This window comes from Pristiophorus japonicus, chromosome 32 (genome assembly GCF_044704955.1).
Source record: "Pristiophorus japonicus isolate sPriJap1 chromosome 32, sPriJap1.hap1, whole genome shotgun sequence".
Lineage (NCBI taxonomy): Eukaryota > Metazoa > Chordata > Chondrichthyes > Pristiophoridae > Pristiophorus > Pristiophorus japonicus.
The window spans coordinates 4320566-4392014 of NC_092008.1; the positions used below are offsets into that span (position 1 = coordinate 4320566).

The following is a 71449-nucleotide window of genomic DNA, read 5'->3' on the forward strand; positions in this document are numbered from 1 at the left end:
CACGCACAAAGTTTCCAGAGACACTTCCTGTCTCTCCAATGACAAAGTGTTACTGGGAATAAGTTCAAGATGAAAATATCTGATGCAGCATGGCAAGCAGTTTTATATTTGGAGTATCGGCCCTGGCTCAGTAGCCAGCAGTGTGGCCCCTCAGTCAGGAGGTTGTGGGCTCCAGAGCCCGCTCCAGGGACTTCAGCACGTAATCTCGGCCAAGACTCCAGCGCAGTGCTGAGGGATCGCCGCACTGCGCTGTCGGAGGGGCGGTACTGAGGGAGCGCCGCACTGCGCTGTCGGAGGGGCGGTACTGAGGGAGCGCCGCACTGCGCTGTCGGAGGGGCGGTACTGAGGGAGCGCCGCACTGCGCTGTCGGAGGGGCGGTACTGAGGGAGCGCCGCACTGCGCTGTCGGAGGGGCGGTACTGAGGGAGTGCCGCACTGCGCTGTTGGAAGGGCGGTGCTGAGGGAGCGCCGCACTGTCGGAGGGGCGGTACTGAGGGAGCGCCGCACTGTCGGAGGGGCGGTACTGAGGGAGCGCCGCACCGCGCTGTCAGAGGGGCGGTGCTGAGGGAACCCCGCACTGTTGGAGGGGCGGTACTGAGGGAGCCCCGCACTGTTGGAGGGGCGGTACTGAGGGAGCCCCGCACTGTCGGAGGGGCGGTACTGAGGGAGCCCCGCACTGTCGGAGGGGCGGTACTGAGGGAGTGCCGCACCGCGCTGTCGGAGAGGCGGTACTGAGGGAGTGCCGCACTGTCGGAGGGGCGGTACTGAGGGAGCCCCGCACTGTCGGAGGGGCGGTACTGAGGGAGCCCCGCACTGTCGGAGGGGCGGTACTGAGGGAGCCCCGCACTGTCGGAGGGGCAGTACTGAGGGAGCCCCGCACTGTCGGAGGGGCGGTACTGAGGGAGCCCCGCACTGTCGGAGGGGCGGTACTGAGGGGCGATATTGTGCCACGCCAAGCTTACTGAAGGACCTCGCGAACCACGCAGTTGTATCGACGCCACGACCCGCGCTTTAAGAAGGCCCACCCCCACTTGAGGGCGAATCGGGATGGCCGATAACTGCCAGCGGGAATGGATGAACGAAACGAATTGTCCCACTCGCTGTTTGCGCCTCTCGCAGGTCAGACTCCGCCAATCCCCGGCCCTGAGTCAGCGGGAAGCCAGGAATGGCGGACGTCTCTCGCCCGCCGCGGTGGATACCGTCGCCGTGCCGTGCGTTGCCAGGTAGACGGGGAGGACTTTGCCAGCAGGTATCTCAGCACCCGAAGGCCTGGAGCTGGACTGATAGAAATCGGAGCGAGTCAGCGGCAACCAGCAGCCATTGGTGGGAACCCGACCCTCGACATTTACGGGTAGGGTTGACTCTCAAATGCTTTTGTGCATGACCATGTAAAAACTGCAACCCCTGGAGTATCGCGTCCACTCTGGGCACCGCGCACGTTGGGAAGGACTTGAGGAGAGAGTGCGGAGGGGATTGACCAGAATGGTACCAGGGATGTGGGACTTCACAGACTGGAGAAGCTGGGGTTGTTCCCCAGCCGCTCCGACAGTGCGGCGCTCCCTCAGTACCGCCCCTCCGACAGTGCGGCGCTCCCTCAGTACCGCCCCTCCGACAGTGCGGCGCTCCCTCAGTACCGCCCCTCCGACAGTGCGGCGTTCCCTCAGTACCGCCCCTCCGACAGTGCGGCGCTCCCTCAGTACCGCCCCTCCGACAGTGCGGCATTCCCTCATTACCGGCCCCTCCGACAGTGCGGTGCTCCCTCAGTACTGTGCTAGAGTCTTGGCCGAGATTATGTGCTGAAGTCCCTGGAGCGGGGTCTCGAACCCACAACCTTCTGGAGAGACTACTGAGGGAGCGCCGCACTGTCGGAGGGGCGGTACTGAGGGAGTGCCGCACTGTCGGAGGGGCGGTACTGAGGGAGTGCCGCACTGTCGGAGGGGCGGTACTGAGGGAGTGCCGCTCTGTCGGAGGGGCAGTACTGAGGGAGTGCCGCACTGTCGGAGGGGCGGTACTGAGGGAGCGCCGCACTGTTGGAGGGGCGGTACTGAGGGAGCGCCGCACTGTCGGAGGTACCGTCTTTCGGATGAGACATTAAACCGAGGCCCCGTCTGCCCTCTCGGGCGGATGTGAAAGATCCCGGGGCCACTATTGGAAGAAGAGCAGGGGGAGTTCTCCCCGGTGCCCTGGGGCCAATATTTATCCCTCGACCAACAAACAGATGAGCTGCTCATTTGTCACGTTGGTGTTTGTGGGATCTTGCTGTGCGCAACCTGGCCGCTGCGTTTCCCACATTGCACAAAGCACTTCGGTGGCTGCAACGCGCTTTGCGACCCCCTGCGGACTGTGACGGTGCTGTCGAGATGCAAGTATTTGTTTCTGGCCGGAGACCCGTGGCGGCTGGGGAAGCGTTTCGGTCACACGGCAGCGTCCGGTGCGCCGAAAGCTCGCCGGGCCACCGCCACGTCCTCCGGTCCAGGAACGGGCGCGCGCGCCCCGGGGGGGGGGGGCTTGGGGCCACGTACGGGAGCGGCCCGAGAGAGCCCCAACCCCCCCCCCCCCCGCCCACTCCACCGAGGCCCAAGGGGATCGCCGCGCGCGCGTAAACAGACCCGTCGCGTTCTCCGCCCGTCCCGCGGTCCGGGAGTCTGGCCGCTTCTGCGGGTGGGGGGCCGGAACGCAACCCCCCGCGAGCTCCCGGAGAGCCCCCAGCTTCCGGAGCCAGCCGGCAGGCTGCCGCTAGTCTGGGAGGGCAGTTGCGGGGGTGGGGGGGGTGATGCTTTCAAGTCGGTGTCACGGCTAAAGGCGGGTCTTGCCAGCCCTTACTCCCCTCCCTCCTTCCCTCTGCCACACCCCCCCCCTTCCCCCCCCCCCCCCCCCCCCCCGCCCCGCTCCTCCTCCTCCCGCTTGCACCCGACTGTCAACCAGCCCACGTCAAGCCGTCTCTCCTGTATCAGTGTGACCAATCAGCCCTCCCTTCACTCCAATGCCGTCCTCCGAGCGAGAGAAAGATTACAGAAACTGTGCTGGGACTATCGCCCGCTTCAAGACCAGCGAGCAAGCTTTGTAAACTTTTCTCGGTCGCTTTTTGCGAAAGGTTAGTGGCGGAGTATGATTTCGATCTGCGCTCTTTATCTCTCTGTCTTTGAGTCGGCTCTCCCGCCACCCTCCTCCTCCTCCTCTGCGGCGCTCGACGGGCAACAACAGTTAACAGAAATGAGTCGACCGCGTCTCTGAACTCCCTTTGAACAATGCCTCTGCGATCCAGCCCTTCTTGCGAGAAACGGGCGCTTGCTGGGGCTTTTTTTTTTTTAATCACCGAGGGAGTAAGCCTCCTGCGTTGAAACCCCAGGGCTCGGCCGCTCCCAGCCCCCCCCGTGACCGCTCTCTCTCTCTCTCTCTCTCTCTCTCTCTCTCTCTCTCTCGGCGTAGCAAGCTCCCGCAAACAGCGATGCGATAAACGACCGGGGTGGGGGTGGGTTAGGGGTGGTGGGTTTAGCGATGTGGGTGATTCCCAGGACGCACTCTCCCCTCCTCTCCGCCCCCTGCACTCCCTCCAGAAGTCGAACGGATCGGGCGTGTCTCGCATTTGCTTGACGGCGGTGTTGCGGGCGCGTCCGAATGAAGTAACGCTCGCTCGCCGGGGGTCGGGTCGGGGGGGTGGGGGGGGGGTGCGGGGGGAGAGAGCAGGGGGAGGGGAATGTCGGGGTATGGGACAGTCGGGGCGCAGGCAGAGGTGGGGCCGAGAGGGGCGCCTTGTTGGAGGCAGACTTCAGAGATGCAGCAGGCTCCGAGAAAGACCGGGGTTTAGGCCGCGCCTTTTGTCACCACTGGGCGTCTCGATCCGCTTCGCAGCCCGTGACGTGCTCGTCGGACTGCGGGCACCGTAGGAAACACGGCAGCCGACAGTGCGCACAGCAAGCTCCCACGAACAACGACGTGATAATGACCCAGGTCATCTGGTTTTCTTTGCTGTTGTGTTGATTTGCGGGGGGGATAAATAATCGGCCGCAGGGAACACCCGGGAGAACCACTCCCCGATCAAACGAATACCTGCCTGACCGATTAATACCGGTGACTAATACCTCCTGCACTGCCTCAACCTCCCCATCTCTACTGAAACATGCCACACGTAAACACGATTGGCCGTGACTCCATCTGAAGGTTTAAACCCTCTCTCCGCCGTCTTGTCGAAGGCGGCAGCTCAGTTTTAGCTGGAAAGGAAAGGGTTGCGTTCTCGGCCAGAAGCGCATCCTGTGACATTTCTGCCAGCAATTAATATCTGATCACTACCGTGACTGCTGGCTCGACACTGAGCGACGGATACAATTAAACGACCGGCGAGAGATTATCTGGTCAGCCGCGGGGGCCACGATCTCCTCAAACGCAGCAACTTGAATTTTACAAGGCGCCTTTAATGCCCCAAGGCGCCGTCGTGAGGACCAGATTTGACCCCGAGCCACATAAGGAAATGTTAGGGACAGGCGACCAAAAGCTGGGTCAGAGAGGGAGGTTTTAATGAGCTTCTAAAGACGCAGAGAGGTTGAGGGAGGGAGTTCCAGAGCTTGGGGCCCCAGGCATCTGAAGGCACGGCCACCGATGGTGGAGCGATTATAAGCAGGGCGGCGCAAGAGGGCAGAATTAGAGGAGCGCAGACACCTCGGGGGGGGTTGTGGGGCTGGAGCAGGTTACACAGATAGGGAGGGGTGTAGGGGCTGGAGGAGGTTACACAGATAGGGAGGGGTGTAAGGGCTGGAGGGGGTTACAGAGATAGGGAGGGGTGTAGGGGCTGGAGGAGGTTACAGAGATAGGGAGGGGTGTCGGGACTGGAGGAGGTTACAGAGATAGGGAGGGATGTAGGGGCTAGAGGAGGTTACAGAGATAGGGAGGGGTGTCGGGGCTGGAGGAGGTTACAGAGATAGGGAGGGGTGTCGGGGCTGGAGGAGGTTACAGAGATAGGGAGGGGTGTAGGGGCTGGAGGGGGTTACAGAGATAAGGACGGGTGTAGGGGCTGGAGGAGGTTACAGAGATAGGGAGGGGCGTAGGGGCTGGAGGGGGTTACAGAGATAAGGACGGGTATAGGGGCTGGAGGAGGTTACAGAGATAGGGAGGGGTGTAGGGGCTGGAGGAGGTTACAGAGATAGGGAGGGGTGTAGGGGCTGGAGGAGGTTACAGAGATAGGGAGGGGTGTAGGGGGCTGGAGGAGGTTACAGAGATAGGGAGGGGTGTAGGGGCTGGAGGAGGTTACAGAGATAGGGAGGGGTGTAGGGGCTGGAGGAGGTTACAGAGATAGGGAGGGGTGTAGGGGCTGGAGGGGGTTACAGCGATAGGGAGGGGCGAGGGGCCATGGAGTGATTTGTAAACCAGGATGAGAATTTTGAAATCGAAGCATTGCTTTAACCGGGAGCCAGTGTAGGTCAGCGAGCACAGGGTGAGTGGGACTCGGTGCGAGTTAGGACACGGGGGCAGTGAGCACAGTGGGTGATGGGTGAGTGGGACTCGGTGCGAGTTAGGACACGGGGGCAGTGAGCACAGGGGGTGATGGGTGAGCGGGACTCGGTGCGAGTTAGGACACGGGGCAGTGAGCACAGGGGGCGATGGGTGAGCGGGACTCGGTGCGAGTTAGGACACGGGGCAGTGAGCACAGGGGGCGATGGGTGAACGGGACTCGGTGCGAGTTAGGACACGGGGCAGTGAGCACAGGGGGCGATGGGTGAACGGGACTCGGTGCGAGTTAGGACACGGGGCAGTGAGCACAGGGGGTGATGGGTGAGCGGGACTGGGTGCGAGTTAGGACACGGGGGGGCAGCCGAGTTTTGGATCACCTCTAGCTTACGTCGGGTAGAATGTGGGAGGCCAGCCAGTAGTGCGTTGGAATAGTCAAGTCTGGAGGTAACAAAGGCACGGATGAGGGCTTCAGCAGCGGATGAGCTGAGGCAGGGGGCGGAGGCGGGCGATGTTACGGAGGGGGAAATGGGCAGATTTAGGGATGCTCCAGAGGCCTGAATTCTCGTTATTAATTAACTTCCCCTCACAGCTCACAGGTGACCTGGGGTCAGGAGCATGTATTTGACGAAGGCTGGACTGTCGTTCGCATGTCCACTCCCTTGTAAATGTCAGCTTGGCTCATCGGGTCTTGGCCTCCCCTTCGGGTCAGCAGCCTGAGAGTCTGTGAACTCACCAGGGCCCGTAATCCAGGAAAGAACAAAGAAGGGCTTGAATTTGTATCGTGCCTTTCCCTAGCTCAGGATGTCCCAACGCGCCTCGCGGCCAATGACGTTGCTTTCTTGCATCACAGTCACTGTTGCACTGTGGGAAACGCCAATTTGCGCACAGCAAGCTCCCACAATCAGAACATAAGAAGTAGGAGCAGGAGTCGGCCATTCGGCCCCTCGAGCCTGCTCCGCCATTTAATACGATCATGGCTGATCTGATCATGGACTCAGCTCCACTTCCCCGCCCGCTCCCCAGACCCCTTTATTCCGTTATCACTCAAACAGAAAAACATAGAAAATAGGTGCAGGAGTAGGCCATTCGGCCCTTCGAGCCTGCACCGCCATTCAATAAGATCATGGCTGATCATTCACCTCAGTACCCCATTCCTGCTTTCTCTCCATGCCCCTTGATCCCTTTAGCCGTAAGGGCCACATCTAAATCCCTTTTGAATATATCTAACGAACTGGCCTCAACAACTCTCTGTGGTAGAGAATTCCACAGGTTCACAACTCTCTGAGTGAAGAAGTTTCTCCTCATCTCAGTTCCAAATGGCTTACCCCTTATCCTTAGACGAAATCTGTCTATCTCTGCCTTAAGTATATTCAATTCTGACGGGACTGGATAGGTTAGATGCAGGAAGAACGTTCCGGATGTTGGGGAACCACGGGACACAGTCTAAGGATAAGGTGTAGGCCATTTAGGACCGAGATGAGGAGAAACTTCTTCACTCAGAGAGTTGTTAACCTGTGGAATTCCCTACTGCAGAGAGTTGTTGATGCCAGTTCATTGGATATATTCAAGAAGGAGTTAGATATGGCCCTTACAGCTAAAGGGATCAAGGGGTATGGAGAGAAAGCAGGAAAGGGGTACTGAGGGAATGATCAGCCATGATCTTATTGAATGGTGGTGCAGGCTCGAAGGGCCGAATGGCCTACTCCTGCACCTATTTTCTATGTTAACCCAGCTTCCACAGCTCTCTGAGGCAGCGAATTCCACAGATTTACAACCCTCTGAGAGAAGAAATTCCTCCTCATCTCAGTTCTAAATGGGCGGCCCCTTATTCTAAGACTATGCCCCCTAGTTCTAGTCTCCCCCATCACTGGAAACATCCTCTCTGCATCCACCTCATAATCTTATACGTTTCGATACGATCACCCCTCATTCTTCCGAACTCCAATGAGTAGAGGCCCAACCTGCTCAACCTGTCCTCATAAGTCATCTCCGGAATCAACCAAGTGAACCTTCTCTGAACAGCAATGCAACAAACGACCAGAGAGAATCTGTTTTAGTGATGTTGATTGAAGAATAAATATTAGCCCCAGGTCACCGGGGAGAACTCAGCGCCCCCTCCCCGCTCTTCTTTAAAGATCTTTTACGTCCACCCGAGAGAGCAGACGGGGCCTCGGTTTAACGTCTCATCCGAAAGACCGATGCTCCTCCAGTGCCAGTCCTGAGAGAGCCCTGCACTGTCGGAGCAGTTGTACTGCAGAGAAGAACGTTAAACCAAGGACCCTCCTCCGCTTAAGCAACACCTCGATTTTAAATGACTCATCCTTGTCTTCAGATCCCTCCTCGCCCCCCTCCTTCCCTATCGCTGTAACCTCCTCCAGCACCCCCTCCCACCCCCGAGATCTCTGCACTGTTCCAATTCTGCACTGCATCCCCCTCCCGCCAACTTCCATCGCTCCGCCATTGGCTGCCTGGGGCCCCAAGCTCTGGAATTCCCTCCCTGATCCTCTCCTCCTTTTGAGACATAGAAAATAGGTGCAGGAGCAGGCCATTCGGCCCTTCGAGCCTGCACCACCATTCAATATCATGGCTGATCATTCCCTCAGTACCCCATTCCTGCTTTCTCTCCATACCCCTTGATCCCTTTAGCCATAAGGGCCACATCTAACTCCCTTTTGAATATATCCTAACGAACTGGCCTCAACAACTCTCTGTGGTAGAGAATTCCACAGGTTCACAATTCTCTGGGTGAAGAAGTTTCTCCTCATCTCGGTCCTAAATGGCTTACCCCCTTATCCTTGGACTGTGTCCCCTGGCTCTGGACTTCTCCAACATCGGGAACATTCTTCCTGCATCTAACCTGTCCAGTCCCGTCAGAATTTTATATGTTTCTATGAGATCCCCTCTCATTCTTCTAAATTCCAGTGAATATAAGCCCAGTCGATCCAGTCTTTCTTGATAGGTCAGTCCCGCCATCCCGGGAATCAGTCTGGTGAACCTTCGCTGCACTCCCTCAATAGCAAGAACGTCCTTCCTCAGATTAGGAGACCAAAACTGAACACAATACTCCAGGTGTGGCCTCACCAAGGCCCTGTACAACTCCAGTAAGACCTCCCTGCTCCTGTACTCAAATCCTCTCGCTATGAAGGCCAACATGCCATTAGCTTTCTTCGCCGCCTGCTGTTCCTGCATAGCCAACTTTCAATGACTGATGAACCATGACACCCAGGTCTCGTTGCACCTCCCCTTTTCCTAATCTGTCACCATTCAGATAATAATCTGCCTTCCTGTTAAACCAAGGCCCATCCCCCGCTTAAGCAACACCTCGATTTTAAATGACTCATCCTTGTTTTCAAATCCCTCCTCGCCCCCCTCCCTATCGTTGTAACCTCCTCCAGCCCCTACAACACCCCCCTCCCCGCCTAGATCTCTGCGCTCCTCCAATTTCTCTTGCGTGTCCCCCCCGACTTCTATTGCTCCGCCATTGACTGCCTGGGGCCCCAAGCTCTAGAATTCCCTCCCTGAACCTCTCTGCCTCTCTCTCCTCCTTTCAGATGCTCCTTAAAACCGACCTCTCTGACCCAGCTTCTGGTCATCAGCCCTAATTTCTCCTTATGTGGCTCGGTGTCAAATCTTGTTTGATAATCGCTGCCGTGAAGCACGTTTTGCTACGCGATACAAGCCTTTGGCGGCCTGGTTTAGCACCCTCTCGAACTCTTCCCCTCCAAAATTGCAAGAGGTTTGTGATCGAGTCGATCGGGGAGAACCTGTTCCCCGGGGGGGCAGGAGGGGTGGGTAAGCAGAGGGACACAGATTGACGATAATCGGCGATGGAACCAGAGGGGCAGATGGGGGAGAATGTGTTTACGCAGCGAGTTGTTGTGATCGGGAACGCGCTGCCTGAAAGCTTGGTGGGAGCAGGTTCAATCTTGACTTTCAAACGGGGAATTTGCAGAGCTATGGGGACCAACTGGATGGCTCCATCTGTGTTATAAGATTCTTCGATTCGACACTTTCCTACATATAAACACTCCTTCAAAAACCTCGACACTGTAGTACCTTCCTTCTTCAGAGCAGGCTCGAGGGGCTGTATGGCCTACTCTGGCTCCGATTCCTTATCTTCATTGTGGCTTCCATTACCTCCTCGAGCTTCCAGCTCCTGAAAAGCACTGTCGATTTTCAGGTACACACACGTACAGCAAGTGGGGCATTTCTAAGGATGGGACAGTGCAGAGGGAGCTTTACTCTGTATCTAACCCCATGCTGTACCTGCCCTGGGAGTGTTTGATGGGACAGTGTAGCGGGAGCTTTACTCTGTATCTAACCCCGTGCTGTACCTGCCCTGGGAGTGTTTGATGGGACAGTGCAGAGGGAGCTTTACTCTGTATCTAACCCCCTGTACCTGCCCTGGGAGTGTTTGATGGGACAGTGTAGAGGGAGCTTTACTCTGTATCTAACCCCCTGTACCTGCCCTGGGAGTGTTTGATGGGACAGTGTAGAGGGAGCTTTACTCTGTATCTAACCCCCTGTACCTGCCCTGGGAGTGTTTGATGGGACAGTGTAGAGGGAGCTTTACTCTGTATCTAACCCCCTGTACCTGCCCTGGGAGTGTTTGATGGGACAGTGTAGAGGGAGCTTTACTATGTATCTAACCCCATGCTGACCCAGACACTGTGTGACCCCCCCTGGTTCTAGATTCCCCCACGAGGGGGAAACATCCTCTCTGCATCTACCCTGTCCAGCCCCCCTCAGAATCTGATACGTTTCAATAAGATCACCTCTCATTCTTCTGAACTCCAATGAGTAGAGGCCCAACCTGCTCAACCTTTCCTCATAAGACAACCCCCTCATCCCCGGAATCAACCGAGAGAACCTGCTCTGAACTGCCTCCAATGCAAGTGTATCCTTTCGTAAATACGGAAACCAAAACTGGACGCAGTACTCGAGGTGTGGTCTCACCAACATCCTGTACAGTTGTAGCAGGATTTCTCTGCTTTTATACTCCATCCCCAACACATACTGGTGTGCCAGGAACTACCTAAATTCAACTTATTTCTTTGAACCAACAACTTGCATTTATATAGTAACTGTAGAGGGAGCTTTACTCTGTATCTAACCCCGTGCTGTGCCTGCCCTGGGAGTGTTTGATGGGACAGTGTAGAGGGAGCTTTACTCTGTATCTAACCCCCTGTACCTGCCCTGGGAGTGTTTGATGGGACAGTGTAGAGGGAGCTTTACTCTGTATCTAACCCCGTGCTGTACCTGCCCTGGGAGTGTTTGATGGGACAGTGTAGAGGGAGCTTTACTCTGTATCTAACCCCCTGTACCTGCCCTGGGAGTGTTTGATGGGACAGTGTAGAGGGAGCTTTACTCTGTATCTAACACAGTAACATTGAAATCTTCGCTCCTACTCCGGAAGGCAGACAGAACGCTGAAGGCTAGCACCGGGACGGCAGAGTACAAGTTGCACGTGTGCTGTCCGATGGCCTGGAGTAGATTGTCCACTGCTGGACACTGATACACAAGGGGAGTGGCTCGGACCCGTCATTCACTTCAGGGTAGATGCACGAGGCTTGACCTGGGAGTCTGAGGCAAGACCAGTGAAATCTCGGGACTTGCAACCTTTCAAGGGGGCACTTGTTGCAGCTGTAGACTGCGTTAGTCAGACCCCATCTGCATTCGGTTTTGGGCACCGTGTGATATATTCTTCACAACATCACAAACACACATGTACACAGAATGGCATGCCCCTTTATTGCATTTACATCAGTAGTTGCAGTACCACAGTAGACCTGGAGCAGTAGACCACCAGGGGGAGCTGTATATGAAATAAGAATATAAGATAAGACCATCAGAAATAGGAACAGGCTCCTTGAGCCTGCTCCGCCATTCAATAAGATCGCGGCTGATCTGATCATGGACTCAGCTCCACTTCCCCGCCCGCCCCTTCACTCCCTTATCGCTCAAAAATCTGTCTATCTCCACCTTAAATATATTCAATGACCCAGCCCCCCACAGCTCTCTGAAGCAGCGAATTCCACAGATTTACAACCCTCTGAGAGAAGAAATTCCTCCTCATCTCAGTTTTAAATGGGCGGCCCCTTATTCTGAGACCATGCCCCCTAGTTCTAGTCTCCCCCATCAGTGGGAACATCCTCTCTGCATCCACCTTGTCGAAGCCCCTCATTGGCTTATATGTTTCGATAAGATCACCTCTCATTCTTCTGAACAACAATGAGTAGAGGCCCAACCTCCTCAACCTTTCCTCATAAGTCAACCCCCTCATCCCCGGAATCAACCGAGTGAACCTTCTCTGAACTGCCTCCAATGCAAGTATATCCTTTCGTAAATAACACTCCAGCTATTTACAATATGCATTAATGATTTAGACGAAGGAATTAAGTGTAATATCTCCAAGTTTGCAGATGACACTAAGCTGGGTGGCGGTGTGAGCTGTGAGGAGGATGCTAAGAGGCTGCAGGGTGACTTGGACAGGTTAGGTGAGTGGGCAAATACATGGCAGATGCAGTATAATGTGGATGAATGTGAGGTTATGCACTTTGGTAGTAAAAACAGGAAGGCAGAATATTATCTGAATGGTGACAGATTAGGAAAAGGGGAGGTGCAACGAGACCTGGGTGTCATGGTACATCAGTCATTGAAAGTTGGCCATGCAGGTACAGCAGGCGGTGAAGAAGGCAAATGGTATGTTGGCCTTCATAGCGAGGGAATTTGAGTATAGGAGCAGGGAGGTGTTACTGCAGTTGTACAGGGCCTTGGTGAGGCCACACCTTGAATATTGTGTTCAGTTTTGGTCTCCTAATCTGTCGAAGGACATTCTTGCTATTGAGGGAGTGCAGCGAAGGTTCACCAGACTGATTCCCGGGATGGCAGGACTGACATATGAAGAAAGACTGGATCGACTAGGCTTATATTCACTGGAATTTAGAAGAATGAGAGGGGATCTCATAGAAACATATAAAATTCTGACGGGACGGGACAGGTTAGATGCAGGAAGAATGTTCCCGATGTTGGGGAAGTCCAGAACCAGGGGTCACAGTCTAAGGATAAGGGGCAAGCCATTTAGGACCGAGATGAGGAGAAACTTCTTCACTCGGGGAGTTGTGAACCTGTGGAATTCTCTACCACAGAGAGTTGTTGAGGCCAGTTCGTTAGATATATTCAAAAGGGAGTTGGATGTGGCCCTTACGGCTAAAGGGGATCAAGGGGTATAGAGAGAAAGCACGAATGGGATATTGAAGTTGCATGATCAGCCATGATCATATTGAATGGTGGTGCAGGCTCGAAGGGCCGAATGGCCTACTCCTGCACCTATTTACTGTGTATCTACTCCACACCTTAGGAAGGATATATCGGCCTAGGAGGGGGAGCAACGCAGATTCACCACAATGATACCGGGGGCTGAAAGGGTTAAGTACGAGCGCATGTTTCACGGCAACAGTAGCATAGTGGTAACGTTACAGGACTAGTGATGCAGAGACATGAATTCAAATCCCACCACGGCAGCTGGGGGGATTTATATTCAGTTAATTAAATAAATCTCAAACGAAAAGCTAGTGTTAGTCGTGGTAACCATGAAACTAGCGGATTGTCGGGAAAATCCAACTCGTTCACTGATGGGATCAGTGCTGGGGCCCCAGCTATTCACTAAAAAAATATATACATATATATATAAATGATTTGGATGAGGCAACCAAATGTAATATGTCCAAGTTTGCTGACCACACAAAACTCGGTGGGGTTGTGAGTTGTGAGGAGGTTGCAAAGGCGATTTAGTTCGGTTGAGTGAGTGGGCAAACACATGGCAGATGCAGTTTAACGTTGATAAATGTGAAGTTACCCACTTTGGTCGGAAAAACATAAGGACAAAGTATTATTTAAATGCTGATATCTCGGGAAGTGTGGATGTACAGAGGGACCTGGGTGTCCTTGTACACCAGTCACTGAAAGCAAACACGCAGGTGCAGCAAGCAGTGAGGAAGGCCAATGGTATGTTGGCCTTCATTGCGAGAGGGTTTGAGTACAAGAGCAAGGATGTCTTACTCCAGTTATACAGGGCCTTGGTGGGATCACACCTGGAGTATTGTATGCAGTTTTGGTCTCCTTACCTAAGGAAGGATATACTGGCCATAGAGGGAGTGCAGCGAAGGTTCACCAGACTGATTCCTGGGAGGGCAGGACTGGCGTATGAGGAGAGATTGTGTCGACTGGGCCTGTATTCACTGGAGTTTAGAAGAATGAGAGGGGATCTCATCGAAAGGTATAAAATTCTGACGGGGTTGGACAGACTGGACGCGGGGAGGATGTTTCCCCGGGGCTGGGAAGTCTAGAACAAGGGGTCACAGTCTCAGGATACGAGGCTGGAAATTTAGGACAGAGATGAGGAGAAATGTTTTCACTCCGAGGGAGGTGAACCTGTGGAATTCTCTACCACAGAAGGCTGTGGAGGCCAAGTCACTGAATATATTTCAGGAGGGAGATAGATAGATTTCTAGACACAAAAGGCATCAAGGGGTATGGGGAGAAAGCGGGAATATGGTGTTGAGATAGAGGATCAGCCATGATCATATTGAATGGTGCAGGCTCGAGGGGCCGAATGGCCTACTTCTGCTCCTATTTTCTATGTCCTGCAGGGAAGGAAATCTGCCGTCCTTACACGGCCTGGCCTATACGTGACTCCAGACCCAGAGCAATGACTCTTAAGAGCCCCGGTGAAATGGCCTAGCGAGCAACCCGGTTGTGCCAAACCACCGCGATAGTCGGCACTGTGGGAGCACCTTCACCACACGGACTGCAGCGGTTCAAGAAGGCTGGCTCAACCACCAGCCTCTCACGGGGGCGGTTAGGGACGGGCGACAAAAGCTGGGCCTGGCCAGCGACGCCCACGTCCCGTGAAGGAATAAATTAGAAAAAGAGTCGAGGGTGCCTTTCCTCGAGTGTCGAAGATTAGGGGGTTGATCTAATCGAGATGTTTGAGACGATTAAAGCATTTGATTGGGTAGATCAAGAGTAAATATTTCCTCTGGTTGGGGGGGAAGGAGGGAACGTCCAGAACAAGGAGGTGTCACCTTCAAATCAGAGCCAGGCCGTTCAGGCGTGACCATACGATGATACAGCACAGAAGGATCCCATTCAGCCCACCATGTCTGCACTAGCCCTTTGTCAGAGCGATCCAATTAGTCCCATCTCTCTCCACCCTTTCCCCATCGTCCAATCATGTTTTCTCTTCGCAGATTTATCTCATTCTCTTTTGAATGTGACTATTTAATCTGCCTCCGCCCCGCGAGCCTGTTACATTAGGGACAGGAGCAGGCCCATTCAGCCCCTCGAGCCTGTTACATTAGGGACAGGAGGAGGCCCATTCAGCCCCTCGAGCCTGTTACATTAGGGACAGGAGGAGGCCCATTCAGCCCCTCGAGCCTGTTACATTAGGGACAGGAGGAGGCCGTTCAGCCCCTCGAGCCTGTTACATTAGGGACAGGAGGAGGCCGTTCAGCCCCTCGAGCCTGTTACATTAGGAACAGGAGGAGGCCGTTCAGCCCCTCGAGCCTGTTACATTAGGGACAGGAGGAGGCCGTTCAGCCCCTCGAGTCTGTTACATTAGGAACAGGAGGAGGCCGTTCAGCCCCTCGAGTCTGTTACATTAGGGACAGCAGGAGGCCGTTCAGCCCCTCGAGCCTGTTACATTAGAGACAGGAGGAGGCCGTTCAGCCCCTCGAGCCTGTTACATTAGGGACAGGAGGAGGCCGTTCAGCCCCTCGAGCCTGTTACATTAGGAACAGGAGGAGGCCATTCAGCCCCTCGAGCCTGTTACATTAGGGACAGGAGGAGGCTGTTCAGCCCCTCGAGCCTGTTACATTAGGGACAGGAGGAGGCCGTTCAGCACCTCGAGCCTGTTACATTAGGGACAGGAGGAGGCCGTTCAGCCCCTCGAGCCTGTTACATTAGGGACAGGAGGAGGCCGTTCAGCACCTCGAGCCTGTTACATTAGGGACAGGAGGAGGCCGTTCAGCCCCTCGAGCCTGTTACATTAGGGACAGGAGGAGGCCGTTCAGCCCCTCGAGCCTGTTACATTAGGGACAGGAGGAGGCCGTTCAGCCCCTCGAGCCTGTTACATTAGGGACAGGAGGAGGCCGTTCAGCCCCTCGAGCCTGTTACATTAGGAACAGGAGGAGGCCATTCAACCCCTCGAGCCTGTTACATTAGGAACAGGAGTTGGCCATTCGGCCCCTTGAGCTTGCTCCGCCATCCAATAAGATCACGGCTGATCTGATCATGGACTCAGCTCCACTTTCTCGCCCGCCCCTTCACTCCCTTATCGCTCAACAATCTCTCTTTCTCCACCTTAAATATATTCAGTGACCCAGCCCCCCACAGCTCTCTGGGGCAGAGAATTCCACAGATTCACCAGAAGAAATTCCTCCTCATCTCCGTCTTAAATGGGCGACCCCTTATTCTGAGAATATGTGCCCCCTAGTTCTAGATTCCCCCACGAGGGGGGAAACATCCTCTCTGCATCCACCCTGTCCAGCCCCCCTCAGAATCTGATACGTTTCGATAAGATCACCTCTCATTCTCCTAAACTCCGATGAGTAGAGGCCCAACCTGCTCAAACTACCTCCATAAGACAACCTTCTTGTCTCCGCAATCAACCGAGTGAACCTTCTCTGAACTGCCTCCAATGCAAGTGTATCCTTCCTTAAATGCGGAGACCAAAACTGCACGCAGTACTCCAGCTGTGCCCTCACCGATACCCTGTACAGTTCCAGTTCCAGATCCACAGCGACTCGCTGCAAAAAATATCTCCTCCTGTCAACTTCTGGTTCTGCTGCAAGATCTTTTCTCCCGTTCCCCCGTTCCCCCGTTCCCCCCGCCCCCGTGGTGTTGCTCATCAGCTCTCGCTGGGTTCTAGCAGACCACCCCGTGGCATTGCTCATCAGCTTCAGATGTGAGGAAACGCTTCTTCACACACAGCCGGGGGCAGTGGAGATCGGGAACTCTCTCCTATCCATCGGGCTGTGGAGGCTGGGGGACAGGGGCGTCAGTCGGAGCTTTCAAGGCTGAGATTCTTGTTGGGCACGGCCAAGGCGGGAAAGTGGAGTTGAGGGCAAGACTTCCAGGAGGTTTGCCGCTCTCGCGGGAAGTGGCGTACTGCAGGGATCCGTGCTGGGAACGGCTGTTCTTCACCATGCGCAGTCATGATTTGAGCTGAACGAACGGAAGAATTCGGAACAGGAGCAGGCCATTCGGCCCCTTGAGCCTGCTCCGCCATTCGCTAAGATCACCTCTGATCTTCTCCCTCGACTGGATGACCTTTTGTTGGCCGACGCAGATACGATGGTAAGTACTGCAGAGAAGCGAATACAGCCAGGGTGATCTCCTGGACTAGTGTCGATCGCCTGGACGGGTCGGAGAGGAATTTTCCCAGATTTTGTTTCTCCCTAAATTGGCCTGGATTTTTATCTGGTTTTTGCCTCTCCCAGGAGATCACGTGGCTCCGGTTGGGGTGGAGTGTAGAATGTTTCAGTGTAAGGGGTGTCGCAGTTATGTGGGGCGGACTGGTTGGGCTGGGTGCTCTTTGCCTTTCCGTCATTGTTCATAGAAACATGGAAAATAGGTGCAGGAGTAGGCCATTCGGCCCTTCGAGCCTGCACCTCCATTCAATAAGATCATAGAAACATAGAAAATAGGTGCAGGAGTAGGCCATTCGGCCCTTCGAACCTGCACCACCATTCAATAAGATCATGGCTGTTCATTCACCTCAGTACCCCTTTCCTGCTTTCTCTCCATACCCCTTGATCTCTTTCGCCGTAAGGGCCATATCTATCTCCCTCTGGAATATATCCAATGAACTGGTATCAACAACTCTCTGCAGCAGGGAATTCCACAGGTTAACAACTCTCTGAGTGAAAAAGTTTCTCCTCATCTCAGTCCTAAATGGCTTACCCCTTATCCTTAGACTGTGACCCCCTGGTTCTGAAACTCCCCAGCAACGGGAACATTCTTCCTGCCTCTAACCTGTCCAATCCCGTCAGAATTTTATATGTTTCTATGAGATCCCCTCTCATTCTTGGCCTTCATGTTGGCCTTCATAGCAAGAGGATTTGCGTATAGGAGCAAGGAAGTCTTACTGCAGTTGTACAGGGCCTTGGTGAGGCCTCACATGGAATATTGTGTTCAGTTTTGGTCTCCTCATCTGAGGAAGGACATTCTTGCTATTGAGGGAGTGCAGCGAAGGTTCACCAGACTGATTCCCGGGATGGCAGGACTGACATATGAGGAGAGACTGGATCGACTAGGCTTATATTCACTGGAATTTAGAAGGATGAGAGGGGATCTCATAGAAACATATAAAATTCTGACGGGACTGGACAGGTTAGATGCAGGAAGAATGTTCCCGATGTTGGGGAAGTCCAGAACCAGGGCTCACACAGTCTAAGGATAAGGGGTAAGCCATTTAGGACCGAGATGAGGAGAAACTTCTTCACTCAGAGAATTGTGAACCTGTGGAATTCTCTACCACAGAGAGTTGTTGAGGCCAGTTCATTAGATATATTCAAGAGGGAGTTAGGTGTGGCCCTTACGGCTAAAGGGATCAAGGGGTATGGAGAGAAAGCAGGAATGGGGTACTGAGGTGAATGATCAGCCATGATCATATTGAATGGTGGTGCAGGCTCGAAGGGCCGAATGGCCTACTCCTGCATCTATTTTCTATGTTTCTGTGTAGGTTTATATGTAACCTTCAGGGCTGCTGACCGAGGGCCGTGTGGTACTTTGTCAGCCGGCGTGGTCACGATGGGCCGAAATGGCCTCCTTCTGCGCTGTAAATTTCTGTGTTTCTAACTCCACCTTGCTGCACCAATAGAGAAGAAATACTTGCATCTATATAGCGCCTTGCACGGTCAGCGGACAACTCGATGTGCTTTACAGCCAATGAAGTACTTTTGGAGTGTGGCCACTATCCCCATATCCCTTGATTCCCTTAATATCCAAAAATCAACCGATCTCGGCCTTGAACATACTCGACGACTGAGCCTCCACAGCCCTCTGGGGCAGAGAATTCCAAAGATTCACCCCCTTCCGAGTGAAGAAATTCCTCCTCATCTCAGTCCTAAATGGCCGACCCCTTATCCTGAGACTGTGTGACCCCTGGTTCTAGACTCCCCAGCCCGGGGGGGAAACATCCTCCCTGCATCTACCCTGCCAATCCCCCTCAGAATCGGAGATGTTTCAATGAGGTCACCTCCCCTTCTTCTAAACTCCAGAGAATATCGGCCCAGTCTGCTCAAACTCTCCTGGAAGGACAATCCCCCCCATCCCAGGAATCAGTCTGGCGAACCTTCGCTGCACTCCCTCTGTGGCAAGTGTATCCTTCCTCAGGTAAGGAGACCCAAACTGTGCACAATACTCCAGGTGTGGTCTCACCAGGGCCCGATATAATCGCAGTAAGACGTCTTTACTCTTATACTCAAATCCTCCTGTAATAAAGGCCAACATACCATTTGCTTTCCTAATCACTTGCTGTACCTGCAGGTTAACTTTCAGTGATTGGTGTACAAGGACCCCCAGGTCCCTCTGTACACCAACACTTCCCAATCTCTCTCCGTTTAAAAAATACTCTGCTTTTCCTCCCACAGTGTATAACTTCACATTTCCCCAAATGATACTCCGTTGGCCATGTTCCTGACCATTCATGTCACCATCGGCAGATGATGTCAGATTGAGAAATATGTGGGAAACTGCGCCAACGTTCAGGGAGCCATAAGCAGGCGCGTAGAGGGGGTGGATAAACCGGCAGAGAAACTCAGCGCAGCCGTTGTCAGACGGATAAGAACATAAGAAATAGGAGCAGGAGTCGGCCATTCGGCCCCTCGAGCCTGCTCCGCCATTTAATACGACCATGGCTGATCCGATCATGGACTCGGCTCCACTTCCCTGCCCGCCCCCTTATCGGTTAAGAAACTGTCTATCTCTGTCTTAAATTTATTCAATGTCCCGGCTTCCACAGCTCTCTGAGGCAGCGAATTCCACAGATTTACAACCCTCAGAGAGAAGAAATTTCTCCTCATCTCAGTTTTAAATGGGAGGCCCCTTATTCTAAGACCATGCCCTCTAGTTCTAGTCTCCCCCATCAGTGGAAACATCCTCTCTGCATCCACCTTGTCAAGCCCCCTCATAATCTTATATGTTTCGATAAGATCACCTCTCATTCTTCTGAATTCCAATGAGTAGAGGCCCAATCTCCTTAACCTTTCCTCATAAGTCAACGCCCTCATCCCCGGAATCAACCGAGTGAACCTTCTCTGAACTGCCTCCAAAGCAAGTCTATCCTTTCGTAAATATGGAAACCCAAACTGCACGCAGTACTCCAGGTGTGGCCTCACCAATACCCTGTATAACTGGAGCAAGACTTCCCTGCTTTTATACTCCATCCCCTTTGCAATAAAGGCCAAGATACCATTGGCCTTCCTGATCACTTGCTGTACCTGCATACTATCCTTTTGTGTTTCATGCACAAGTAACCCCCAGCTCCCGCTGTACTGCGACACTTTGCAATCTTTCTCCATTTAAATGATAACTTGCTCTTTGATTTTTTTTCTGCCAAACTTTCCAACATTATACTCCAGCTGAAATAAGAAATAAGGTGTTAACTAATCCTTGGACAGAGAAACATAGAAAATAGGAGCAGGAGTAGGCCATTCGGCCCCTCGAGTCTGCACCGCCATTCAATATGATCATGTCTGATCCTCTATCTCAACACCATATTCCCGCTTTTTCCCCATACCCCTTGATGCCTTGTGTGTCTAGAAATCTATCTATCTCCCTCTTAAATATATTCAGTGACTTGGCCTCCACAGCCTTCTATGGTAGAGAATTCCACAGGTTCACCACCCTTGGAGTGAAAACATTTCTCCTCATCTCGCTCCTAAATTTCCTGCCCCGTATCCTGAGACTGTGACCCCTTGTTCTAGATTTCCCAGCCCCGGGGGGAAACATCCTAAATGGGCCAGAGGAGCAAAGCGACCTGAAAGTACAGACGCATAAATCATAGAATCAAAGCGCGGTCACGGCACAGAAGGAGGCCATTCAGCCCATCTAGCCCGTGCTGGATCTCTGCAAGGTCACTTCAGATCGGCCCCACTCCCCTCCCGCCGTAAGAATAGAATACAAAAGCAGGGAGGGAATTTAAATTCATGTGGAACCTGTGTTACGTTGTGTTATACCACACTTGGAGCACTGTGTTATTCAGCGGAAGGATCGCTGAACACAGTCCCTGTTTATTCAGGGACTGTGTCAGCTGTGACTCAGTGGTGAGCACACTCGGTTCTGAGTCAGAAGGTTTTTCTGGGTTCGAGTCCCACTCCAGGTACTTAAGCACATAAATCTAGGCTGACACTCCCAGTGCAGTACTGAGGGAGCGCCGCACTGCACTGTCGGAGGGGCGGTACTGAGGGAGCGCCGCACTGCGCTGTCGGAGGGGCGGTACTGAGGGAGCGCCGCACTGCGCTGTCGGAGAGGCGGTACTGAGGGAGCGCCGCACTGCGCTGTCGGAGGGGCGGTACTGAGGGAGCGCCGCACTGCGCTGTCGGAGGGGCAGTACTGAGGGAGTGCCGTACTGCGCTGTCGGAGGGGCGGCACTGAGGGAGTGCCGCACTGTCGGAGGGGCAGTACTGAGGGAGTGCCGCACTGTCGGAGGGGCGGTACTGAGGGAGCGCCGCACTGCGCTGTCGGAGGGGCAGTACTGAGGGAGTGCCGTACTGCGCTGTCGGAGGGGCGGCACTGAGGGAGTGCCGCACTGTCGGAGGGGCAGTACTGAGGGAGTGCCGCACTGTCGGAGGGGCGGTACTGAGGGAGCGACGCACTGTCGGAGGAGTGGTACTGAGGGAGTGCCGCACTGTCGGAGGGGCAGTACTGAGGGAGCGACGCACTGTCGGAAGGGCGGTACTGAGGGAGCGACGCACTGTCGGAGGGGCAGTGCTGAGGGAGCGATGCACTGTCGGAGGGGTAGTACTGAGGGAGCGCCGCACTGTCGGAGGGGCAGTACTGAGGGAGCGACGCACTGTCGGAGGGGCAGTACTGAGGGAGCGCCGCACTGCGCTGTCGGAGGGGCAGTACTGAGGGAGCGACGCACTGCGCTGTCGGAGGGGCAGTACTGAGGGAGCGCTGCACTGTCGGAGGGGCGGCACTGAGGGAGTGCCGCACTGTCGGAGGGGCAGTACTGAGGGAGTGCCGCACTGTCGGAGGGGCGGTACTGAGGGAGCGACGCACTGTCGGAGGAGTGGTACTGAGGGAGCGACGCACTGTCGGAGGGGCAGTGCTGAGGGAGCCCCGCACTGTCGGAGGGGCAGTGCTGAGGTAGCGATGCACTGTCGGAGGGGTAGTACTGAGGGAGCGCCGCACTGTCGGAGGGGCAGTACTGAGGGAGCGCCGCACTGCGCTGTCGGAGGGGCAGTACTGAGGGAGCGACGCACTGTCGGAGGGGCAGTACTGAGGGAGCGCCGCACTGCGCTGTCGGAGGGGCAGTACTGAGGGAACGACGCACTGTCGGAGGGGCAGTACTGAGGGAGCGCCGCACTGCGCTGTCGGAGGGGCAGTACTGAGGGAGCGCTGCACTGTCGGAGGGGCGGTACTGAGGGAGCACTGTACTGTCGGAGGGGCGGTACTGAGGGAGCGCCGCACTGTCGGAGGGGCAGTACTGAGGGAGCGCTGCACTGTCGGAGGGGCAGTACTGAGGGAGCGCCGCACTGTCGGAGGGGCAATACTGAGGGAGCGATGTACTGTCGGAGGTGCCATCTTTCAGATGAGACATTAAACCAAGGCCTCATCTGCCCTCTCAGGTGGACGTAAAAGATCCCGGGGCACTATTTGGAAGAAGGGCAGGGGAGTTCTCCCCGGTGTCATGGGGCCAATATTTATCCCTCAGTCATCATCACAAAAAAAACAGGTTATCTGGGTCATTATCACATTGCTGTTTGTGGGAGCTTCCTGTGTGCAAATTGGCTGCCCCGTTTCCCACAATACAACAGTGACCACACTCTAAAAGGACTTCATTGGCTGTAAAGCGCTTTGAGATGTCCAATGGTCGTGAAAGGCGCTATATAAATGCAAGTCTATCTTTCTTTAAGGGTTACTGTACAGAGTCTCTGTGTATTCAGGGTAAGGGTTACTGTACAGGGTTCCTGTGTATTCAGGGTAAGGGTTACTGTACAGGGTCCCTGTGTATTCAGGGTAAGGGTCAGTGTACAGGGTCCCTGTGTATTCAGGGCAAGAGCCACTGTACAGGGTCCCTGTGTATGCAGGGTAAGGGTCAGTGTACAGGGTCCCTGTGTATTCAGGGTAAGGGTCAGTGTACATGGTCCCTGTGTATTCAGGGTAAGGGTCAGTGTACAGGGTCCCTGTGTATTCAGGGTAAGGGTTACTGTACAGAGTCTTTGTGTATTCAGGGTAAGGGTCAGTGTACAGGGTCCCTGTGTATTCAGGGTAAGAGCCACTGTACAGGGTCCCTGTGTATTCAGGGTAAGGGTTACTGTACAGGATCCCTGTGTATTCAGGGTAAGGGTCATTGTACACAGTCCCTGTGTATTCAGGGTAAGGGTCACTGTACAGGGTCCCTGTGTATTCAGTGTAAGGGTCAGTGTACAGGGTCCCTGTGTATTCAGGGTAAGGGTCAGTGTACACAGTCCCTGTGTATTCAGGGTAAGGGTCACTGTACAGGGTCCCTGTGTATTCAGTGTAAGGGTCAGTGTACAGGGTCCCTGTGTATTCAGGGTAAGGGTCAGTGTACAGGGTCCCTGTGTATTCAGGGTAAGGGTCAGTGTACAGGGCCCCGGTGTATTCAGGGTAAGGGTTACTGTGTTAGTTATTATTCAAGATTACTGTGTTCGTTTCCTGGGTAAGGATGACTCACGGTGGCTTGTGAAGTCAGATACAAATGATGACTAAAATCTCGCCCTTGATCACTTCAGATCCACTGTGCATCTACCCAATAAAGCTTAACTCACTTCCTGTGTGAACGCTGAGCTGGGATGAACTGGCCTCGTGGGGGCAAACTGGGTAAAGGGCCACGAGATAACGCACCATCACTTCTCAACTATTTACAATCTATATTACTGACTTGGAAGAAGGGACCGAGTGTAACGTAGCCAAGTTTGCTGACGATACAAAGATGGGAGGAAAAGCAATGTGTGAGGAGGACACAAAAAATCTGCAAGAGGTCATAGACAGACTCAGTGAGTGGGCAAACATTTGGCAGATGGAGTATAATGTGGGAAAGTGTGAGGTCATGCACTTTGGCAGGAAAAAAAATCAAAGAGCAAGTTATTATTTAACTGGAGAAAGATTGCAAAGTGCTGCAGTACAGCGGGACCTGGGGGTACTTGTACATGAAACACAAAAGGTTAGTATGCAGGTACAGCAAGTGATCAGGAAGGCCAATGGTATCTTGGCCTTTATTGCAAAGGGGACGGAGTATAAAAGCAGGGAAGTCTTGCTCCAGCTATACAGGGTATTGGTGAGGCCACACCTGGAGTACTGCGTGCAGTTTTGGTTTCCATATTAACGAAAGGATGTATTTGCTTTGGAGGCAGTTCAGAGAAGGTTCACTCGGTTGATTCCGGGGATGAGGGGGTTAACTTATGAGGAAAGGTTGAGGAGGTTGGGCCTCTACTCATTGGAATTCAAAAGAATGAGAGGTGATCTTATCGAAACGTATAAGATTATGAGGGGGCTTGACAAGGTGGATGCAGAGAGGATGTTCCCACTGATGGGGGAGACTAGAACTAGGGGGCATGGTCTTAGAATAAGGGGCCGCCCATTTATAACTGAGATGAGGAGGAATTTCTTCTGAGGGTTGTAAAGGGGAAATCATGCTTGACAAATCTTCTAGAGTTTTTTGAGGATGTAACTAGTAGAGTGGACAAGGGAGAACCAGTGGATGTGGTGTATTTGGACTTTGAAAAGGCTTTTGAGAAGGTCCCACACAAGATATTGGTGTGCAAAATTAAGGCACATGGTATTGGGGGTAATGTATTGATGTGGATAGAGAACTGGTTGGCAGACAGGAAGCAAAGAGTGGGAATAAACGGGTCCTGTTCAGAATGGCAGGCAGTAACTAGTGGGGTGCCTCAGGGCTCAGTGCTGGGACCCAAGCTATTTACAATATACATTAATGATTTAGATGAAGGAATTGAATTAATATCTCCAAGTTTGCAGATGACACTAAGCTGGGTGGCAGTGTGAGCTGTGAGGAGGATGCTAAGAGGCTGCAGGGTGACTTGGACAGGTTAGGTGAGTGGGCAAATGCATGGCAGATGCAGTATAATGTGGATAAATGTGAGGTTATCCACTTTGGTGGCAAAAACAGGAAGGCAGATTATTATCTGAATGGTGACAGATTAGTAAAAGGGGAGGTGCAACGAGACCTGGGTGTCATGGTACATCAGTCACTGAAGGTAGGCATGCAGGTACAGCAGGCAGTAAAGAAAGCAAATGGCATGTTGGCCTTCCAAGCGAGAGGATTTGAGCATAGGAGCAGGGAGGTCTTACTGCAGTTGTACAGGGCCTTGGTGAGGCCACACCTGGAATATTGTGTGCAGTTTTGGTCTCCTAATCTGAGGAAGGACGTTCTTGCTATTGAGGGAGTGCAACGAAGGTTCACCAGACTGATTCTCGGGATGGCAGGACTGACATATGAGGAGAGAATGGATCAACTGGGCCTGTATGCACTGGAGTTTAGAAGAATGAGAGGGGATCTCATAGAAACATATAAAATTCTGACGGGACTGGACAGGTTAGATGCAGGAAGAATGTTCCCGATGTTGGGGAAGTCCAGAACCAGGGGTCACAGTCTAAGGATAAGGGGTAAGCCATTTAGGACCAAGATGAGGAGAAACTTCTTCACTCAGAGAATTGTGAACCTGTGGAATTCTCTGCCACAGAAAGTTGTTGGGACCAGTTCGTTAGATATATTGAAAAGGAAGTTAGATGTGGCCCTTACGGCTAAAGGGATCAAGGGGTATGGAGAGAAAGCAGGAAAGGGGTACTGAGGTGAATGATCAGCCATGATCATATTGAATGGTGGTGCAGGCTCGAAGGGCCGAAAGGCCTACTCCTGCAACTATTTTCTATGTTTCTATGCTATGTTAACTGATAAGGGATTAAGGGGTTACGGGGAGCGGGCAGGGAAGTGGAGCTGAGTCCATGATCGGATCAGCCATGATCGTATTAAATGGCGGAGCAGGCTCGAGGGGCCGTATGGCCGACTCCTGCTCCTAATTGCTGCTCCCAGTGTCTCCAAAATTGGCTCGGTGGCAGGAAGCAAAGGCTAACGGTAATAACCGAAGCCAAATACGGCAGACGCTGGAACCTGAGATAAAACCAGAAAACGCTGGGGAAGCTCAGCGGGTCGGGCAGCATCTGTGGAGGGAGAGAAACAGAGTTAGCGTTTCGGGTTGGCGACCCTTGGCCAGAACTGGCGAATGTTTGGAAAGAGCACGTTCTGAAGCAGTGCTGAAACGGGGGAGGGGAGGAAAGAACAAACGGGGAAGGTCGGTAATGGGCTGGAAGGCAGGAGAGATTAGAGAGACAAAAGGGGATGATGGGCCGAATTGAAACGGTAATGATCGAGGTTAGGAAATAAAAGATACGTCTACATAGGGTGTGAATGGCAGAGTAATTACCAGCTGCCATTATAGACAAAGAAAAAAAAAACATAAGGGGTGGGGTGGGGGCGCGGGGGAGTGAGCCAAAAAAGGGCAGAGGTTATCTGAAATTGTTCGATTTTGAGTCCTGAAGGCTGTAAAGTGGTAATGGTTGATGGGTGTTTTTGTGACTGGAAGGATGTTTCCAGTGGGGTTCCGCAGGCCTCATTGCTGGGTCCCTTGCTTTTTGTGGTTACAGAAACAGAGAAACATAGAAAATAGGCGCAGGAGTAGGCCATTCGGCCCTTCGAGCCTGCACCGCCATTCAATGAGTTCATGGCTGAACATGCAACTTCAGTACCCCATTCCTGCTTTCTCGCCATACCCCTTGATCCCCCTAGTGGTAAGGACTACATCTAACTCCTTTTTGAATATATTTAGTGAATTGGCCTCAACAACTTTCTGTGGTAGAGAATTCCACAGGTTCACCACTCTCTGGGTGAAGAAGTTTCTCCTCATCTCGGTCCTAAATGGCTTACCCCTTATCCTTAGACTGTGACCCCTGGTTCTGGACTTCCCCAACATTGGGAACATTCTTCCTCCATCTAACCTGTCGAAACCCATCAGAATTTTAAACGTTTCTATGAGATCCCCTCTCATTCTTCTGAACTCCAGTGAATACAAGCCCAGTTGATCCAGTCTTTCTTGATATGTCAGTCCCCCCATCCTGGGAATCAGTCTGGTGAACCTTCGCTGCACTCCCTCAATAGCAAGAATGTCCTTCCTCAAGTTAGGAGACCAAAACTGTACATAATACTCCAGGTGTGGCCTCACCAAGGCCCTGTACAACTGTAGTAACACCTCCCTGCCCCTGTACTCAAATCCCCTCGCTATGAAGGCCAACATGCCATTTGCTTTCTTAACCGCCTGCTGTACCTGCATGCCAACCTTCAATGACTGATGTACCATGACACCCAGGTCTCGTTGCACCTCCCCTTTTCCTAATCTGTCACCATTCAGATAATAATCTGTCTCTCTGTTTTTACCACCAATGTGGATAACCTCACATTTATCCACATTATACTTCATCTGCCATGCATTTGCCCACTCACCAAACCTATCCAAGTCACTCTGCAGCCTCATAGCATCCTCCTCGCAGCTCACACTGCCAACCAATTTAGTGTCATCCGCAAATTTGGAGATACTACATTTAATCCCCTCGTCTAAATCATTAATGTACAATGTAAACAGCTGGGGCCCCAGCACAGAACCTTGCGGCACCCCACTAGTCACTGCCTGTCATTCTGGAAAGTACCCATTTACTCCTACTCTTTGCTTCCTGTCTGCCAACCAATTCTCAATCCACGTCAGCACACTACCCCCAATCCCATGTGCTTTAACTTTGCACATTAATCTCCTGTGTGGGACCTTGTCGAAAGCCTTCTGAAAGTCCAAATATACCACATCAACTAGTTCTCCCTTGTCCACTCTACTGGAAACATCCTCAAAAAATACCAGAAGATTTGTCAAGCATGATTTCCCTTTCACAAATCCATGCTGACTTGGACCTATCATGTCACCTCTTTCCAAATGCGCTGCTATGACATCCTTAATAATTGATTCCATCATTTTACCCACTACCGATGTCAGGCTGACCGGTCTATAATTCCCTGTTTTCTCTCTCCCTCCTTTTTTAAAAAGTGGGGTTACATTGGCTACCCTCCACTCGATAGGAACTGATCCAGAGTCAATGGAATGTTGGAAAATGACTGTCAATGCATCCGCTATTTCCAAGGTCACCTCCTTAAGTACTCTGGGATGCAGTCCATCAGGCCCTGGGGATTTATCGGCCTTCAATCCCATCAATTTCCCCAACACAATTTCCCGACTAATAAAGATTTCCCTCAGTTCCTCCTCCTTACTAGACCCTCTGACCCCTTTTATATCCAGAAGGTTGTTTGTGTCCTCCTTAGTGAATACCGAACCAAAGTACTTGTTCAATTGGTCTGCCATTTCTTTGTTCCCCGTTATGACTTCCCCTGATTCTGACTGCAGGGGACCTACGTTTGTCTTCACTAACCTTTTTCTCTTTACATATCTATAGAAACTTTTGCAATCCGTCTTAATGTTCCCTGCAAGCTTCCTCTTGTACTCTATTTTCCCTGCCCTAATCAAACCCTTTGTCCTCCACTGCTGAGTTCTAAATTTCTCCCAGTCCCCGGGTTCGCTGCTATTTCTGGCCAATTTGTATGCCACTTCCTTGGCTTTAATACTATCCCTGATTTCCCTTGATAGCCATGGTTGAGCCACCTTCCCTTTTTATTTTTATGCCAGACAGGGATGTACAATTGTTGTAGTTCATCCATGCAGTCTCTAAATGTCTGCCATTGCCCATCCACAGTCAACCCCTTAAGTATCATTCGCCAATCTATCCTAGCCAATTCACGCCTCATACCTTCAAAGTTATCCTTCTTTAAGTTCTGGACCATGGTCTCTGAATTAACTGTTTCATTCTCCATCCTAATGCAGAATTCCACCATATTATGGTCACTCTTCCCCAAGGGGCCTCGTACAATGAGATTGTTAATTAATCCTCTCTCATTACACACCACCCAGTCTAAGATGGCCTCCCCCCTAGTTGGTTCCTCGACATATTGGTCTAGAAAACCATCCCTTATGCACTCCAGGAAATCCTCCTCCACCGTATTGCTTCCAGTTTGGTTAGCCCAATTTATATGCATATTAAAGTCACCCATGATAACTGCTGCACCTTTATTGCATGCACCCCTAATTTCCTGTTTGATGCCCTCCCCAACATCACTACTACTGTTTGGAGGTCTGTACACAACTCCCACTAACGTTTTTTGCCCTTTGGCGTTCTGCAGCTCTACCCATATAGATTCCACATCATCCAAGCTAATGTCCTTCCTAACTATTGCATTAATCTCCTCTTTAACCAGCAATGCTACCCCACCTCCTTTTCTTTTTATTCTATCCTTCCTGAATGTTGAATACCCCTGGATGTTGAGTTCCCAGCTCTGATCATCCTGGAGCCACGTCTCTGTAATCCCAATCACATCATATCTGTTAACATCTATTTGCACATTTAATTAATCCACCTTATTACGGATACTCCTTGCATTAAGACACAAAGCCTTCAGGCTTGTTTTTTAACACCCTTTGTCCTTTTAGAATTATGATGTAGTGTAACCCTTTTTATTTCTTGCCTTTGTTTACTCGGCCTTCCACTATAGTTATTTTCCTTGCTACCATCTGTTTCTGACTCCATATTACTTTGCCCTGTCTCGCTGCATAGGTTCCCATCCCCCTGCCATATTAGTTTAAACACTCCCGAACTGCATTAGCAAATGTTACCCCCAGGACATCAGTTCCAGTCCTGCCCAAGTGCAGACCGTCCCTTTTGTACAGGTCCCACTTCCCCCAGAACTGGTTCCAATGTCCCAGGAATTTGAATCCCTCCCTCTTGCACCACTGCTCAAGTCACGTATTTATTCTAACTATCCTGCTCCCTCTACTCTGATTAGCACGTGGCACTGGTAGCCATTCAGAGATTACTACCTTTGAGGTCCTACTTTTTAATTTAACTCCTAGCTCCCTAAATTCAGCTTGTAGGACCTCTTCCCGCTTCTTACCTATATCGTTGGTACCACGACAACTGGCTGTTCACCCTCCCTCTCCAGAATGCTCTGCAGCCGCTCTGAGACATCCTTGACCCTTGCACCAGGGAGATAACATACCTTCCTGGAGTCTCGGTTGCGGCCGCAGAAACTCCTATCTATTCCCCTTACGACAGAGTCCCCTATCACTATCGCTCTCCCACTCTTTTTCCCGCCCTTCTGTGCAGCAGAGCCACCCACGGTGCCATGAACCTGGCTGCTGGTGCCTTCCCCTGGTCAGTCATCTCCCCCAACAGTGTCCAAAACGGTACATCAATGATTTAGACTTGAATGCAGGGGGTATGATTAAGAAGTTTGCAGATGTATACAAAAATAGGCTAATGAAGAGGAAAACTGCAGACTGCAGGAAGATATCATTGAACTGGTCAGGTGGGCAGAGCAGTGGCAAATGGAATTTAGTCCAGAGAAGTGTGAGGTAATGCCTTTGGGGAGGGCGGACAAGGCGAGGGAATACACATTAAATGGTCGGACACTGAGAAGTGACCTTGGAGTGCAGGTCCACAGATCTCCGAAAGTAGCAGGCTAGGTGGATAAGGTGGTGAAGAAGGCCTACGGAATACTTGCCTTTATTAGCCGAGGCATGGAATACAAGAACAGGGAGGTACAAAACACCAGTGAGGCCGCAGCTGGAGTACTGCGTGCAGTTCTTGTCACCACATTACAGGAAAGATGTGATTTGACTCATCATCAGCATCGGCAGTCCCTCAAATCGAGGATGACTTGTTTCCACGTCAAAATGTTCCCAGGTGTTTCAATGAAGGACCCGATATTCCGGATCCCGAACTACATCCTGAAGGGTGGAAGATGCCTGTGGGTGGATTGTTTTAACGTGGGGTGGCCGTTGCACACCAGCCACCACACGGGGCTTGACAGAGGGAGCTCTTGGTCCAGGGGCAAGGGTTAACCAGGACGACTGGAGACCTGCTCTGCTGCACGGACCCAGTGCGCACACAACATATCGCACACAGTGTGGGCTGGGCCCCGCGCTACCCCCTGGGCCCTCGGCTCTCCTGGGCCCCGAACTCGCGCCTCTCCTGGGCCCCGATCACGTTGCTCTACAGTCTCTCGCCGCTCCTTTGCCCCGGTCTCGCCGCTCCCGCTGTACCTGCCCCCGCTCCAATCACCGACCTGGACCTTGACGACGCCACTCTTCACTGCCCTCGCTCTCCTACACCAGCACGTGCTGCTCCCTGGAGTGGTACGCTCCCACGCCGCTCCTTCTGCTCCCCGGCCTGCTCCAATAGTGGAGAGGGTACCGGGGAGATTTGCCAGGATGTTGCACTGGAGAGGGTGCATAGGAGATTTACCAGGATGTTGCACTGGAGAGGGTGCATAGGAGATTTACCAGGATGTTGCACTAGAGAGGGTACAGAGGAGATTTACCAGGATGTTGCTTTGGAGAGGGTACAGAGGAGATTTACCAGGATGTTGCTTTGGAGAGGGTACAGAGGAGATTTACCAGGATGTTGCTTTAGAGAGGGTGCAGAGGAGATTTACCAGGATGTGGCAGGAGAGAGGGTACAGAGGAGATTTACCAGGATGTTGCTTTGGAGAGGGTACAGAGGAGATTTACCAGGATGTTGCTTTAGAGAGGGTACAGAGGAGATTTACCAGGATGTGGCAGGAGAGAGGGTACAGAGGAGATTTACCAGGATGTTGCACTGGAGAGGGTACAGAGGAGATTTACCAGGATGTTGCACTAGAGAGGGTACAGAGGAGATTTACCAGGATGTGGCAGGAGAGAGGGTACAGAGGAGATTTACCAGGATGTTGCACTGGAGAGGGTACAGAGGAGATTTACCAGGATGTTGCACTGGAGAATGTACAGAGGAGATTTGCCAGGATGTTGCACTAGAGAGGGTGCAGAGGAGATTTACCAGGACGTTGCACTGGAGAGGGTACAGAGGAGATTTACCAGGATGTTGCACTAGAGAGGGTGCAGAGGAGATTTACCAGGATGTTGTACTGGAGAGGGTACAGAGGAGATTTACCAGGATGTTGCTTTAGAGAGGGTACAGAGGAGATTTACCAGGATGTTGCACTGGAGAGGGTACAGAGGAGATTTACCAGGATGTTGCACTAGAGAGGGTGCAGAGGAGAGTTACCAGGATGTTGCACTGGAGAGGGTACAGAGGAGATTTACCAGGATGTTGCACTGGAGAGGGTACAGAGGAGATTTACCAGGATGTTGCTTTAGAGAGGGTGCAGAGGAGATTTACCAGGATGTTGCACTGGAGAGGGTGCAGAGGAGATTTACCAGGATGTTGCTTTAGAGAGGGTGCAGAGGAGATTTACCAGGATGTTGCACTAGAGAGGGTACAGAGGAGATTTACCAGGATGTTGCACTCGAGAGGGTGCAGAGGAGATTTACCAGGATGCTGCACTGGAGAGGGTGCAGAGGAGATTTACCAGGATGTTGCACTGGAGAGGGTACAGAGGAGACTTACCAGGATGTTGCCGGGACTGGAGAATCTTAGCGATGAGGAAAGATTGGAGAGGCTGGGTCTGTTTTCTTTGGAACAGAGGAGGCTGAGGGGAGGTTTAATTGAGGTGTGAGGGACTTGGATAGAGTGGATAGGACGGACCCGTTTCCCTTGGCAGAGGGGTCAACAACCAGGGGGCAGAGATTGAAAGTAATTGGGGGGAGGTTTAGATGGGATTTGAGGGAAATGTCTTCACCCAGAGGGTGGTGGTGGTCTGGGGCGGAACTCACGGTCTGAAAGGGTGGTAGAGGCAGAAATCCTCACCACATTTGGACGTGCGCTCGAAGCGCCGTAACCCACAGGGCTACGGGCCCAGAGCGGGAAAGTAGGATTAGGCCGGGATGGCTCTTGGTCGGCCGACACAACACGGACACGATGGGCCGAATGGCCTCCTTGCGCGCTGTAATTGTCTTATGAAACGCTGCCAAGAGCTCGTGACAATTGCAACTAGCTAACAGCCATCGGGTCGGTGGGCTGTCGGAGATGTGTTGTAGAGGGAGGAATATTGGCTCGGGACACCTTGAAGGACCTCCCATTCCCTTCTCCCGCCAGTGGCCACGTTATTCTTGGAACACCCACGGTCTGATCCCAAAGGCGGCAACTCAGCACTGCACTGGGGAGCGTGGGACTGGATTGTGGGGCTTGGGTCTCTGGAGCGAGCCTCGAACCCCTGACCTTCTGACCCAGAGGCGAGAGAGCGTAAGCCATCAAATCTAGCCACACACCCCAACCCGACCTGGACATATATATCGTCCGTTCCTTCATCGTCGCTGGGTCAAAACCCTGGAACTCCCACCCCAACAGCACTGTGGGAGCCCCTTCACCCCTTCACCCCACGGACTGCGATATTAAGGTAAGAACATAAGAAATAGGAGCAGGAGTCGGCCATTCGGCCCCTCGAGCCTGCTCCGCCATTTAATACGATCGCGGCTGATCCGATCATGGACTCGGCTCCACTTCCCCGCCCGCCCCTTCACTCCCTTATCGCTCAAAGATCTGTCTATCTCCACCTTAAATATATTCAGTGACCCAGCCCCCCACAGCTCTCTGGGGCAGAGAATTCCACAGATTCACCAGAAGAAATTCCTCCTCATCTCCCATCTTAAATGGGCGACCCCTTATTCTGAGACTGTGTGCCCCCTAGTTCTAGATTCCCCCCACGAGGGGGAACATCCTCTCTGCATCTACCCTGTCCAGCCCCCCTCAGAATCTGATACGTTTCCATAAGATCACCTCTCATTCTTCTAAACTCCAATGAGTAGAGGCCCAACCTGCTCAACCTTTCCTCATAAGTCAACCCCCTCATCCCCGGAATCAACCGAGTGAACCTTCTCTGAACTGCCTCCAAAGCAAGTGTATCCTTCCTTAAATACGGAGACCAAAACTGCACGCAATACTCCAGGTGTGGCCTCACCAATACCCTGTATAACTGTAGCAAGACTTCCCTGCTTTTATACTCCATCCCCTTTGCAATAAAGGCCAAGATTCCATTGGCCTTCCTGATCACTTGCTGTACCTGCATACTAACCTTTTGTGTTTCATGCACAAGTACCCCCAGGTCCCGCTGTACTGCGGCACTTTGCAATCTTTCTCCATTTAAATAATAACTTGCTCTTTGATTTTTCCTGCCAAAGTGGATAACCTCACACTTTTCCCACATTATACTCCATCTGCCAAATGTTTGCTCACTCACTGAGCCTGTCTCTATCCCTTTGCAGATTCTTTGTGTCCTCTTCACAACTTGTTTCCCCATCCATCTTTGTATCATCAGCAAACTTGGTTACATTACACTCGGTCCCTTCATCCAAATCATTAATATAGATTGTAAATAGTTGAGGACCCAGCACTGATCCCTGTGGCACCCCACGCGTTATCATTTGCCAACCGGAAAATGACTCACCCACCACCACCTTCTCAAGGATAATCACCATCATCATCATCATTGGCAGTCCCTCGGGATCGAGGAAGACTTGCTTCCACTCTTAACATGAGTCCTTAGGTGGCTGAACAGTCCAATACGGGAGCCACAGTCCCTGTCACAGGTGGGACAGACAGTGGTTGAGGGAAGGGGAGGGTGGGACTGGTTTGCCGCTCGCTCCTTCCGCTGCCTGCGCTTGGTTTCTGCACGCTCTCGGCGACGAGACTCGAGGTGCTCAGCGCCCCTCCCGGATGCACTCCCTCCACTTAGGGCGGACTGGTCTTTGGGCCCAGGGACTCCCAGGTGTCGGTGGGGGATGTTGCACTTTATCAGGGAGGCTTTGAGGGTGGGTCCCTTGTAACGTTTCCTCTGCCCGCCTTTGGCTCGCTTGCCCGTGAAGGAGTTCCGAGTAGAGCGCTCGCTTTGGGAGTCTCGTGTCTGGGGGGGGACATGCGGACAATGTGGCCCTGCCCAGCGGAGCTGGTCAAGTGTGTGGTCAGTGCTTCGATGCTGGGGGATGTTGGGCCTGGTCGAGGACGCTAACGTTGGTGCGTCTGTCCTCCCGGGGGGATATGCAGGATCTTGCGGAGACAGCGTTGGTGGTATTTCTCCAGCGACTCGAGGTGTCCGCTGTACACGGTCCGTGTCTCTGAGCCGTACAGGAGGGCGGGTCTCGACGGCCACAGCCCCCCATTGATTGTGTTTTATTTCACACCGTACCTTTGCAGGTCAAGCCGTGCGGAGGATCACGAGCCCAGTGAGGAGGGAGATGGAGGAGTCACCTGACCAGCCCCGATGGCTGGCCCACCATGCCTTGCTGAACTCCGGGCAGGAGTCCATCCTTCACTACGCGGACGATATCCCGCTGCAGCCCACCCCTGACGACGCTGATGTCTTCTACAACCCCGCCGATGGCGAGAGCGGCCTCCTTCAGCCGTACTATGCCAGCCCGATGCACAGCAGGGTCATTGGCACCTACCGGCACGGTGAGTGACCCACTCCCCCCATCTCACCTGACAGGACTTGCATCTCTCCAGCGCCTTGCACCCCCTCAGGATGTTCCCAGCATGCCCAACGGCCAATGACTGTGTTGCTTGAAGGGTGGTCACACTAGCAATATACCGCACAGCAAGCTCCCACACACAGCGATGTGATAATGACCCAGATCGTCTGTCTCAGTGATGTGGGTCGAGGGATAAATATTGGCCCCAGGACACCGGGGAGAACTCCCCCCTGCTCTTCTTCCAATAGTGGCCCCGGGATCTTTCACATCCGCCCGAGAGGGCAGACGGCGCCTCGGTTTAATGTCTCGTCTGAAAGACGGCACCTCCGACAGTGCGGAGCTCCCTCAGTACCGCCCCTCCGACAGTGCGGCGCTCCCTCAGTACCGCCCCTCCGACAGTGCGGAGCTCCCTCAGTACCGCCCCTCCGACAGTGCGGAGCTCCCTCAGTACCGCCCCTCCGACAGTGCGGCGCTCCCTCAGTACCGCCCCTCCGACAGTGCGGTGCTCCCTCAGTACTGCCCCTCCGACAGTGCGGCGCTCCCTCAGTACTGCCCCTCCGACAGTGCGCCGCTCCCTCAGTACTATCGCCGAATCCCCCGCCATCAACATCCTGGGGGTCACCATTGACCAGAAACTTCACTGGACCAGACACATAAATACTGTGGCCACAAGAGCGGGTCAGAGGCTGGGTATTCTGCGGCCAGTGTCTCACCTCCTGAACTCCCCAAAGCCTCTCCACCATCGACAACCCACAAGTCAGGAGTGTGATGGAACACTCCCCACTTGCCTGGGTGAGTTGCAGCTCCAACAACACTCGAGACGCTCGACACCATCCAGGACAAAGCAGCCCCGCTCGATGGGCCACGCTCCCCACCGCCTCCAACACTCACTCCCTCCACCACCTCCAACACTCACTCCCTCCACCACCTCCAACACTCACTCCCTCCACCACCTCCAACACTCACTCCCTCCACCACCGGCGCACCGTGGCTGCAGTGTGCACTGTCCACAAGATGCACCGCGGCAACTCGCCAAGGCTTCTTCGGCAGCACCTCCCAAACCCGCGACCTCTACCCGCCCAGAAGGTCAAGGGCAGCAGGTCCATGGGAACACCACCCCCTCCACGTTCCCCTCCCAGTCACACACACCATCCCTCGACTTGGAAATATATCGGCCGTTCCTCCATCGTCGCTGGGTCCCAATCCTGGAACTCCCTCCCTAACAGCACTGTGGGAGCACCTTCACCACACGGACTGCAGCGGTTCAAGAAGGCGGCTCACCACCACCTTCTCAAGGGGCAATTAGGGACGGGCAATAAACGCCGGCCTTGCCAGCGACGCCCACATCCGGTATACGAATTAACACCAAATAAACAATTCAACAGGGCTCTAATTTGAAGCCGGCCTCCATTAGGGTGAGGAAGGTCAATTCATTTCACTGATCTTGCAACTTCCTGACAGTTGTATGTTATCTATAAAGGTAATCAGCCACATATATAGATAAGCCTCTCTTCCGTTGCCTCAGCTCTTTGCATCCCACCAGCACAGGCTCGAGAAAGGGAGACTTGCATTTATATAGCGCCTGTCACCGCTTCATGACATCCCAAAGCGCCTCACAGCCAATGAAGCACTTTGTTTCGGAGTGCGCTCACTGTTGCATTGTGGGAAATGCCAATTTGCGCACAGCAAGCTCCCACACACAGCGATGTGATCATGACCCGGATCGTCTGATGTGGGTCAACGGATAAATATTGGCCCCAGGACACCGGGGAGAACTCCCCCTGCTCTTCTTCCAATAGTGGCCCCGGGATCTTTTACATCCACCCGAGAGGGCAGACGGGGCCTCGGTTTAACGTCTCATCCGAAATACAGCCCCTCCGACAGTGCGACGCTCCCTCAGTACCGTCCCTCCGACAGTGCAGCGCTCCCTCAGTACCGCCCCTCCGACAGTGCGGTGCTCCCTCAGTACCGCCCCTCCGACAGTGCGGCGCTCCCTCAGTACCGCCCCTCCGATAGTGCGGCGCTCCCTCAGTACCGCCCCTCCGACAGTGCGGCGCTCCCTCAGTACCGACCCTCCGACAGTGCGGGGCTCCCTCAGTACCGCCCCTCCGACAGTGCGGCGCTCCCTCAGTACCGCCCCTCCGACAGTGCGGGGCTCCCTCAGTACCGCCCCTCCGACAGTGCGGCGCTCCCTCAGTACCGCCCCTCCGACAGCGCGGCGCTCCCTCAGTACAGCCCCTCCGACAGTGCGGCGCTCCCTCAGTACCGCCCCTCCGACAGTGCGGCGCTCCCTCAGTACCGCCCCTCCGACAGTGCGGCGCTCCCTCAGTACTGCCCCTCCCACAGTGCGGCGCTCCCTCAGTACAGCCCCTCCGACAGTGCGGCGCTCCCTCAATGCTGCCCCTCCGACAGTGCGGCGCTCCCTCAATGCTGCCCCTCCGACAGAGCGGGGCTCTGCCCACCTAACTTCATTGATATCTTACTTAGTGGCTATTTTTCACTCGGTTGATTCCGGGAGATGAGGGGGTTGACTTATGAGGAAAGGTTGAGCAGGTTGGGCCTCTACTCATTGGAGTTTCGAAGAATGAGAGGTGATCTTATCGAAACGTATCAGATTCCGAGGGGGGCTGGACAGGGTGGATGCAGAGAGGATGTTTCCCCCTCGTGGGGGGAATCTAGAACTAGGGGGCACATAGTCTCAGAATAAGGGGTCGCCCATTTAAGACGGAGATGAGGAGGAATTTCTTCTGGTGAATCTGTGGAATTCTCTGCCCCAGAGAGCTGTGGGGGGCTGGGTCACTGAATATATTTAAGGTGGAGACAGACAGATTGTTGAGCGATAAGGGAGTGAAGGGGCGGGCGGGGAAGTGGAGCTGAGTCCATGATCGGATCAGCCGCGATGGTATTAAATGGCGGAGCAGGCTCGAGGGGCCGAATGGCCGGCTCCTGCTCCGGTTTTACGGCCGGCATGAACACGACGGGCCCAATGGCGTCCTTCCGCGTGGTAAATTTCCGCGATTCTGCGCCGTAGACCAACGCTGTTCAACCGCCCCCCCCGCCCCGAGAACTTTTATTTTTTTGAGCTGTGGTTGTGTCTTCTACCCACAGGTCGGCAGGTTTATTCGCCTCACTTGCTGACGGGCCTGCAGTGGATGGAGAGCGGGCAGGCCGTCGGACACCCGTACAACGGGGCCTGGTCAACGGTCGGGGCCTACGGGAAGGCCTCGCTGCCCCTTTACCAGACGTCCTCGGCCTCCTCCGGCCTGGCCGCGCCGCACCACAGCCAGAACCTCTACGGCTTCACCGCCGGCGGCGCCGCGCCCGTGAAGGAGGCCAGCCCGGATGCCGGGGCGGCAGATCGCGAGCCGAAGGGCAGCCCCAAGTACTGCGAGGCCCTGAAGATGGAGCGCACCAGCCCGCTCAACCCCGGCCTGCTGACGCTGGGCGGCGAGGTCCAGCTGGCCGTGCCCGGCCACCCCTACGCCAACCCTCCGCCGGCCTACAACGGCGGCTACTACCCGTCGGCAGGCGGCTACCTGGGCGAGGGCTACTGCCCGCAAAGCAAGCACAAGCTGCCGCTCTCGCCATCCGGTAAGCACCGGGTTTAGCGACGCCGGGGCAGGGCGTGAGATACGGGCGGGTACGGTTGGTGCGGTACAGTGCCTGTGTTTCTTGTCGGCCGTGGCCCGGAGCGTGGCACATGAGCCAGGCAAACGCTCCCGGGGCGGTACCGAGGGAGCGCCGCACTGTCGGAGGGGCGGTACTGAGGGAGCGCCGCACTGCGCTGTCGGAGGGGCGGTACTGAGGGAGCGCCGCACTGTCGGAGGGGCGGTACCGAGGGAGTGCTGCACTGTCGGAGGGGCAGTACTGAGGGAGCCCCGCACTGTCGGAGGGGCAGTACTGAGGGAACGCCGCACTGTCGGAGGGGCAGTACCGAGGGAGAGCCGCACTGTCGGAGGGGCAGTACTGAGGGAGCCCCGCACTGTCGGAGGGGCAGTACTGAGGGAACGCCGCACTGTCGGAGGGGCAGTACTGAGGGAGCGCCGCACTGTCGGAGGGGCGGTACTGAGGGAGCGCCGCACTGCGCTGTCGGAGGGGCGGTACTGAGGGAGCGCCGCACTGTCGGAGGGGCGGTACCGAGGGAGTGCTGCACTGTCGGAGGGGCAGTACTGAGGGAGCCCCGCACTGTCGGAGGGGCAGTACTGAGGGAACGCCGCACTGTCGGAGGGGCAGTACCGAGGGAGAGCCGCACTGTCGGAGGGGCAGTACTGAGGGAGCCCCGCACTGTCGGAGGGGCAGTACTGAGGGAACGCCGCACTGTCGGAGGGGCAGTACCGAGGGAGAGCCGCACTGCGCTGTCGGAGGGACGGTACTGAGGGAGCGCCGCACTGCGCTGTCGGAGGGGCGGTACTGAGGGAGCGCCGCACTGCGCTGTCGGAGGGACGGTACTGAGGGAACCCCGCACTGCGCTGTCGGAGGGACGGTACTGAGGGAGCGCCGCACTGCACTGTCGGAGGGGCGGTACTGAGGGAGCGCCGCACTGCGCTGTCGGAGGGACGGTACTGAGGGAGCGCCGCACTGCGCTGTCGGAGGGGCAGTACTGAGGGAGCGCCGCACTGCGCTGTCGGAGGGGCGGTACTGAGGGAGCGCCGCACTGTCGGAGGGGCGGTACTGAGGGAGCGCCGCACTGTCGGAGGGGCAGTACCGAGGGAGCGCCGCACTGTCGGAGGGGCAGTACTGAGAGGCTGTGTTTCAGATTAGACATAAAAGATCCCATGGCACTATTTCGAAGAAGAGCAGGGGAGTTACTCCCGATGTCCTGGCCAGTGCTTATCACTTAATCAACATAAAAACAGATGATCTGGTCATTATCACGTTGCTGTTTGTGGGAGCTTGCTGTGCGCAAATCTGAAAGACGGAACCTCCGACAGTGCGGCGCTCCCTCAGTACCGCCCCTCCGACAGTGCGGCGCTCCCTCAGTACCGCCCCTCCGACAGTGTGGCGCTCCCTCAGTACCGCCCCTCCGACAGTGCGGCGCTCCCTCAGTACCGCCCCTCCGACAGTGCGGCACTCCCTCAGTACCGCCCCTCCGACAGTGCGGCACTCCCTCAGTACCGACCCTCCGACAGTGCGGCGCTCCCTCAGTACCGCCCCTCCGACAGTGCGGCGCTCCCTCAGTACCGCCCCTCCGACAGTGCGGCGCTCCCTCAGTACCGCCCCTCCGACAGTGCGGCACTCCCTCAGTACCGCCCCTCCGACAGTGCGGCACTCCCTCAGTACCGACCCTCCGACAGTGCGGCGCTCCCTCAGTACCGCCCCTCCGACAGTGCGGGGCTCCCTCAGTACCGCCCCTCCGACAGTGCGGCGCTCCCTCAGTACCGCCCCTCCGAATGTGCGGCGCTCCCTCAGTACCGCCCCTCCGACAGTGCGGCGCTCCCTCAGTACCGCCACTCCGACAGTGCGGCGCTCCCTCAGTACCGCCCCTCCGACAGTGCGGCGCTCGGACAGGACGCAGAGCTCGCGTCTCTGGAGAACGACCCGAACCCACCATCTCCCAGCTCAGCCGTGGCTGGTTAAAACCCACTCGTGTCCCTCCGAAATCCTCCCTCCCGGGGTTAGCAGGGGGTTGGGGCTGGGTGACAGGGTCCCTCCGACAGCGACTCACCAAATCCGGGTTTGTTTCCAGAGGCTCGGGAATGTGTGAACTGTGGAGCGACAGCTACTCCCCTCTGGCGGAGGGATGGGACGGGACACTACCTTTGCAACGCCTGTGGCCTCTACCACAAGATGAATGGCCAGAATCGACCCCTCATTCGGCCAAAGAAACGACTGGTGAGTCCAAACCGGTCCGTGCCGGCGTTTCTGCCCCACTCGAGCCTCCTCCCGTCTTTCCTCATCTAAATCTATCTCCATAACCCTCTATCCCTTTCTCCCCCGTGTGTTTATCCAGCTTCCCCCTTAAATGCATCGATACTATTCGCCTCAACCCCTCCCTGTGGCAGCGAGTTCCACATTCTCACCGCTCTCTGGGTAAAGAAGTTTCTCCTGAATTCCCCATTGGTTTCTGGGTGACGATCTTATATTGATGGCCTCCAGTTATGCTCTTCCCCACAAGTGCAAACACTCTCTCTGTATCCACTCCATCAAAACCTTTCATCATTTTAAAGACCTCTATTAGGTCACCCCTCAACCTTCTCTTTTCAAGAGACGAGACCCAGCCTCTTCATCCTTTCCTGATATGTATACCCTCGCATTTCTGGTATCATCCTTGTAAATCTTCTCTGCCCCCTCTCCAGTGCCTCTATATCCTTTATATAATATGGTGACCAGAACTGTGCACAGTGCTCCAAGTGTGGTCTAACCCAGGTATATGGAGACCAGAACTGTGCACGGTGCTCCAAGTGTGGTCTAACCCAGGTATATGGAGACCAGAACTGTGCACGGTGCTCCAAGTGTGGTCTAACCCAGGTATATGGGGACCAGAACTGTGCACAGTGCTCCAAGTGTGGTCTAACCAAGGTATATGGAGATCAGAACTGTGCACAGTGCTCCAAGTGTGGTCTAACCAAGGTATATGGAGATCAGAACTGTGCACAGTGCTCCAAGTGTGGTCTAACCAAGGTATATGGAGACCAGAACTGTGCACGGTGCTCCAACTGTGGTCTAACCCAGGTATATGGAGACCAGAACTGTGCACAGTGCTCCCAGTGTGGTCTAACCCAGGTATATGGAGACCAGAACTGTGCACAGTGCTCCCAGTGTGCTCTAACCCAGGTATATGGAGACCAGAACTGTGCACAGTGCTCCAAGTGTGGTCTAACCAAGGTATATGGAGATCAGAACTGTGCACGGTGCTCCAAGTGTGGTCTAACCCAGGTATATGGAGACCAGAACTGTGCACAGTGCTCTCAGTGTGGTCTAACCCAGGTATATGGAGACCAGAATAGTGCACGGTGCTCCAAGTGTGGTCTAACCCAGGTATATGGAGACCAGAACTGTGCACAGTGCTCCCAGTGTGGTCTAACCCAGGTATATGGAGACCAGAACTGTGCACAGTGCTCCCAGTGTGGTCTAACCCAGGTATATGGAGACCAGAACTGTGCACAGTGCTCCAAATGTGGTCTAACCCAGGTATATGGAGACCAGAACTGTGCACGGTGCTCCAAGTGTGGTCTAACCCAGGTATATGGAGACCAGAACTGTGCACAGTGCTCCCAGTGTGGTCTAACCCAGGTATATGGAGACCAGAACTGTGCACAGTGCTCCCAGTGTGGTCTAACCCAGGTATATGGAGACCAGAACTGTGCACAGTGCTCCAAGTGTGGTCTAACCCAGGTATATGGAGACCAGAGCTGTGCATGGTGCTCCAAGTGTGGTCTAACCCAGGTATATGGAGACCAGAACTGTGCACAGTGCTCCCAGTGTGGTCTAACCCAGGTATATGGAGACCAGAACTGTGCACAGTGCTCCAAGTGTGGTCTAACCAAGGTATATGGAGATCAGAACTGTGCACGGTGCTCCAAGTGTGGTCTAACCCAGGTATATGGAGACCAGAACTGTGCACAGTGCTCTCAGTGTGGTCTAACCCAGGTATATGGAGACCAGAATAGTGCACGGTGCTCCAAGTGTGGTCTAACCCAGGTATATGGAGACCAGAACTGTGCACAGTGCTCCCAGTGTGGTCTAACCCAGGTATATGGAGACCAGAACTGTGCACAGTGCTCCCAGTGTGGTCTAACCCAGGTATATGGAGACCAGAACTGTGCACAGTGCTCCAAGTGTGGTCTAACCCAGGTATATGGAGACCAGAACTGTGCACGGTGCTCCAAGTGTGGTCTAACCCAGGTATATGGAGACCAGAACTGTGCACAGTGCTCCCAGTGTGGTCTAACCCAGGTATATGGAGACCAGAACTGTGCACAGTGCTCCAAGTGTGGTCTAACCCAGGTATATGGAGACCAGAGCTGTGCATGGTGCTCCAAGTGTGGTCTAACCCAGGTATATGGAGACCAGAACTGTGCACAGTGCTCCCAGTGTGGTCTAACCCAGGTATATGGAGACCAGAACTGTGCACAGTGCTCCAAGTGTGGTCTAACCAAGGTATATGGAGATCAGAACTGTACACAGTGCTCCAAGTGTGGTCTAAGCCAGGTATATGGAGACCAGAACTGTGCACGGTGCTCCAAGTGTGGTCTAACCCAGGTATATGGAGACCAGAACTGTACACAGTGCTCCAAGTGTGGTCTAACCCAGGTATATGGAGACCAGAACTGTGCACGGTGCTCCAAGTGTGGTCTAACCCAGGTATATGGAGACCAGAACTGTGCACAGTGCTCCCAGTGTGGTCTAACCCAGGTATATGGAGACCAGAACTGTGCACAGTGCTCCCAGTGTGGTCTAACCCAGGTATATGGAGACCAGAACTGTGCACAGTGCTCCAAGTGTGGTCTAACCCAGGTATATGGAGACCAGAGCTGTGCATGGTGCTCCAAGTGTGGTCTAACCCAGGTATATGGAGACCAGAACTGTGCACAGTGCTCCCAGTGTGGTCTAACCCAGGTATATGGAGACCAGAACTGTGCACAGTGCTCCAAGTGTGGTCTAACCAAGGTATATGGAGATCAGAACTGTACACAGTGCTCCAAGTGTGGTCTAAGCCAGGTATATGGAGACCAGAACTGTGCACAGTGCTCCAAGTGTGGTCTAACCCAGGTATATGGAGACCAGAACTGTACACAGTGCTCCAAGTGTGGTCTAACCCAGGTATATGGAGACCAGAACTGTGCACGGTGCTCCAAGTGTGGTCTAACCAAGGTTTCTGGAGACCAGAACTGTGCACAGTGCTCCAAGTGTGGTCTAACCAAGGTTCGATGCAAGTTTAGCATAACTTCCCTACTTTTCAATTCTATACCTCGAGAAATAAACCCTAGTTCTTGGTTTGCTTTTTTGATGGCCTTCCAACCTGCGTCTCAACTTTTAGCCATTTGTGTATTTGTACTGCGAGATCCCTGTGTTCCTCTGCCCCACCCAGACTCGCACCCTGCAACTAATAAGCGACCTCTCTATTCTTTGATGGAGTATAATGTGGGAAAATGTGAGGTTATCCACTTTGGCAGAAATAATAGAAAAGCAAATTATAATTTAAATGGAGAAAGATTGCAAAGTGTTGCAGTACAGCGGGACCTGGGGGTACTTGTGCATGAAACACAAAAGGATAGTATGCAGGTACAGCAAGTGATCAGGAAGGCCAATGGAATCTTGGCCTTTATTGCAAAGGGGATGGAGTATAAAAGCAGGGAAGTCTTGCTACAGTTATACAGGGTATTGGTGAGGCCACACCTGGAGTACTGCGTGCAGTTTTGGTTTCCATATTTACGAAAGGATATACTTGCTTTGGAGGCAGTTCAGAGAAGGTTCACTCGGTTGATTCCGGGGATGAGGGGGTTGACTTATGAGGAAAGGTTGAGGAGGTTGGGCCTCTACTCATTGGAGTTCAGAAGAATGAGAGGTGATCTTATCGAAAGGTATAAGATTATGAGGGGGCTTGACAAGGTGGATGCAGAGAGGATGTTTCCACTGATGGGGGAGACTAGAACTAGGGGGCATGGTCTTAGAATAAGGGGCCGCCCATTTAAAACTGAGATGAGGAGAAATTTCTTCTCTCAGAGGGTTGTAAATCTGTGGAATTCGCTGCCTCAGAGAGCTGTGGAAGCCGGGACATTAAATATATTTAAGGTGGAGATAGACAGTTTCTTAACCGATAAGGGGATAAGGGGATAAGGGGGCGGGCAGGGAAGTGGAGCTGAGTCCATGATCGGATCAGCCATGATGGTATTAAATGGCGGAGCAGGCTCGAGGGGCCGAGTGGCCGACTCCTGCTCCTGTTTCTGATGTTTTTTTCAGCCTCTTGTTTTTTCTTTCTCCAACTCTTTCCTCGATTCAGATCGTGAGCAAGCGAGCGGGTACGCAGTGTGCCAACTGTCACACCAGCACCACCACATTGTGGAGACGTAACATTGGCGGAGATCCCGTCTGCAACGCCTGTGGGCTGTACTACAAACTACACAATGTAAGTGTGACCCCCCCCTCCCTCCCCACCCCCCATCCTCCTTCAATCACACCGACCATACGCACAACACAGAAACAGACAATCCATAAGAACATCAGAAATAGGAGCAGGAGTCGGCCATTCGGCCCCTCGAGCCTGCTCCGCCATTTAATACCATCATGGCTGATCCAATCATGGACTCAGCTCCACTTCCCCGCCCGCCCCCTTATCGGTTAAGAAACTGTCGATCTCTGTCTTAAATTTATTCAATGTCCCGGCTTCCACAGCTCTCTGAGGCAGCGAATTCCACAGATTTACGACCCTCTGAGAGAAGAAATTCCTCCTCATCTCAGTTTTAAATGGGCGGCCCCTTATTCTAAGACCATGCCCCCTAGTTCTAGTCTCCCCCATCAGTGGAAACATCCTCTCTGCATCCACCTTGTCGAGCCCCCCTCATAATCTTATACGTTTCGATAAGATCACCTCTCATTCTTCTGAACTCCAATGAGTAGAGGCCCAACCTCCTCAACCTTTCCTCATAAGTCAAACCCCCTCATCCCCGGAATCAACCGAGTGATAAGGGAATTCAGGGTTCCGGGGAGCGGGCGGGTAAGTGGAGCTGAGTCCACGGCCAGATCAGCCATGATCTTGTTGAATGGCGGAGCAGGCTCGAGGGGCTAGATGGTCTACTCCTGTTCCTAATTCTTATGTTCTTATGTATGAACCTTCTCTGAACTGCCTCCAAAGCAAGTATATCCTTTCGTAAATATGGAAACCAAAACTGCACGCAGTACTCCAGGTGTGGCCTCATCAATACCCTGTATAACTGTAGCAAGACTTCCCTGCTTTTATACTCCATCCCCTTTGCAATAAAGGCCAAGATACCATTGGCCTTCCTGATCACTTGCTGTACCTGCATACTAACATTTTGTGTTTCACCCCAACCGCACCGTGTTTATGCTTCACACCAGCCTCTTCATGTCCCCCCCCCCCCCCCCGCCCATCCCCACGCTGTAACGTATGCATCTGTGAGCTTGCTGTCAAACCTCCCTCGCGAGCCCTCCGGGGAAATCGCCCTCCGTGTCTTTCAGTTCTGAGCGAAGGGAGGGGTTTCCTGTACGGGCTGCTCCTGCACACTCTCCGCTTTGCCGTCCGCACACGCCACGGCGCTCCATCTTGCCGTCCGGAGGAGGGGTCCCCAAATGGAGTGCTCGCCACGCGGGAGTGCTCCTGTTAGCCATCGGGGACTTGGCCTGGAGGGTGTTGCACGGGGCAATCGGTTCTTAAGTCGGTTCGCGGGCTCCCGGGCCGCCGGCAGTTTCTGCGGTCTGGAGGAGTCCGTGTTCCACGTGTACGTTCAGTGTGGGAGGTTGCAGCCCCCGCTTCCGTTAATCGAAGGGGCTGTTCCTCAAATTCTGGCTGCACTTCAGTCCCACGCCCCTGAGCTTTGGGCACCCTGTGCGGAGGGGAGCGGGCAGGTCCGAGGGCCTCCTCGTAGGGCCTGCTCCTGGGCCCTGGCCAAGGGGGCCATCAGCCGGTCCGGGCAGCGGGCGGTCGAGGGGGCTCGTTCAGCCCCGACTGCCCGCCACTCTTCCGCGGTTACATCTGAGCCAGGGGTGTCCCTGGAGATGGAGCACGCGGTGTCCACCGGTACGCTCGCGGCCTTCCGCGAGAGGTGGGCGCCGGAGGGACTGGAGTGCATCATCGCCCCCCCCCCCGGAACAGAATTTTAATTTGATCTCAGTTCCCTGTCAATGTGTCATTTGGAACTTTGTGGGTTCCAGTGACAAAAGGGAGCACTTGATTAAAAATTGCAATTAAAAATAGTTGTAGAGCTGTTGAGTGGGAGTGGCTTAGCCAGTCACGTGGTGTCGCAAGCCTCAATCAAACCCCGGCCAGTTGGGTTCAGGGGATCCACGATGAGGTATGCAGTCGTGAGCTTAGTGGATGGACTGGGGAATGTGTGGTGTGACTGTTAAACCTTTGTTAATTAACCAACTAGTTGCGATGTGAGGCTAAGAATTCTTCAGCAAAGAACCCATGAACCAAATACATTGCACATCCCCTTCTATCCCATTCTCCCTCATGTGTTTATCGAGCTCCCCCTGAAATGCATCTCTGCTATTCGCCTCAACCCCTCCCTGTGATAGAAAAAGAACAGCTTGCTTTTCTGTCATGCCTTTCATGTCTTATAGGACGTCCCAAAGCACCTCAAGGCCAATGAAGACCTTATTTTGAAAAGCGGTCGTTGTTGTAATGTGGGAAACGCCAATTTGCGCACAGCAAGCTCCCACACACGGCGCTGTGATAATGACCCGGATCATCTGGTTTTTTTTATGCTGTTCACCGAGGGATAATTATTGGCCCCAGGACACCGGGAAGAACTGCCCTCTGCTCTTCAAAATAGTGGCCCATGGCATCGTTTACGTCCGCCCGAGAGGGCAGACGGCTCATAGAAACATAGAAAATAGGAGCAGGAGTAGGCCATTCGGCCCCTCGAGCCTGCACCATTCAATATGATCATGACTGATCCTCTATCCCAATACCATATTCCCGCTTTCTCCCCATACCCCTTGATGCCTTTTGTGTCTAGAAATCTATCTATCTCCCTCTTAAATATATTCAGTGACTTGGCCTTCACAGCCTTCTGTGGTAGAGAATTCCACAGGTTCACCACCCTCGGAGTGAAAACATTTCTCCTCATCTCGCTCCTAAATTTCCTACCCCGTATCCTGAGACTGTGACCCCTTGTTCTAGACTTCCCAGCCCCGGGGGAAACATCCTCCCCGCATCCAGTCTGTCCAACCCCGTCAGAATTTTATACCTTTCAATGAGATCCCCTCTCATTCTTCTAAACTCCAGTGAATACAGGCCCAGTCGACCCAATCTCTCCTCATACGGCAGTCCTGCCCATCCCAGGAATCAGTCTGGTGAACCTTCGCTGCACTCCCTCTATGGCAAATATATCCTTCCTTAGGTAAGGAGACCAAAACTGCTCACAATACTCCAGGTGTGGTCTCACCAAGGCCCTGTATAACTGGAGTAAGACATCCTTGCTCCTGTACTCAAACCCTCTTGCAATGAAGGCCAACATTTTAACATCTCATCCGAAAGTTAAAGCGAGTTGCACATTCTCACCACTCTCTGGGTGAAGAAGTTTCTCCTGAATTCCCCATTGTGTTTATCAGTGACTGTCTTATATTGATGGTCCCTTGTTCTGGTCCTCCCCACAAGTGGGAACATCTTCTCTACATCTACCCTATCGAACCCCCTTCATCTTTTTATATAATGTAAACCAGTTGTTGGTTTGAAGCTGTACCTGGTCTGATTGAAAACTTCACAATCGCTGTTGATGACCCTCCTCAAAATGAGCGCGTTGTCCCATCAAACACTCCCAGGGCAGGTACAGCATGGGGTTAGATACAGAGTGAAGCTCCCTCTACACTGTCCCATCAAACACTCCCAGGGCAGGTACAGCATGGGGTTAGATACAGAGTGAAGCTCCCTCTACACTGTCCCCATCAAACACTCCCAGGGCAGGTACAGGGGGTTAGATACAGAGTGAAGCTCCCTCTACACTGTCCCATCAAACACTCCCAGGGCAGGTACAGGGGGTTAGATACAGAGTGAAGCTCCCTCTACACTGTCCCATCAAACACTCCCAGGGCAGGTACAGCATGGGGTTAGATACAGAGTAAAGCTCCCTCTACACTGTCCCCATCAAACACTCCCAGGGCAGGTACAGCACGGGGTTAGATACAGAGTAAAGCTCCCTCTACACTGTCCCCATCAAACACTCCCAGGGCAGGTACAGGGGGTTAGATACAGAGTAAAGCTCCCTCTACACTGTCCTCATCAAACACTCCCAGGGCAGGTACAGGGGGTTAGATACAGAGTAAAGCTCCCTCTACACTGTCCCATCAAACACTCCCAGGGCAGGTACAGGGGGTTAGATACAGAGTAAAGCTCCCTCTACACTGTCCCATCAAACACTCCCAGGGCAGGTACAGGGGGTTAGATACAGAGTAAAGCTCCCTCTACACTGTCCCATCAAACACTCCCAGGGCAGGTACAGCATGGGGTTAGATACAGAGTGAAGCTCCCTCTACACTGTCCCCATCAAACACTCCCAGGGCAGGTACAGCATGGGGTTAGATACAGAGTGAAGCTCCCTCTACACTGTCCATCAAACACTCCCAGGACAAGTACAACATGGGGTTAGATACAGAGTAAAGCTCCCTCTACACTATCCCATCAAACACTCCCAGGGCAGGTACAGCATGGGGTTAGATACAGAGTGAAGCTCCCTCTACACTGTCCCATCAAACACTCCCAGGGCAGGTACAGAGGGTTAGATACAGAGTAAAGCTCCCTCTACACTGTCCCATCAAACACTCCCAGGGCAGGTACAGCACGGGTTAGATATAGAGTAAAGCTCCCTCTACACTGTTCCATCAAACACTCCCAGGGCAGGTACATGGGGTTAGATACAGAGTAAAGCTCCCTCTACACTGTCCATCAAACACTCCCAGGGCAGGTACAGCACGGGTTAGATACAGAGTATAGCTCCCTCTACACTGTCCCATCAAACACTCCCAGAGCAGGTACAGGGGGTTAGATACAGAGTAAAGCTCCCTCTACACTGTCCCATCATACACTCCCAGAGCAGGTACATGGGGTTAGATACAGAGTAAAGCTCCCTCTACACTGTCCCATCAAACACTCCCAGGGCAGGTACAGGGGGTTAGATACAGAGTAAAGCTCCTTCTACACTGTCCCATCAAACACTCCCAGGGCAGGTACAGGGGGTGAGATACAGAGTAAAGCTCCCTCTACACTGTCCCATCAAACACTCCCAGGGCAGGTACAGGGGGTTAGATACAGAGTAAAGTTCCCTCTACACTGTCCCATCAAACACTCCCAGGGCAGGTACAGGGGGTTAGATACAGAGTAAAGTTCCCTCTTCACTGTCCCATCAAACACTCCCAGGGCAGGTACAGCACGGGGTTAGATACAGAGTAAAGCTCCCTCTACACTGTCCCATCAAACACTCCCAGGGCAGGTACAGCACGGGGTTAGATACAGAGTAAAGCTCCCTCTACACTGTCCCATCAAACACTCCCAGGGCAGGTACAGGGGGTTAGATACAGAGTAAAGCTCCCTCTACACTGTCCATCAAACACTCCCGGGGCAGGTACAGCACGGGGTTAGATACAGAGTAAAGCTCCCTCCAGCGCTCCTCACTGAGATTTTGCCGTCCCTGCAGGTGAACAGGCCTCTGACGATGAAGAAAGACGGCATCCAGACCCGCAACAGGAAGGTGTCCAACAAGTCGAAGAAGGCCAAGAAGTCGCAGGAGCACTTCCGCGAGCTGGCCCAGGATGTGCCGGAGGAGGGGCCTGCCTTCCACCTCAACCCCGTCACCTTCCAGAGCCACATGACCTCGGCGGGCCACATGACGCCCTATGGCCACTCCGCCCACCTGATTGCCGCGCCCGCTGCCCTTCACCCTCCGTCTGCCTTGACCTACGTCCACCACACTGGCACCAGTATGGTGTCCGCCCTCAGCTAAGGCACCGCCCCCCACCCCCCCCAATCCTGCTAACGGTGGCGTGCCGCGCGGGATGGCGGGCGGTTTATCGCTGATGGCACCCCTTCCCGCGGCATCACGCGCACCGCACGCTCCCCCCTCCGCCGCTCGCCCCGATCACGGTATCGGCGGAACCGATACCTTCTTATCTGTGTGAAGTACACATCGGCGAGTTTCTCGACACCGCTGGCCTTGCCAAAGCTTTGCCTCTCAGAGCTGCCCGACCCAACCCTGATGGCCTGCCACAGTCGCCTCCGACCCTCGCCCAGTTGTCACGGAGGCCGACGGAGGAGGAACGAGCCCTGCCGACGGACTTTCCTGGCGGGGGAACGGAGAACAGGAACAAGCTTCCCCTTCTCGCTGCTCGCGCGGCGAAGAACCAAGCCTCTTGGCGGTTTGCGTTTAGTCGCCACGGGAGCCCAGTCCGCAGACGCCCCTCACCACCCCCACACGGTTCGCCTCCGCTAGTCGGAATAAAAACGGCCAGCGGGCCCATGACTTGCCTTCAGAGGATTGATCCTGAAAAGCAGCGTTGGCACACGGACAGGAGAAGACCATATGGTTCATCAAGGAAGAGAGTGTTTGAAGATCAGGCCCTCAAATCTGCCATGATGGCGGTGCAGGCTCGAAGGGCCAAAAGGCCTGCTCCTGCACCTATTTTCTATGTTTCTATGCCACCAAGCTCACGGTCTACAGGGCTGTAGTGATACCCGCCCTCCTGTATGGCTCAGAGACATGGACCATGTACAGCAGACACCTCAAGACGCTGGAGACATACCACCAATGCTGTCTCCGCAAGATCCTGCAAATCCCCCGGGAGGACAGACGCACCAACGTTGACGTCCTCGACCAGGCCAAACATCCCCAGCATCGAAGCACTGACCACACTCGACCAGCTCCGCTGGGCAGGGCCCACATTGTCCGCATGCCCCCCAGACACGAGACTCCCCAAAGCAAGCGCTCGACTCGGAACTCCTTCACGGGCAAACGAGCCAAAGGTGGGCAGAGGAAACGTTACAAGGGACCACCCTCAAGGCCTCCCTGATAAAGTGCAACATCCCCCACCGACACCTGGGAGTCCCTGGGCCCAAAGACCAGTCCGCCCTAAGTGGAGGTAGTGCATCCGGGAGGACGCTGAGCACCTCGAGTCTCGTCGCCGAGAGCGTGCAGAAAGCAAGCGCAGGCAGCGGAAGGAGCGTGCGGCAAACCAGTCCCACCCTCCCCTTCCCTCAACCACTGTCTGTCCCACCCTGTGACAGGGACTGTGGCTCCCGTATTGGACTGTTCAGCCACCCGAGAACCCATTTTTACAGTGGAGGCAAGTCTTCCTCGATTCCGAGGGACGGCCAAAAACGATGATGATATGTTCGATCCTAACCAACAATCGCGTACTTTGAGTATCGCAACATACACACTCTCCGCCCCCACCCGAAACCGTGAGGTCTGGGGGGAGAGGCGAGAAACAGATTTGGAAAAAACCCCAGGGCCAAATTTGGGGGAAGTGAAACTGCGAGATTCCTCTCCAACCCATCTCGGCCATTGAAAACCAGTCCAGCAAAATCGCTCTGGACGTTGAATTACCAGCAGCACTTACCTTCTGGAAGAGGTGCACTCTGCGAGAGCCGGAAATAGATCCAGGTCTTGCTGCAAGGAATTTAGCAAGTCTGCATCCAGCGCGCTCCGGGTCCCGGTCTGGAATTCCCAGCGGCTATCCTTCATCGGATAACCGCGTGGCTGAGGAATTGGACCCGCTGTATCGAGCGGCGTGGAGGACAGTTTGCGTCGGCTAGTCTCGCCGTGAATAATGGCGCCTCGGGGAACCCCGCCCTCTCTCGTGCATCATCCGGTCCGTGGCCCGGTGCCCCCGCTGACCCTCGGGCTTCCGGGCAGCTGCACCTGCCTTGCTCGTCTTAAAATCAGCCCCCCGGCCTCAGCCGGCGTTACTCCATCAGCGGCCCCCCGCCATCCTCCCCTCCATTCCTTCCACAGTCAGCCGACTTGTCGGAACCCGTGCCCAGCATTGCCCGGAACCGCACAGCACACCCGGCCCAATCTTGCTCTCAAATCCCTCCACTGACCTCGCTCCCCCTCTCCCTATCTCTGAAACCCCCTCCAGCCCCCTACACCCCTCCCTATCTCTGTAACCTCCTCCAGCCCCCTACACCCCTCCCTATCTCTGTAACCCCCTCCAGCCCCCTACACCCCTCCCTATCTCTGTAACCTCCTCCAGCCCCTACACCCCTCCCTATCTCTGTAACCTCCTCCAGCCGCCTACATCCCTCCCTATCTCTGTAACCTCCTCCAGCCCCCTACACCCCTCCCTATCTCTGTAACCTCCTCCAGCCCCCTACACCCCTCCCTATCTCTGTAACCTCCTCCAGCCCCCTACACCCCTCCCTATCTCTGTAACCTCCTCCAGCCCCCGACACCCCTCCCTATCTCTGTAACCTCCTCCAGCCGCCTACATCCCTCCCTATCTCTGTAACCTCCTCCAGCCCCGACACCCCTCCCTCTATCTGTAACCTCCAGCCCCTACACCCCTCCCTATCTCTGTAACCCCCTCCAGCCCCTACACCCCTCCCTATCTCTGTAACCTCCTCCAGCCCCTACACCCCTCCCTATCTCTGTAACCCCCTCCAGCCCCTACACCCCTCCCTATCTCTGTAACCTCCTCCAGCCCCTACACCCCTCCCTATCTCTGTAACCCCCTCCAGCCCCTAAACCCCTCCCTATCTCTGTAACCTCCTCCAGCCCCTACACCTCTCCCTATCTCTATAACCTCCTCCAGCCCCTACACCCCTCCCTATCTCTGTAACCTCCTCCAGCCCCCTACATCCCTCCCTATCTCTGTAACCTCCTCCAGCCCCCTACACCCCTCCTTTCTCTGTAACCTCCTCCAGCCCCCTACATCCCTCCCTATCTCTGTAACCTCCTCCAGCCTGCTACACCCCTCCCTATCTCTGTAACCCCCTCCAGCCCCCTACACCCCTCTCTATCTCTGTAACCTCCTCCAGCCGCTACACCCCTCCCTATCTCTGTAACCCCCTCCAGCCCCTACACCCCTCCCTATCTCTGTAACCTCCTCCAGCCCCTACACCCCTCCCTATCTCTGTAACCCCCTCCAGCCCCTACACCTATCCCTATCTCTGTAACCTCCTCCAGCCCCTACACCCCTCCCTATCTCTGTAACCCCCTCCAGCCCCTAAACCCCTCCCTATCTCTGTAACTTCCTCCAGCCCCTACACCTCTCCCTATCTCTGTAACCTCCTCCAGCCCCTACACCCCTCCCTATCTCTGTAACCCCTCCAGCCCCTAAACCCCTCCCTATCTCTGTAACTTCCTCCAGCCCCTACACCTATCCCTATCTCTGTAACCTCCTCCAGCCCCTACACCCCTCCCTATCTCTGTAACCCCTCCAGCCCCTAAACCCCTCCCTATCTCTGTAACTTCCTCCAGCCCCTACACCTATCTCTATCTCTGTAACCTCCTCCAGCCCCTACACCCCTCCCTATCTCTGTAACCTCCTCCAGCCCCCTACATCCCTCCCTATCTCTGTAACCTCCTCCAGCCCCTACACCCCTCCTATCTCTGTAACCTCCTCCAGCCCCTACACCTCTCCCTATCTCTGTAACCTCCTCCAGCCTGCTACACCCCTCCCTATCTCTGTAACATCCTCCAGCCCCTACACCCCTCCCTATCTCTGTAACCTCCTCCAGCCCTTACACCCCTCGCTATCTCTGTAACTTCCACCAGCCCCCTACACCTCTCCCTATCTCTGTAACCTCCTCCAGCCCCTACACCCCTCCCTATCTCTGTAACCTCCTCCAGCCCCTACACCCCTCCCTATCTCTGTGACCCCCTCCAACCCCTACACCCCTCCCTATCTCTGTAACCCCCTCCAGCCCCTACACCCCTCCCTATCTCTGTAACCTCCTCCAGCCCCTGCACCCCTCCCTATCTCTGTAACCCCCTCCAGCCCCTAAACCCCTCCCTATCTCTGTAACTTCCTCCAGCCCCTACACCTCTCCCTATCTCTGTAACCTCCTCCAGTCCCTACACCACTCCCTATCTCTGTAACCTCCTCCAGCCCCCTACATCCCTCCCTATCTCTGTAACCTCCTCCAGCCCCCTACACCCCTCCCTATCTCTGTAACCTCCTCCAGCCCCCTACACCCCTCCCTATCTCTGTAACCTCCTCCAGCCCCCTACATTCCTCCCTATCTCTGTAACCTCCTCCAGCCTGCTACACCCCTCCCTATCTCTGTAACCCCCTCCAGCCCCCTACACCCCTCCCTATCTCTGTAACCTCCTCCAGCCCCCTACACCCCTCCCTATCTCTGTAACCTCCTCCAGCCCCTACACCTCTCCCTATCTCTGTAACCTCCTCCAGCCCCCTACACCCCTCCCTATCTCTGTAACCTCCTCCAGCCCCTACACCTCTCCCTATCTCTGTAACCTCCTCCAGCCCCCGACACCTCTCCCTATCTCTGTAACCTCCTCCAGCCCCTGTACCCCTCCCTATCTCTGTAACCCCTCCAGCCCTACACCCTTCCCTATCTCTATAACCTCCTCCAGCCCCTACACCCCTCCCTATCTCTGTAACCCCTCCAGCCCTACACCCTTCCCTATCTCTATAACCTCCTCCAGCCCCTGTACCCCTCCCTATCTCTGTAACCCCTCCAGCCCTACACCCTTCCCTATCTCTGTAACCTCCTCCAGCCCCTGCACCCCTCCATATCTCTGTAACTTCCTCCAGCCCCCTACACCTCTCCCTATCTCTGTAACCTCCTCCAGCCCCTACACCCCTCCCTATCTCTGTAACCTCCTCCAGCCCCTACACCCCTCCCTATCTCTGTAACTTCCACTAGCCCCCTACACCCCTCCCTATCTCTGTAACCCCCTCCAGCCCCCTATACCCCTGCCTATCTCTGTAACCTCCTCCAGCCCCTACACCCCTCCATATCTCTGTAACTTCCTCCAGCCCCCTACACCCCTCCCTATCTCTGTAACCCCCTCCAGCCCCCTATACCCCTGCCTATCTCTGTAACCTCCTCCAGCCCCTACACCCCTCCATATCTCTGTAACCTCCTCCAGCCCCTACACCCCTCCATATCTCTGTAACTTCCTCCAGCCCCTACACCCCTCCCTATCTCTGTAACCTCCTCCAGCCCCCTACATCCCATCCTATCTCTGTAACCTCCTCCAGCCCCCTACACCCCTCCCTATCTCTGTAACCTCCTCCAGCTCCTACACCCCTCTCTATCTCTGTAACCTCCTCCAGCCCCCTACACCCCTCCCTATCTCTGTAACCTCCTCCAGCCCCTTACACCCCTCCCTATCTCTGTAACTTCCTCCAGCCCCTACACCCCTCCCTATCTCTGTAACTTCCTCCAGCCCCTACACCCCTCCCTATCTCTGTAACCCCCTCCAGCCCCCTACACCCCTCCCTATCTCTGTAACCTCCTCCAGCCCCCTACACGCTCCCTATCTCTGTAACCTCCTCCAGCCCGCTACACCCCTCCCTATCTCTGTAACCTCCTCCAGCTCCTACACCCCTCTCTATCTCTGTAACCTCCTCCAGCCCCCTACACCCCTCCCTATCTCTGTAACCTCCTCCAGCCCCCTACACCCCTCCCTATCTCTGTAACCTCCTCCAGCCCCTACACCTCTCCCTATCTCTGTAACCTCCTCCAGCCCCCGACACCTCTCCCTATCTCTGTAACCTCCTCCAGCCCCTGTACCCCTCCCTATCTCTGTAACCCCTCCAGCCCTACACCCTTCCCTATCTCTATAACCTCCTCCAGCCCCTACACCCCTCCCTATCTCTGTAACCCCTCCAGCCCTACACCCTTCCCTATCTCTATAACCTCCTCCAGCCCCTGTACCCCTCCCTATCTCTGTAACCCCTCCAGCCCTACACCCTTCCCTATCTCTGTAACCTCCTCCAGCCCCTGCACCCCTCCATATCTCTGTAACTTCCTCCAGCCCCCTACACCTCTCCCTATCTCTGTAACCTCCTCCAGCCCCTACACCCCTCCCTATCTCTGTAACCTCCTCCAGCCCCTACACCCCTCCCTATCTCTGTAACTTCCACTAGCCCCCTACACCCCTCCCTATCTCTGTAACCCCCTCCAGCCCCCTATACCCCTGCCTATCTCTGTAACCTCCTCCAGCCCCTACACCCCTCCATATCTCTGTAACTTCCTCCAGCCCCCTACACCCCTCCCTATCTCTGTAACCCCCTCCAGCCCCCTATACCCCTGCCTATCTCTGTAACCTCCTCCAGCCCCTACACCCCTCCATATCTCTGTAACCTCCTCCAGCCCCTACACCCCTCCATATCTCTGTAACTTCCTCCAGCCCCTACACCCCTCCCTATCTCTGTAACCTCCTCCAGCCCCCTACATCCCATCCTATCTCTGTAACCTCCTCCAGCCCCCTACACCCCTCCCTATCTCTGTAACCTCCTCCAGCTCCTACACCCCTCTCTATCTCTGTAACCTCCTCCAGCCCCCTACACCCCTCCCTATCTCTGTAACCTCCTCCAGCCCCTTACACCCCTCCCTATCTCTGTAACTTCCTCCAGCCCCTACACCCCTCCCTATCTCTGTAACTTCCTCCAGCCCCTACACCCCTCCCTATCTCTGTAACCCCCTCCAGCCCCCTACACCCCTCCCTATCTCTGTAACCTCCTCCAGCCCCCTACACGCTCCCTATCTCTGTAACCTCCTCCAGCCCGCTACACCCCTCCCTATCTCTGTAACCTCCTCCAGCCCCTAAACCCCTCCCTATCTCTGTAACCCCTCCAGCCCCCTACACCCCTCCCTATCTCTGTAACCCCCTCCAGCCCCTACACACCTCCCGATCTCTGTAACCTCCTCCAGCCTCTACACCCCTCCCTATCTCTGTAACCTCCTCCAGCCCCGACACCTCTCCCTATCTCTGTAACCCCCTCCAGCCCCTGCACACCTCCCTATCTCTGTAACCTCCTCCAGCCTCTACACCGCTCCCTATCTCTGTAACCTCCTCCAGCCCCGACACCCCTCCCTATCTCTGTAACATCCTCCAGCCCCGACACCCCTCCCTATCTCTGTAACCTCCTCCAGCCCCCTACACCACTCACTATCTCTGTAACCTCCTCCAGCCCCTACACCCCTCCCTATCTCTGTAACCTCCTCCAGCCCCTACACCCCTCCCTATCTCTGTAATCTCCTCCAGCCCCTACACCTCTCCCTATCTCTGTAACCTCCAGCCCCTACATCCCTCCCTATCTCTGTAACCTCCTCCAGCCTCTACACTCCTCCCTATCTCTGTAAACCCCTCCAGCCCCTACACAGCTCCCTATCTCTGTAACCTCCTCCAGCCTCTACACTCCTCCCTATCTCTGTAACCTCCTCCAGCCCCGACACCCCTCCCTATCTCTGTAACATCCTCCAGCCCCGACACCCCTCCCTATCTCTGTAACCTCGTCCAGCCCCCTACACCCCTCCCTATCTCTGTAACCTCCTCCAGCCCGCTACACCCCTCCCTATCTCTGTAACCTCCTCCAGCCCCTACACTCCTCCCTATCTCTGTAACCTCCTCCAGCCTGCTACACCCCTCCCTATCTCTGTAACCTACTCCAGCCCCTACACCCCTCCCTATCTCTGTAACCTCCTCCAGCCCCTACACCCCTCCCTATCTCTGTAACCCCCTCCAACCCCCTACATCCCTCCCTATCTCTGTAACCTACTCCAGCCCCTACACCCCTCCCTATCTCTGTAACCTACTCCAGCCCCTACACCCCTCCCTATCTCTGTAACCTCCTCCAGCCCCTACACTCCTCCCTATCTCTGTAACCTCCTCCAGCCCCTACACCCCTCCCTATCTCTGTAACCTCCTCCAGCCCCTACACCTCTCCCTATCTCTGTAACCTCCTCCAGCCCCTACACCCCTCCCTATCTCTGTAACCTCCTCCAGCCCCCGACACCCCTCCCTATCTCTGTAACCTCCTCCAGCCCCTACACCCCTCCCTATCTCTGTAACCTCCTCCAGCCCCCTACACCCCTCCCTATCTCTGTAACCTCCTCCAGCCCCCGACACCCCTCCCTATCTCTGTAACCTCCTCCAGCCCCTACACCCCTCCCTATCTCTGTAACTTCCACCAGCCCCCTACACCCCTCCCTATCTCTGTAACCCCCTCCAGCCCCCTATACCCCTCCCTATCTCTGTAACCTCCTCCAGCCCCCTACACCCCTGCCTATCTCTGTAACCTCCTCCAGCCCCTACACCCCTCCATATCTCTGTAACTTCCTCCAGGCCCCTACACCTCTCCCTATCTCTGTAACCTCCTCCAGCCCCTACACCCCTCCCTATCTCTGTAACCTCCTCCAGCCCCTACACCCCTCCCTATCTCTGTAACCTCCTCCAGCCCCCTACATCCCTCCCTATCTCTGTAACCTCCTCCAGCCCCCTACACCCCTCCCTATCTCTGTAACCTCCACCAGCTCCTACACCCCTCTCTATCTCTGTAACCTCCTCCAGCCCCCTACACCCCTCCCTATCTCTGTAACCTCCTCCAGCCCCTACACCCCTCCCTATCTCTGTAACCTCCTCCAGCCCCCTACATCCCTCCCTATCTCTGTAACCTCCTCCAGCCCCCTACACCCCTCCCTATCTCTGTAACCTCCACCAGCTCCTACACCCCTCCCTATCTCTGTAACCTCCTCCAGCCCCTACACCCCTCCCTATCTCTGTAACCCCCTCCAGCCCCCTACACCCCTCCCTATCTCTGTAACCTCCTCCAGCCCCCTACACCCCTCCCTATCTCTGTAACTTCCTCCAGCCCCAAAGCCCTCCCTATCTCTGTAACCCCCTCAAACCCCCTACACCCCTCCCTATCTCTGTAACCTCCTCCAACCCCCTACACCTCTCCCTATCTCTGTAACCCCCTCCAGCCCCTACATCCCTCCCTATCTCTGTAACCTCCTCCAGCCCCCTACACGCTCCCTATCTCTGTAACCTCCTCCAGCCCGCTACACCCCTCCCTATCTCTGTAACTTCCTCCAGCCCCTAAACCCCTCCCTATCTCTGTAACCCCTCCAGCCCCCTACACCCCTCCCTATCTCTGTAACCCCCTCCAGCCCCTATACACCTCCCGATCTCTGTAACCTCCTCCAGCCTCTACACCCCTCCCTATCTCTGTAACCTCCTCCAGCCCCGACACCTCTCCCTATCTCTGTAACCCCCTCCAGCCCCTGCACACCTCCCTATCTCTGTAACCTCCTCCAGCCTCTACACCGCTCCCTATCTCTGTAACCTCCTCCAGCCCCGACACCCCTCCCTATCTCTGTAACATCCTCCAGCCCCGACACCCCTCCCTATCTCTGTAACCTCCTCCAGCCCCCTACACCACTCACTATCTCTGTAACCTCCTCCAGCCCCTACACCCCTCCCTATCTCTGTAACCTCCTCCAGCCCCGACACCCCTCCCTATCTCTGTAACCTCCTCCAGCCCCCTACACCACACACTATCTCTGTAACCTCCTCCAGCCCCTACACCCCTCCCTATCTCTGTAACCTCCTCCAGCCCCTACACCCCTCCCTATCTCTGTAATCTCCTCCAGCCCCTACACCTCTCCCTATCTCTGTAACCTCCAGCCCCTACATCCCTCCCTATCTCTGTAACCTCCTCCAGCCCCTACACTCCTCCCTATCTCTGTAAACCCCTCCAGCCCCTACACACCTCCCTATCTCTGTAACCTCCTCCAGCCTCTACACTCCTCCCTATCTCTGTAACCTCCTCCAGCCCCGACACCCCTCCCTATCTCTGTAACATCCTCCAGCCCCGACACCCCTCCCTATCTCTGTAACCTCCTCCAGCCCCTACACTCCTCCCTATCTCTGTAAACCCCTCCAGCCCCTACACACCTCCCTATCTCTGTAACCTCCTCCAGCCTCTACACTCCTCCCTATCTCTGTAACCTCCTCCAGCCCCGACACCCCTCCCTATCTCTGTAACATCCTCCAGCCCCGACACCCATCCCTATCTCTGTAACCTCCTCCAGCCCCTACACCCCTCCTTATCTCTGTAACCTCCTCCAGCCCCTACACCCCTCCCTATCTCTGTAACCTCCTCCAGCCCCTACACCCCTCCCTATCTCTGTAACCTCCTCCAGCCCCGACACCTCTCCCTATCTCTGTAACCTCCAGCCCCTACATCCCTCCCTATCTCTGTAACCTCCTCCAGCCCCTACACACCTCCCTATCTCTGTAACCTCCTCCAGCCTCTACACTCCTCCCTATCTCTGTAACCTCCTCCAGCCCCGACACCCCTCCCTATCTCTGTAACCTCCTCCAGCCCCTACACCTCTCCCTATCTCTGTAACCTCCAGCCCCTACATCCCTCCCTATCTCTGTAACCTCCTCCAGCCCCCACACCCCTCCCTATCTCTGTAACATCCTCCAGCCCCGACACCCCTCCCTATCTCTGTAACTTCCTCCAGCCCCTACACCCCTCCCTATCTCTGTAACTTCCTCCAGCCCCTACACCCCTCCCTATCTCTGTAACCCCCTCCAGCCCCCTACACCCCTCCCTATCTCTGTAACCTCCTCCAGCCCCCTACACCCCTCCCTATCTCTGTAACTTCCTCCAGCCCCAAAGCCCTCCCTATCTCTGTAACCCCCTCAAACCCCCTACACCTCTCCCTATCTCTGTAACCTCCTCCAGCCCCCTACACGCTCCCTATCTCTGTAACCTCCTCCAGCCCGCTACACCCCTCCCTATCTCTGTAACCTCCTCCAGCCCCTAAACCCCTCCCTATCTCTGTAACCCCTCCAGCCCCCTACACCCCTCCCTATCTCTGTAACCCCCTCCAGCCCCTACACACCTCCCGATCTCTGTAACCTCCTCCAGCCTCTACACCCCTCCCTATCTCTGTAACCTCCTCCAGCCCCGACACCTCTCCCTATCTCTGTAACCCCCTCCAGCCCCTGCACACCTCCCTATCTCTGTAACCTCCTCCAGCCTCTACACCGCTCCCTATCTCTGTAACCTCCTCCAGCCCCGACACCCCTCCCTATCTCTGTAACATCCTCCAGCCCCGACACCCCTCCCTATCTCTGTAACCTCCTCCAGCCCCCTACACCACTCACTATCTCTGTAACCTCCTCCAGCCCCTACACCCCTCCCTATCTCTGTAACCTCCTCCAGCCCCTACACCCCTCCCTATCTCTGTAATCTCCTCCAGCCCCTACACCTCTCCCTATCTCTGTAACCTCCAGCCCCTACATCCCTCCCTATCTCTGTAACCTCCTCCAGCCTCTACACTCCTCCCTATCTCTGTAAACCCCTCCAGCCCCTACACACCTCCCTATCTCTGTAACCTCCTCCAGCCTCTACACTCCTCCCTATCTCTGTAACCTCCTCCAGCCCCGACACCCCTCCCTATCTCTGTAACATCCTCCAGCCCCGACACCCCTCCCTATCTCTGTAACCTCGTCCAGCCCCCTACACCCCTCCCTATCTCTGTAACCTCCTCCAGCCCGCTACACCCCTCCCTATCTCTGTAACTTCCTCCAGCCCCTAAACCCCTCCCTATCTCTGTAACCCCTCCAGCCCCCTACACCCCTCCCTATCTCTGTAACCCCCTCCAGCCCCTGCACCCCTCCCTATCTCTGTAACCTCCTCCAGCCTCTACACCCCTCCCTATCTCTGTAACCTCCTCCAGCCCCTAAACCCCTCCCTATCTCTGTAACCCCTCCAGCCCCCTACACCCCTCCCTATCTCTGTAACCCCCTCCAGCCCCTGCACCCCTCCCTATCTCTGTAACCTCCTCCAGCCCCCTACACCTCTCCCTATCTCTGTAACCTCCTCCAGCCCCTACACTCCTCCCTATCTCTGTAACCTCCTCCAGCCTGCTACACCCCTCCCTATCTCTGTAACCTACTCCAGCCCCTACACCCCTCCCTATCTCTGTAACCTCCTCCAGCCCCTACACCCCTCCCTATCTCTGTAACCCCCTCCAACCCCCTACATCCCTCCCTATCTCTGTAACCTACTCCAGCCCCTACACCCCTCCCTATCTCTGTAACCTACTCCAGCCCCTACACCCCTCCCTATCTCTGTAACCTCCTCCAGCCCCTACACTCCTCCCTATCTCTGTAACCTCCTCCAGCCCCTACACCCCTCCCTATCTCTGTAACCTCCTCCAGCCCCTACACCTCTCCCTATCTCTGTAACCTCCTCCAGCCCCTACACCCCTCCCTATCTCTGTAACCTCCTCCAGCCCCCGACACCCCTCCCTATCTCTGTAACCTCCTCCAGCCCCTACACCCCTCCCTATCTCTGTAACCTCCTCCAGCCCCCTACACCCCTCCCTATCTCTGTAACCTCCTCCAGCCCCCGACACCCCTCCCTATCTCTGTAACCTCCTCCAGCCCCTACACCCCTCCCTATCTCTGTAACTTCCACCAGCCCCCTACACCCCTCCCTATCTCTGTAACCCCCTCCAGCCCCCTATACCCCTCCCTATCTCTGTAACCTCCTCCAGCCCCCTACACCCCTGCCTATCTCTGTAACCTCCTCCAGCCCCTACACCCCTCCATATCTCTGTAACTTCCTCCAGCCCCCTACACCTCTCCCTATCTCTGTAACCTCCTCCAGCCCCTACACCCCTCCCTATCTCTGTAACCTCCTCCAGCCCCCTACATCCCTCCCTATCTCTGTAACCTCCTCCAGCCCCCTACACCCCTCCCTATCTCTGTAACCCCCTCCAGCCCCTACACCCCTCCCTATCTCTGTAACCTCCTCCAGCCCCCTACACCCCTCCCTATCTCTGTAACCTCCTCCAGCCCCTACACCCCTCCCTATCTCTGTAACCTCCTCCAGCCCCCTACATCCCTCCCTATCTCTGTAACCTCCTCCAGCCCCCTACACCCCTCCCTATCTCTGTAACCTCCTCCAGCTCCTACACCCCTCTCTATCTCTGTAACCTCCTCCAGCCCCCTACACCCCTCCCTATCTCTGTAACCTCCTCCAGCCCCCTACACCCCTCCCTATCTCTGTAACTTCCTCCAGCCCCTACACCCCTCCCTATCTCTGTAACCTCCTCCAGCCCCTACACCCCTCCCTATCTCTGTAACCCCCTCCAGCCCCCTACACCCCTCCCTATCTCTGTAACCTCCTCCAGCCCCCTACACCCCTCCCTATCTCTGTAACTTCCTCCAGCCCCAAAGCCCTCCCTATCTCTGTAACCCCCTCAAACCCCCTACACCCCTCCCTATCTCTGTAACCTCCTCCAACCCCCTACACCTCTCCCTATCTCTGTAACCCCCTCCAGCCCCTACATCCCTCCCTATCTCTGTAACCTCCTCCAGCCCCCTACACGCTCCCTATCTCTGTAACCTCCTCCAGCCCGCTACACCCCTCCCTATCTCTGTAACTTCCTCCAGCCCCTAAACCCCTCCCTATCTCTGTAACCCCTCCAGCCCCCTACACCCCTCCCTATCTCTGTAACCCCCTCCAGCCCCTATACACCTCCCGATCTCTGTAACCTCCTCCAGCCTCTACACCCCTCCCTATCTCTGTAACCTCCTCCAGCCCCGACACCTCTCCCTATCTCTGTAACCCCCTCCAGCCCCTGCACACCTCCCTATCTCTGTAACCTCCTCCAGCCTCTACACCGCTCCCTATCTCTGTAACCTCCTCCAGCCCCGACACCCCTCCCTATCTCTGTAACATCCTCCAGCCCCGACACCCCTCCCTATCTCTGTAACCTCCTCCAGCCCCCTACACCACTCACTATCTCTGTAACCTCCTCCAGCCCCTACACCCCTCCCTATCTCTGTAACCTCCTCCAGCCCCTACACCCCTCCCTATCTCTGTAACCTCCTCCAGCCCCTACACCCCTCCCTAACTCTGTCACCCCCTCCAACCCCTACACCCCTCCCTATCTCTGTAATCTCCTCCAGCCCCTACACCTCTCCCTATCTCTGTAACCTCCAGCCCCTACATCCCTCCCTATCTCTGTAACCTCCTCCAGCCCCTACACTCCTCCCTATCTCTGTAAACCCCTCCAGCCCCTACACACCTCCCTATCTCTGTAACCTCCTCCAGCCTCTACACTCCTCCCTATCTCTGTAACCTCCTCCAGCCCCGACACCCCTCCCTATCTCTGTAACATCCTCCAGCCCCGACACCCCTCCCTATCTCTGTAACCTCGTCCAGCCCCCGACACCCCTCCCTATCTCTGTAACCTCCTCCAGCCCCTACACCCCTCCCTATCTCTGTAACCTCCTCCAGCCCCTACACCCCTCCCTATCTCTGTAACCTCCTCCAGCCCCTACACCCCTCCCTATCTCTGTAACCTCCTCCAGCCCCTACACCCCTCCCTATCTCTGTAACCTCCTCCAGCCTCTACACCCCTCCCTATCTCTGTAACCTCCTCCAGCCCCTACACCTCTCCCTATCTCTGTAACCTCCAGCCCCTACATCCCTCCCTATCTCTGTAACCTCCTCCAGCCCCTACACACCTCCCTATCTCTGTAACCTCCTCCAGCCTCTACACTCCTCCCTATCTCTGTAACCTCCTCCAGCCCCTACACCTCTCCCTATCTCTGTAACCTCCAGCCCCTACATCCCTCCCTATCTCTGTAACCTCCTCCAGCCCCTACACACCTCCCTATCTCTGTAACCTCCTCCAGCCCCGACACCCCTCCCTATCTCTGTAACCTCCTCCAGCCCCTACACCTCTCCCTATCTCTGTAACCTCCAGCCCCTACATCCCTCCCTATCTCTGTAACCTCCTCCAGCCCCCACACCCCTCCCTATCTCTGTAACATCCTCCAGCCCCGACACCCCTCCCTATCTCTGTAACCTCGTCCAGCCCCCGACACTCCTCCCTATCTCTGTAACCTCCTCCAGCCCCTACACCCCTCCCTATCTCTGTAACCTCCTCCAGCCCCTACACCCCTCCCTATCTCTGTAACCTCCTCCAGCCCCTACACCCCTCCCTATCTCTGTAACCTCCTCCAGCCCCTACACCCCTCCCTATCTCTGTAACCTCCTCCAGCCCCTGCACCCCTCCCTATCTCTGTAACCTCCTCCAGCTCCTACACCCCTCCCTATCTCTGTAACCCCCTCCAGCTCCACAACCCCCCCCCCGAGATGTCTGCGCTCCTCTAATTCTGCCCTCCTGAGCATCCCTGATTTTAACCGCTCCACCATCGGTGGCCGTGCCTTCTGTTGCCTGGGCCCCAAGCTCTGGAACTCCCTCCCTAAACCTCTCCGCCTCTCTCTCCTCCTTTAAGACGCGCCTTAAAACCTCCCTCTTTTGACCGAACTTGTGGTCGCCGGTCCCTAATATCTCCTTCTGCGGCTCGGTGTCAAATTTGGTCTGATCATCGCTCCTGTGAAGCACCCTGGGACGTTAAAGGCGCTATATAAACTCAAAATCATTGCTGCTGTTGTTGCACCTGTGCCGGCTCGGTGACAGAGCGACCCCAATCAGTCCCACACCCCCCCCCCCCCCCCCTGCCCTTTCCCCACAGCCCCAGGCACATTTCCCCCTTCCTGTATTTATCTAATTCCCGGTTTGAAAGTCACGATCGAATCTGCTCCGACCGAGCTTTCAGGCAGCGCGTTCCCGATCGCAACAACTCGCTGCGTAAACACATTCTCCCCCCATCTCCCCCTCTGGTTCCATCGCCGATTATGGTCAATCTGTGTCCCTCTGGTTACCCACCCTCCTGCCCCCCGGGGAACAGCGTCTCCCGATCGACTCCATGAAAACGTTGCAATAAAGGCCAACATTCCGTTTGCCTTCCTGATTACTTGCTGTAATAATCCCAAACTCCCTTCCCCTTCACTGCCAAGCTTTCTTCCGCCTATTCCATCCAATCCCCATTGGCGTCCGCCGTTACACACTGCGTCACCCTCAGTCGTCAACCCCATCCCTCTCCCCAACTCTTGTCTCACGCTGAACCAGACTGTTTGCAACATCGGCGTCATTTTTGGCCCCGACATGAGCTTCCGGCCACATATCCCGCGGCATAACTAAAACCCGCCTGTTTCCCCCTCCGTAACATCGCCCACCTCCCCGCCTCAGCTCATACGCTGCTGAAGCCCTCATCCCTGCCCCTGTTACCTCCAGATTTGACTCCAACTCACTCCTGGCTGGCCACCCACATTCTACCCGACGCAGACTAGAGGTGATCCAAAACTCGGCTGCCCCCGTGTCCTAACTCGCACGGGGTCCCGCTCACCCATCACCCCCCTGTGCTCACTGCCCCCGTGTCCTAACTCGCACCGAGTCCCGCTCACCCATCACCCCCTGTGCTCACTGCCCCCGTGTCCTAACTCGCACCGAGTCCCGCTCACCCATCACCCCCTGTGCTCACTGCCCCCCCCATGTCCTAACTCGCACCGAGTCCCGCTCACCCATCACCCCCTGTGCTCGCTGCCCCGTGTCCTAACTTGCACCGAGTCCCGCTCACCCATCACCCCCTGTGCTCGCTGCCCCCGTGTCCTAACTCACACCGAGTCCCGCTCACCCATCACCCCCTGTGCTCACTGCCCCGTGTCCTAACTCACACCGAGTCCCGCTCACCCATCACCCCCCTGTGCTCACTGCCCCCGTGTCCTAACTCACACCGAGTCCCACTCACCCATCACCCCCTGTGCTCACTGCCCCCGTGTCCTAACTCGCACCGAGTCCCGCTCACCCATCACCCCCTGTGCTCACTGACCTACATTGGCTCCCGGTTAAGCAACGCCCTGATTTCAAAATTCTCCATCCTTGTTTACAAATCCCTCCATGGCCCTTGCCCCCTCCCGATCTCTGTAACCTCCTCCATCCCCTACACCCTCCCTATCTCTGTAACCTCCTCCAGCCCCTACACCCCTCCCTATCTCTGTAACCTCCTCCAGCCCCCACACCCTCCCTATCTCTGTAACCTCCTCCAGCCCCTACACCCCTCCCTATCTCTGTAACCTCCTCCAGCCCCTACACCCCTCCCTATCTCTGTAACCTCCTCCAGCCCCTACACCCCTCCCTATCTCTGTAACCTCCTCCAGCCCCTCGCCCCCTCCCTATCTCTGTAACCTCCTCCAGCCCCTACACCCCTCCCTATCTCTGTAACCTCCTCCAGCCCCTACACCCCTCCCTATCTCTGTAACCCCCTCCAGCCCCTAAACCCCTCCCTATCTCTGTAACCTCCTCCAGCCCCTCGCCCCTCCCTATCTCTGTAACCTCCTCCAGCCCCTACACCCCTCCCTATCTCTGTAACCTCCTCCAGCCCCCACACCCCTCCCTATCTCTGTAACCCCCTCCAGCCCCTACACCCCTCCCTATCTCTGTAACCTCCTCCAGCCTCTACACCCCTCCCTATCTCTGTAACCCCCTCCAGCCCCCACACCCCTCCCTATCTCTGTAACCTCCTCCAGCCCCTACACCCCTCCCTATCTCTGTAACCTCCTCCAGCCCCTACACCCCCTCCCTATCTCTGTAACCCCCTCCAGCTCCACAACCCCCACCGAGATGTCTGCACTCCTCAAATCCTGCCCTCTTCAGCTTCCCCTGATTATAAATCGCTCCACCATCGGCGGCCGTGCCTTCTGTTGCCTGGGGCCCCAAGCTCTGGAACTCCCTCCCTCGACCCCTCCGTCTCTCCACCTCTCTTCCCGCCCTCGGGACACTCCTCAAAACCGCCCGAGCTCTGGGCCAAATGCCGCAATGTCTCCCCGAGCTGCTCGGTGTCAGGCGCACCTGCTTTGTCGCGTAACGCTGCTGTCAAAGCGCCTCTCCGTCGTTCCGCTGCGTTAATGGCGCGATCTAAGTGAATGTCACTGCATTCGTTGAGGCCGATGCTACGCTGGCAGAACGCGAACCGTTGTAACAGGGTGTCACACCGAGGCAGCCTGCGGCAAGTGAACACGCCTCAGGGAACTTATCATTGGCCCTTTGGCCGCTCTGCGTGAGTTATTATAGTGCAATTGAAAGTCATCATTTATCGTGTTACCTTATAGCGTTGTTGATATAGAAGCGTTGATCCCCAGCCACTCCGCCCTTTCAAACATTCTCCATTCATTTGGGTTCGGAGCCCTGCCCACAGCAGTTGGCTCGACGCACCTCCTGTGTCTGATACCGCAGGACCTCCCAAACCCGCGAGCTCCCACGCCTCGGAATGCCAAGGGAAGCAAGCGAACGGGAACTCCAGTCCCCTCCCAAGTCGCTCCCCTTTCCCGGTCACGCACGCACGCACGCACGCTCACACGCACGCACACACGCTCACACGCACGCACACGCACACGCACACACGTCGCCACCCCGTGACTTGGAGATACACCGGCCGCTCGCTTCCCGGGAAGCCAAATCGGCGTGGCCGGGAAGGAAATCTAGCGCCCTTAACCGGGTACTGGCCGGCCGCGGGACTCCCAAGCCCCGCGGCCACGCGCGACCGACCCCCGAAGCCCCGCCCCCCCCCCCCCCCCTCGCCGACACCGGTCCGCCCCAGCCGCGGCAACAAAAAAAAAAAAAACCCCCGCGGTGGGCAAAGTCGGCGAGCACCTTCGCCACACGGGACTGCAGCGGTTGACGGAGGCGGCTCACCGATTAGAGACGGGCGACAAATGCCGAGCTCGCCGGCCACGCGCACATCCCCTGATCGAATAAAAAGGAACATTTCGGCCAACCACCCCGATCCCCAATCGCGGGGCGTGACAGGATGAGATGTCCACGTCGCCATATTTTATTTTTAAATGCTCGCTCAGCTTCCTCAAGTGATTACCGAATTGTCAATGTATATATATATATTTTACAGTGTGGAATAAACACCCCTCCTGTTAAACAATACATTGCTTGCTCCAGAAATTCAGTTTTGGTCGTTCGGGCTGACATTGCTTCTCGGTTGTAACATTCTGACAGCTATGGCTCCAGGCTGATGCTCCCCGTGCCGTGCCGAGGGAGCGCCGCACTGTCGGAGGGGCAGTACTGAGGGAGCGCCGCACTGTCGGAGGGGCGGTACTGAGGGAGCCCCGCACTGTCGGAGGGGCGGTACTGAGGGAGCGCTGCACTGTTGGAGGGGCGGTACTGAGGGAGCGCCGCACTGTCGGAGGGGCAGTACTGAGGGAGTGCCGCACTGTCGGAGGGGCAGTACTGAGGGAGCCCCGCACTGTCGGAGGGGCTGTACTGAGGGAGCGCCGCACTGTCGTAGGGGCGGTACTGAGGGAGCGCCGCACTGTCGGAGGGGCGGTACTGAGGGAGTGCCGCACTGTCGGAGGGGCAGTACTGAGGGAGTGCCGCACTGTCGGAGGGGCTGTACTGAGGGAGCGCCGCACTGTCGGAGGGGCAGTACTGAGGGAGCGCCGCACTGTCGGAGGGGCGGTACTGAGGGAGTGCCGCACTGTCGGAGGGGCTGTACTGAGGGAGCGCCGCACTGTCGGAGGGGCAGTACTGAGGGAGCGCCGCACTGTCGGAGGGGCAGTACTGAGGGAGCGCCGCACTGTCGGAGGGGCAGTACTGAGGGACTGCCACACTGTCGGAGGGGCAGTACTGAGGGAGCGCCGCACTGTCGGAGGGGCAGTACTGAGGGAGCGCCGCACTGTCGGAGGGGCAGTACTGAGGGACTGCCGCACTGTCGGAGGGGCAGTACTGAGGGAGCGCCGCACTGTCGGAGGGGCCGTCTTTCGGATGAGATATCAAGCCGAAGTTGCATGATAAAATATCTTTTCCTCACAATAGTTCATTTCATAAAAGCTTGGTCGAAGAGGGAGGTTTTTAAGGAGCGTCTTAAAGGTGGAGAGGTTGAGGGAGGGAGTTCCAGAGCTTGGGGCCGCGGCAACTGTGAAAGCACAGCCAGCGATGGTGGAGCGATGGAAATCAGGGGATGCTGAAAAGGGCAGAATTGGAGGAGCGCAGAGATCTCGGGGGGTGGGGGGGGTGGTGCAGGAGGAGGTTACAGAGATAGGGAGAGGGCGAGACTAAGGAGGGATTTGAACACGAAGATGGAGAATTTTGAAATCGAGACGTTGCTTAACCAGAAGCCAATGTAGGTCGGCGAGCACAGGGGGTGATGGGTGAGTGGGACTCGGTGCGAGTTAGGACACGGGGTCAGTGAGCACAAGAGGTGATGGGTGAGTGGGACTCGGTGCGAGTTAGGACACGGGGAGTGAGCACAGGGGGTGATGGGTGAGTGGGACTCGGTGCGAGTTAGGACACGGGGCAGTGAGCACAGGGGGTGATGGGTGAGTGGGACTCGGTGCGAGTTAGGACACGGGGAGTGAGCACAGGAGGTGATGGGTGAGCAGGACTCGGTGCGAGTTAGGACACGGGGCAGTGAGCACAGGGGGTGATGGGTGAGTGGGACTCGGTGCGAGTTAGGACACGGGGCAGTGAGCACAGGGGGTGATGGGTGAGTGGGACTCGGTGCGAGTTAGGACACGGGGCAGCGAGCACAGGGGGTGATGGGTGAGCGGGACTCGGTGCGAGTTAGGACACGGGGAGTGAGCACAGGAGGTGATGGGTGAGCGGGACTCGGTGCGAGTTAGGACACGGGGCACAGGGGGTGATGGGTGAGCGGGACTCGGTGCGAGTTAGGACACGGGGCAGTGAGCACAGGGGGTGATGGGTGA

General features: G+C 55.3%; 1 protein-coding gene across 1 annotated transcript; it reads left to right on the top strand.

Moving 5' to 3' along the window:
• The first annotated feature begins 2967 nt into the window (after positions 1–2967).
• LOC139240452 (GATA-binding factor 2-like) lies at positions 2968–50855 on the top strand. Its single transcript, XM_070868985.1, has 6 exons — positions 2968–3093; positions 34929–35186; positions 38312–38794; positions 40890–41035; positions 45147–45272; positions 50518–50855. The coding sequence occupies exons 2-6, from the start codon at positions 34970–34972 to the stop codon at positions 50821–50823; spliced, it is 1278 nt and encodes a 425-aa protein (XP_070725086.1). The 5' UTR covers positions 2968–3093; positions 34929–34969; the 3' UTR covers positions 50824–50855.
• The last annotated feature ends 20594 nt before the right edge of the window (positions 50856–71449 follow it).

Coding starts and splice junctions, on each gene's coding strand:
- LOC139240452 (XM_070868985.1), top strand. CDS start 34,970: ATGGAGGAGTCACCTGACCAGCCCCGATGGCTGGCCCACCATGCCTTG. Junction 38,795..40,889: donor GCTGCCGCTCTCGCCATCCG/GTAAGCACCGGG, acceptor GTTTGTTTCCAG/AGGCTCGGGAATGTGTGAAC. Junction 45,273..50,517: donor TGTACTACAAACTACACAAT/GTAAGTGTGACC, acceptor CCGTCCCTGCAG/GTGAACAGGCCTCTGACGAT.